The following is a 72,089-nucleotide window of genomic DNA, read 5'->3' on the forward strand; positions in this document are numbered from 1 at the left end:
CATGACACATGTGACAAGTATTACAGTGGTGTGTGTGCATGTGGTTGGAGCGATACTCTACCATGTGTTGCCCGTAGTAACCGATGTATTAAATCTCAAGTCTGACACTCCACATGAAGCCAGTCAGTGTGCAGTTTTCTCAGGGAGTCTGCACAGCTTTCCACCGACATCAGGATTAAGACGCACTGAAATCGCAGCAGGCAGATGATGAACTTCAACACAAACTGATCAGCAAATTACTTTGTAATCAAGCACAGGGTGCTAAAGGCCAAAAAGGAGCAGTGGGCACCAGGTTGAAGTGCACCTCCCACTTGTTTACATCCTTTTCAGCTTTCTTATTGCGCCTGCAGCCCAGCGAGATATCTGCATATGAACAAACTGTGAAATATCATTTTATCACCTTCTTTAAAAGGAGTGAGGAGGACTGGATGCAATTTTCACAGGCGGATACTGGCTAAGTTAGATCACACCACTAAGAGTGTGATGTGCTGTAATGAAGAGAAAAAATGGGCAACAATGGCCTCAAATTAGATACCGCATAACACCACTACCACTGCTCCACTATCCTCTGTTACATCAGCCTTTGAATCTGACCTGTAATTCATATTCTGACATATCTGTGAAATCTTCAACTTAACACAAAAGCTGCACAGAAGCACGCACAAAAACATGATTGTAAAGCCACCATGGCTGGCAGTGCAACTTAATAAAACCAGACAGTAACTCTGATAGAATCATTTTAGCTGACTAAGTCATATAGAGTGTATGTTATTGGTTTCTTGACACAGTTTACAAAACACCACATGGAAAAAAAAAAGCTAATTAAAGATATCTACCTGGTGTAGCTTGGAGGCTAAGTGGTAAGCTGGTTCTTTTTGTTGGGCCAACATTACATTAATTCGGTATTAAGCACCTTAAATACACCCTGCACAGTTTCTGAACACTACAGGCACTATAGAGTCTTGAGCAGGTTGTTTGTTTGTATCTTGTGCACAACAAGCATGAACACAAGGATCCATTTTTGTGCACTGGTCTATCACCTGAATCATGCTAATCCATGGTGGCTATGTAATACAAAGAAACATAGAAATGCACAAACAAAACAGAGGAAAAACAACAACAACAAAAAGACCAAGCCAGTGCAGACAATAGAGCCTGAGCAATACTAGATTTTTTTGGGCCAGTGTTGCTTTGCTAGGAGGCTAAGTACAATGGAATATTATTGACAATGAAATTAAGGCATTATTATAAGGCTTGACTGTTAACATTCCTGGTGTTTATGTCACAAACTAGTTAGCAGCTAACAATTTGAGGGTAGCGGTGGCTCAGTAGTGTGGCTGACCCTGTGCTCTTAGCTTCCTAACAAGCTGGGAAATTTTGTTGTACTCTGCACAACGGAAATAAAGCTGAATCTCATCTGAATCTTAACTTAAGACCTGAAAGACATCATTGTGTTGGCTCAGCTGTTATGCTGTATGCACTCTGCTAAATGTGCTGCAGACAGCCTGACACTTTGTAAAGAAGTCGGAGCTGCTCTGCTGGAAAAACTGTATGATTATACATTTCTAAATTACCAAAAGAATGTTTTTCTACAATAGGTTATATGAAAACAAGAAAAAAACATCCTATATTGGTGCATATTGAACAACATGTGCACTACTGTTCAAAAGTTTGGGGTCACTTAGAAATGTCCTTATTTTTGAAAGAAAAGCATTTTTTTTCAGTGAAGAATATGTTAATCAGAAATCCAGTCTAGACATTGTTAATGTGGTAAATAACTGTTCTAGCTGGAAACAGCTGATTTTTAATGGAATATCTCCATAGGGGTACAGAGGAACATTTCCAGCAACCATCACTCCTGTGTTCTAATGCTACATTGTGTTAGCTAATGGTGTTGAAAGGCTCGTTGATGATCAGAAAACCCTTGTGCAGTTATGTTAGCACATGAATAAAACTGGGAGTTTTCATGGAAAACATGAAATTGTCTGGGTGACCGCAAATTTTTGAACAGTAGTGTAGGTCAATACTGATATATCTGTGACACAACAAATATAGGCTGACTGTATCGTCTGAGTGATGTATTGGTCAGGTCTAGTAAACAATGCAGGTTTCAAAATGTTACAAACAAAATTAGTTTGCAAGGAAATGTATTGTGTGATAAGTATCAAATATCCAAAGGATGTGATTTGTAAAGAAGCACTGAATGTAAACAATGGCTGTTCACAAAGCTCCTGCGCCTTTAAGAGTGATAGTGCCAACAAAACAATGCGACGTGTTGTCTGTTACTGACATCAGAATAATGACTTCCTACTCGAGTTTTCATTCTGTCTAAAGTATATTCTCTAAAGCTGCAAAACAACTGTGCTGGTATCCACCAAGCAGCAGGATCTACAGTCCAGTGATGTGGGTCAGTAGACTGGAGATTCCCAGTGTCACAGGAGACTTCCTCTTCCACAGCTCCACAGGATATGAGCAATTTCCTCTGAGCCTAGTCTCTCCAAAATTCTCAGAATCAATTCAATGCCGCGGGTCATATCTAGGGCATCTTTAACATCTTTAGGATAACATCTGACGACAGTTTAACGTGTGCCCATTATGACCTTGCGTGTAGAAACAATGAGTAAGTGTCCATGCATGTATGATTGCGCATGTACACGCTGTCTTCAACCAGCACAGAGCTATCACAGTGGTTTTGTCGAAAACGAAAGAGAGACTCCTGTGTGACTCATGTGATAATAACGTGGTGTTATGTGTTAACAGTGATTTGGCGGCAGAGGTATGAATATGAGTTTCTGACTGCTGCGCTGTCACGCTCGCTTCCTGCTGCACTGTGTTGGTGTGTGACAGATTCTCTGGCATTCTAGGTGCGGCTGCTGTGTAATTTTAAAGTGTAAACTAAATGAACAGTCAGCTGTGCCACACGCGGATATGCCTGAGCAAACTTCCTGCCACAACCAAATTTGGAAAATGTTTCCGAAAGGCAAGACAGGTTCTGATTAGAAGTCAAATTACTGTGAAAATGTGTGAAAAGTCACATTTTTGTACTGTCAGCACCATTATTACCACATTTTAGAGAGAAAAAGAAGAAAAGATCTTCCCAGTCCGTTCCTATGTAGACATATACGTTTCGCTATACATGAAAACTTCAGCACTTCTTTTTGTAGTTGCTCTCTCCCACAATGTTCTTTTTCTGCCCCCTGGTTGCTCAGGTTATAAAAGAGATGTTGCATAAACCTGCCTCAGGAGAAAAGTTTGATGATAAATCTGGACTCCTAACGGTGTGAAGAAGGAAACAAGGCAAATGGATAGAGACAGAGAAGGAGCAATAAACATGCACACCTTGAATTCAAGAAACACAAACTCCTGCAAAGGCAATAACAAAAGAAAACAGGTGGCAGGAAAAACACAATACAGAGTAATGATAAAAAAAAAAACAGTCAGGAGCTCGATAGAGAAATGGGGTGAAGATGATAGAAAAAGGAAAAAAAGGGATTATAAATGGGGGAGGAAGGTCACGAATGTCACGACATGTTAGTCAGAATGCTGAGGTTGCAGCGATGACAGGAGGGCAACACCAGGGTGGTAGGAGGCGGTCACGTGGCCCGGCGTCAAGCCCTGGAGGAGGATGCCACTAACCCTCTTCCCTCGACCACGGTTCTACCACATGGGGGGATGGAAAGGAAAAGAGGGCAGGAAGATGAGGCTGAAAGCTGATGGCAAGTTCTGTTTGTGTGAAGATTCTGAACGAAAATCGCGTTTGCTTCACAGTGCTGAGATGTGGGATTATATAATGGGTGAAGACAGATTTCTTTCACTGGAAGGTCAATGTTCACTCCCTGCTGACATCAGGCATCCTGTCCTGCTGAAGTTTACGTAGAAAGACACAAACTCCCAACAGGAGTCAGTTGCACCAGTTCAAATGAGTTATAATACACAGTGTTTACTAAGTGGAGGTTTAAACATCACTAATTTAAAATGGGTGGAATCATACGAAGTAGTAAGTAGGTGGCAGGTTCCAATATATTGCCTGTTTAGACTCTAGAATAAAAGAATATGGAACACTGGCCTGGCAGACCATGTAATCATATCACCACTAAATATGTTGAATGTCATGTTACAAATGAACGCAATATACATCAAACTGTAATACTGTCATACAAATAATTCCTTACAAACTAATTTACAAATTATTTAAACCTGCATTAACAATACGTATTGTTTTTGCACGTTTAATGTATAATCTGAAAAATGTCATAACATCACTTCATATGTTGATATTTTAAACCTGTTCGTAAATAGCTGTCTTTTTATACATTAAACATATAAGTAGGAACATTAGCACCGAGTTCCATTTCTGTACACTGCAGAAACTCAAAATCTTACCAAGTCTATTTGTCTTATTTTTAGTCAAAATGTCTCATCCCACTTGATTTAAGATAAATTCACTTAAGTGACATTTCAGCAGATTGAGGAACTTGCTTTAAGACAATCTATCTTAAATATCTTGTTAGTCAAGCAATCTTGAAATGATCTTGTTTTGAGTTGTATTTTATAAGAAAACTCAAAATAAGTTTAATACATCTCAAATTAGGAGGTTACATGAAAGCAAAAATCTATTTTTGAACGAAAAACTGCTATTTTTTTTAAAGCATGTCTGGCTAATTTTAAGACACCTAAGCTTGACAATCCTGGTAAAATAGAGCTTAAAATAAGTTTTCCCAGCTAATTTTAAGATCTCAAGAGTCTAAATATCGTATCTTATTTCAAGAAATCTTACCAAGCCATTTTTCAATTGTTCTATTGTCAGATTTTTTCACTTATTTCAAGGTAAAAGTTCCTTGAAATAAGCTTTTTTCTTGTTTTGAGAGGGGCATTTTTTTCCAGTGTATAGCTCTCTACTTTGTTTTTGCTCTATGTTTGGTCTCTACCAACTCCTGAGTTAAATACTTTACTCTTTAGCTGCTAAATGTTCCACTATTTTCACTAGAGTTGCTAAATGTGTTTGCCATTTTGGGGCTGAGGAGATAGAGCACTGTTGGTTTTTTGAGCAGTTTTACTGAAAACAGCTGCCTAATCAAGTCCAAAAATGACATGACAAACCAGTGACGCAAAAAGAGAAGATATGAAAACCACACCAGTTACCCAAATGACACTAAAAGGCTCTGTGGAGCCAATGGGAAAACACTGATTTAAGACATTTCTTAAATGTTAATTGTGAAACCCAATTTAGGAAGTCACTTGTGCAAAATCAACAAGCAGGTTTTGAGAACTGAGGAAGGACTTTAACCCAAGCCAGAACCATAAATGCTGTTCTGTTGCTGACTGAGCCCTGAGACATCTCTGTGGTCATGCCAGCAGTGGTTAAGGGGTGTGGGTATTATTATATTACAAAAAAAAATCTCTCTGGGCATTATCACAACTAGTAGTTTAAGCCTTTAACTTTGCTCCTCTGTGGTTTTTACCCAAACCTTCCGGAATCACACAAATAGCATGATTGGGTCAAAATTCTGTTTCCTGCATCTGACGCAATCCTATGATCAAACAGTGACACTTACAAACAAGTAAACAGTCGAGACCATTCAGTTCGTGCAAGTCATCTGACAGCGAAGCCGGCCTGTCATTCAAGTGAGAAACCACACCCAGACCTCAGGAGCTACATCTGAAGCCTGCTGTAGAACAAGGGACTGATAGCATCTGAAGGTAACGCTGTGTTATGTGAAGGTGTTCGAACAGAAAGATCAAACTGCAGTATGCCATGTGCCACCACACGCTCCATGACCTGATTTTTTTCCCCATCATAATTAAAACACTGATTGAAACTGAGCTCAATTACAAATCAGGTCCTTAAGCATTACTTGTCCTCACTGACACCAGTGAACAAAAGCTATTAATCCACACAAGGGATGCTGCGAGTAACTAGTCGTGTCTAACTGGCTTCTTTGGCCTAGTTTCCTTTTCAGAATGAGCTCTGGTGTGAACCGAGGCAACTGTGCTATGATTATCTAAAGATGGGTATAAAGAGCAGTTTGACTGTGGGCCCAGTGGGATCAATCTTGTGACACAGTGGGGCGGTGTCTGGAGGCCTGTTTAGACAAACCCTGCAGTTATCCTTTATCACAGCTGCTCATTCTTTCTCCATCTTTGTGCTTGTTGTAGCTACTTGGTGATATTCCTCTCTCGGCTTCTATCAGAGCAGTGATCGGGGAAAGCAATTGCGAGACCAGAGCACTGAAATTAACCATACAGAACACATGAATACCACTTCTTATCACATGCCAACTTTCTCTCCTCTCTCCCATCTCGCCTTCAGTGCAGGCTAAAGACATGTCCAGACATTACAGTTGGAGGAATGACTGGAATGAGAGGAATTCTGGGGCATTCCCAGCTTGGCACAGTCAGCTCTAAGTGAGGAGGCCACTCCCTGATTTACGGAGAGTTGAATGAAGGAACTAATAGGGTGTCAGTCAAGATGCTTCTTACTCCAAAATGACCTTTGCTATATCCAGACAACCTACATACTGAAAAATACAGTTTTAAGTCCACACTTATGGAGAAACCCATAACAGGGCTGCACAACTACTGTAATACATATAACTTTCTCCAGCAAACTTTACGTGTCTGAGTATCTGTCACAATCTACTGGCAATAGCATGATAACACATCACAGTTCCATGTCAAAATACATGACAAAACTGTATGGATATGGAAAGTTTCAGGTCTAAACCAGCACACCGTTTCTATAAAATAACTTCTGCTACAGAGGAGGTGAGTGATGCCTCTGCTGCCTGTGTCTGGACAAAGTTCTGGTGCTGGAATGCTGCAGGAATCTGAACTGCACTGTGTTTAAATGAGCACAATGTGGGTTAACTGCAGTGTGTTTGTGTGAGTGAAAGAGTGCAAAAACAAAGCTCATTCAGCGTTCAAGGGGAAGACAAACAAGGAGCACATGGATATTCCTGCGTTGTTATGGTAATGCCCTGTACGAAAGGAAATAACAGTGCCACACACTGTAAAATTAACAATGCTGCTGCATACAGACTAAATATAGGCACTCTCATATGAATTTTTTGGTAGGTGTCATGTGATATGTCAAAATAAACAACATGTAGAAAAAGAAAGACTAATAGAGTTGAATAGATTTCACAGAGCACGCTGCCTTAGACAGATACAGTACATAACAGGCACATCTGCCAAAGAAAAAAGAAGGCAAAACCACTCTCTTGAACACAACAGAGCCTCAAAAATAGCATGATGACGCTAGGAGAGAGAGAAGCCTATAATTCAGCAAGGAGCCTATATAGTGATTAAGTCCCATGTAAAAAATGCAAACACACACCACCCACTCTCGCTGGCTCTGTTGCAACACTTCCTGTCAGAGCAATTGCTTCCAACAGCAAAAAAAAAAAAAAAGAAAGAAAGAAAACACAATACAGCTCTCGCATCGGTGCAACAAGCAACACAATTAACCTTTATCTTAATTATTAAGAGATCAATTTTCCGTTTAGTGTAACCGGAGCTCTGTTTTTCTCTTTACTCTGCAAAAGTAAAATCACACTCTTGTCATGAGAACAGAATATATGTCTGTGGCGGCCGGCAATGATCAAACACACCAACACCCTCCTCTCCTCAGCCTACAGTCACCATTCCAGCAGTGACTGAACTCCCATAGGTCACGAGGCCACCCGGAGCAGCCATACCACATCCCAACCCCCCTTAACCATGGCAACCACATCACATGACCATCTCCCATGACCAGCAACCACTGACAAGCTGGGCCATCTGCAAAACCTGAACACCACTGATTTCCTGTTGGCTGCAAGTGAAACCGATAGCTTTAAAAAGGCACCGTAAATAACAGCAAGTACACAAAATGTCACTACAACATATGGGTGCTTAACGATTTAAAGACTGAAAGCAATTAAACTCACAAAAAACAAAAACATTTGGTGCTGCTGACTAGTGCAAAAAAGTAAAAAAGGTGGGGGGGCAGGAAAAGCAACTTTCACCTTCTCGATCCTTAGAAAGAGATAGATAAAAAGAAACAGGAACTCGACAGGCCCCTTTCTCTCCAAAGGGCAAATTCTTCTGCTATCAGATGTTTATACCACAGCAAGAGATTGAAACTGTGCAGAAGTGGAGGAGGGGAGGTGTACATTTACAATAACTGGGGCATAGCTGTAAAAACTTCTCCCTCTCATCCACCCCCAGCGTTATTTTAACGCAGAGTTCAATTTCAGGTCTATTCTTGCCTAATCGTGCAATCTGTATCGAGGCCTTAGAGGAAACATGCCATTAGCCTTGACTTCACATAGATAAGGCAGCTGGAGAGCAGCCATGTCTAGTGGTGGATGTAAAGAAGATCTGAGACCTGCTATCAAGACTCATGCAGAAACAAAGGTCTCCTGCACAGAACGCTGAAACCAAGCATTAAGTTGTGAAACGTCTCGTGGGCTTCAGGGAATGACAGAAATACGTGTGTGCACATGCTGCTTCTACTGACAGACAAATAATGTAAAGCTGCTTTCATTTGCACGCAAGGAATGAGCAAACAGTATTGTTAAAGCAAGTTGTAACTCAAAAGACAGCCCATAATGTATACGAGGACATTTATCAAAAGTAATTTTTTAATCACTCTACACAATCTGGCATACAGATGCTGCACTGCGCTACAAATCAATATAAAATTACTCTTTTTAATATCACAATATTGATCTCAGTTAAACTCAAATGCACTGCGCAGTTTGATTGCACCTGTTGGATGTAATATTCACACTGAACTGCCCCCCTCGCACAACCCTTTACCCCGACCTCCCCGCAGTCACATGGTACAAGCAAAGCCAAAGAATACATATGATACCATTGCTTACACTGGCTAACAGGCACAGATAGCCCGGCCTGCTCCGTCCCACATACTGTAGTGGTCTGAGCCCATGTGGGACAGTGACAGGCAGACACATATGCTCAGACCTCTAAGACGCATACAAAACATACCACAACACAACAGCCATACTGTGCAGCTTGAAGACCAGCGCAGATCTGAGTCTCAGAAAGGCTGCACTGTCTTACGTTTGTTTACTCCCTTCCCCTCAAGCCATACTGCGGTCAACCAGCCGGACGGGGGGCTAGGTAATCCCTGTAGGTAAACAGAAGCAGAACGGTGGCCTGCTCAGTCATAGCCGCCTCTCCACATCACACCGCTGCACCCACACATGCTGCAGCCAGGCTGAAGCTCTAGGCTGAAACACTACTACGCCCACACAGTTAAAAGAGTCATTTCTCTGGAGCTGCATCGCCTGGCCTCGTCTAATAATGCATGTGAAGATTCTGACTAGATAGAGGTGTTTTGATCCTGTTTTGTGGTTGAAAACAACTACCGTTTACCTACTAGACAGGAATACCAAATCTCATTGGGCACCTTCCAATTATTCTTATATAAATTCCTGCTGATAGACATTGCATGGCCTCTAACAGCCTGAAAACAACCATGCTTACATTACTAGCATCATGTAAACACTGTAGCAGACCAACAGAAGTGGGTTACACATCTCTTTTTTCAATTTCTGATTCTGCATCGCAGTGGTGTCAATGTTAACCACACAAACAGATGTGTTGTTTCAGAAATAAAAAGCAAAAGCAAGGCTATGGCAGCAGAAGAAAGGTTAAGATAGATTTCTAAGGCAATGGAAAACGCCTTTCATGTGTCTACAAACACCACAAGTAACAGGGGTTGCATAAAGGTGCCCGGTAAATTTGTCAACAAACACCAACAAAGCTGTAGCATTTCCCTGCTGCAGTCCCGTTTCCTGTTAGCATGCGGGCTACCACACATCCTCAGCTAAAAGATAACACGTGTAAATCTGTGCTTTCAGGGGAAGTCAGGTCACTGTAAATAATGCAAACTAAACATTTAGTATTTGCAGTAACCCGATTACTTTTGTGTGTTCACACAAACAAAGCAATGATAAGATGCTTCGCCCAAACTGCTTCTGACAACAAAGCGGTCACTGTGGCAAAACGCTGAAACAATTAGACGTCAACAAAAAGCAAACACAGCCTGGTTTCTTTTTTAAAAAATGCAATTTGTATTAAAAGTCTTTTTTTTTTCTTTAAAACAGACAGCCCTCCCTGTTAAACGGCTGGTCTGAAATTTAACTTACAATCAGGTTAGATTTGTCAACATCATCACATTTCCTGTTAAAAACAACAAAATAAAGAGAACAAACAGAATTCCTTTGATTTTAAGTGGTCTGGAAAAGGGTAAGCGATGCGTGTTGTTCTCACACATCTAGAGGGTTCCAGTACCTGTGCGTTTCAAGATATACGGTTTGGCCAGACCAAGCAGACATTGGAAATGAACACCTTTAGACTTCAAAAAGGCCCATGTAAAACATACAGAAAACCGCCATTCCATTAACAAAATCCTATTGTAGTCATTGGTTTTTGTTTTTCAGCCTCCACCCTTACGAGATTATCCAGAAGAAGAGTTTCTACTAGTTTGTGGATTGCCATGTCGAAGGGTTCTTTTGGTAATAGGTTGGCACTAAAATCTGAACAGCTGATTTGTTTTCGGAAAGGCACTCGACACAAGCGCGATCGGGTCAGCGTCCCCATGTCACTTCAGTTAGGGACCTCTCGCACACTGATAACGACAGAAAAAATGGCCCTCGTCACGTTTACTCCACCAGCAGAAGCGTGGTGAGTTTTCTTCGGACTTTGGAAAAGAAAAAAAAATAGGATTTTGGAGTGTCGTGGAGCATTAGTTGCCCCAAATTGGGTTTAGGCAGTTGAAATCTTCACCTGCCTCAGACTGTGCAGTTATTTACCAAAATATACTCTATCTCCCTGTCTTCTTCTTATACAGAAATATCCATTTATGAGTTTCTCTAAGTGATACTGTCCATATCTTTTTTCTCCATTGGGGTTTAGTTCCAGCTGGGAGTACAGTTGGTGAGAAGGGGAAGGGTGGTCGCTGCTGGATCTGACACTGCGTTGACATCGATGTTGGACACTGATCGTGCAGCGAAGATACTCCAACCCAGCAGAATTCCTGAAGAGTGGACCTCTCCCTCTGTCTCAGTTGCTTCCCTCCTCCTCCTCCTCTCGTCCCCCCTTGCAGCATTCCTCCCTTCATTTTCCTCCAAGGCCGGGGTGAGACACGAAGAAGAGCTCAACAGTACAGACTTGCTGCAACACACTGCCACAAGAAACAGTCGTGAATGAACTTAACAGCAACTTCTGACAAAACATTAAAGGAACAGCCTTTAAAAGAAAAACAAAATGCACTAAATGTAGGCCAAACTTTAAAAAAAAAAATAAAACAAATGGAATCTCCCTGTTTACCTCATTGTAGAAAATGCCTTTTTTTTAAAGCAGCTGTGCTACAACTTTAGCGTCTAGGTGTGCAGATTCAATGCTAAGTTTGTGAACCTGATTAAGTCAGTCACAGCTTGCCCCACCAGTTCTGCAAATGACTCAGACACTTCCCCAATCTGCTTAGCAAAACAATAGACTACAAGTGTCCTACTGTAGGTTAACAGTTAACACTAATGTGGAGCTTATATGAAGAAAAAACTACAGCTTTATGGTTAAAATGAAGCCAAATCTGCATACGTGTGACATTTTACTCTACTTGATATGGGAATACGCTACTTAAGGATCATAATAATAACTTTACAGGAAGTGTATCAGGCAGAGGAATGTCAAATGTGCATTACAGGTGTGTGGTGTCTGAAACTTACCATTGCAAACTTAAAACCGAGCAAAGAAAAAAAACTTTATGATTGTCCATTTTCCTTAAAGAATAACACAAGACGAGCAGCACTGGTCGTCGCCATTTGGTGTTGAGGCATAGTTCATCTGTCGGACTATCTCTGCAAACAGTTCGTCCACCGAGCTTTTATTTTTGGCTGAAGTTTCCATGAACGGGCAGTTCCAGTCGTCCGCCAGAGCCTTGCCCTCCCCGGACGACACCTCCCTCTCCCCCTCCAGGTCCACTTTGTTTCCGACCAGGATCATCGGCACCCTCTCGTACCTCTTCACCCGGATGATCTGATCCCTCATGGGCTTGATGTCCTGGAAGCTCTGCTGGTTGACCAGGCTGTAGACCAGGATGAAGCCCTGCCCGTTTTTGATGTACAGGTCTCGCATGGAGGCGAACTGCTCGGTGCCCGCCGTGTCCAGGATCTCCAGGACGGACGGAGAGGAGTCCACCTCGATCTCCTTTCGGTAGAAATCCTCTATCGTGGGGTCGTATTTCTCTATGAAGGAGCCCGTCACGAACTGGACGGTTAATGCGGATTTTCCGACCCCGCCGGACCCGAGAACCACTACTTTGTACTCTCTCATGGTTCCCAAAACAGCTCCTGCTTCCTCTCCGCTGTGAGCCCCGTTAGCCGCCCTGCTGGCTTTTCAAACCGCTGCGCCTCCGCCGGCAGTTTTTTTCTACGGACTCTGGTCGGTGGAAACGGGGCGTGGCCGTCAACTATCGCCGCTCGGGAGGTGAATTCGGTTGTTCCGGAGGCGCGCTCAGCATTTGTTTTGTGGCATGCTGAGTTCCCGACGACAGCCCAGCCGGTTCTTGAGCGAGCTTCCCCCGTTTTCGTTCAAGTAGCCACCGTGCGTCCGTTGCGCTCTGTGGCAGCGTCAAGGCAACCGCAACGGAGCACAACCGGTTCCTGTGCGGGCTTTCAAAATAAGAGCTCTATGTCCTGTTGACTCCAGCAGTCAGTCAAGAATTAACATTGATGTATTTTTCAAATTGTCAGAACAGCAATGATCCACAAGGACAAAATAAAAATAATATAAAAAACAGAAGCAAATTGTCGTAAATAATGGTCAGTACCAATGTCATCTCTAACAGTCAGTTTTCATGTGCAATATTTTGTGATATTACTTTACTACATCAGAATTATTGCAAGTATCACTTTTATTCCATTATAGTCATACTTTGGTTTAATTATTGCTATTTTCATTAATACGTCCTGCTTATATCTTTTTGTATTATATATATTTTTAGTCGACAAGTTTTTTTTTTTAAGAAACTTAGTTCGTTTTAACAAATGTTTTTCTACTGCTATACTACACAATTGTTGCATAATGACACTAGTCATTTTCAGTTCTAGTCATAGATTGGCTGCAGTCAGCGCTGCAGTTTTAGACAATGGCAATGACAAACTCCAGCTCGGTTAAATGGAAAAGCTACCCAAGTCTTTAAAAGTAGAGGATTACTTTGAATTATTACCACTCAGCTCAGCACAATGCACAACCACCAGAAGAGAAACACACAGCTGCTGGGCAACACAGAGGCACTTTACATCTGTTTGTTCCCTCCTGCTCTCTGTGCTCAAATATTCTGCATGTCAATACAATTAAATTCCCAATAAAACTGTTTTTCTTAACACCATTTTCTGTTTCCATTGTGATATGACAAAAAAGTGATGGAAGCACAGCTCTTAAAGACTCAGTGCTAACCAAGCAGCAGTTGTACAGCACTAAAATCCTAATTTACAATCACGATGTCATCTGACAAACTCAGCACACAGAAGTTAGACAACCACAGTGCAGTGGTTTCAACTATACATCTACTAATAATTAAAACTACCATTAAGTTAAATTCAAAATGTCTTTAGTTGGTCTGTTCTTGCCATAACTATTATTATTATTCTTAAGCCGATGAGGCCAACTGTTGAATGTTGGATTGACATCAGTAAAGTAAGTTGTCAGGTATTGATTTAATGCAACTAGCCAACAACAATTTCACTTAGTTTCAAGGTTTAATAGAAACTTGGATTTATTATTTTTTACTATTTACTGCAATGACTTTAATAATGAAGCCTCTATTGTTTGTTTTTTTTAATTAATGATTAGCATATTGGAGCTGAGGAACATCTGGATCTCCAAGGTGGTGTCAACATGCACAAAGATCCGGCTGTTCAACTCTAACGTGAAGTCAGTCCTACTGCATGGAGCAGAGACATGGAGGACAATGAAGACCACCATCAGGAAAGTTCAGACGTTCATCAACAGCTGCCTGGGAAGGATCCTCCAGATACGCTGGCCCGACACCATCAGCAACGCAGACCTGTGGCAGCGTACCAAGCAGCTGCCAGCCGAGGACGAGGTCCGGTGCAGAAGATGGGGATGGACTGGGCACACCCTGAGGAAGCCAGCCAGTAACACCACAAGGCAAGCACTCAAGTGGAACCCCCAAGGGAAACGGAAGAGAGGAAGGCCAAGAAACACCTGGCGACAAGACCTTGATGCTGACAACAAGAAGATGGGAAAGACCTGGAGACAGCTGGAGAGGGCAGCCCAGGACAGAGCACTCTGGTGGACTGCTGTCGGCGGCCTATGCTCCAGGAGGAGCAACGGGCCTAACTAACTAACTATATCGGAGTTGCCTTTTTAACAATACGCTTTTGCACTTTCATATGTAAGCTGTTGTTTATATTTCATACAGTTTGTTAAAATGAAATGAATGGAAATGAAATGGAAATTTAGCTTTTTCAATGATTCAAGGATATTTATTGTCATTGCATTTCTACAACGCAACTTTGTTGGCAAAGGAAAATTATTTCTGATTCATTGTTTAATAGGTAAAATAGTCGATAGATTAATAGATTGAAAACCTTGTCGTTGGAGGCAACCATGACTACTTTAAGATAATAATTACAACGGTTTGTAGGCGAGCTATTGGACTTCCTGTCTAGTCGTGGCTGACTGCTGTGAACTTAACACGACGAGCTCTCCGCTTCCTGCCCACACTCAGCACGCAGTCTGCGTCCCACGTCACTCCAGAAATACTCTCCAGTGTTTCGTTAAAGGTGCAGTGCGGCTGTTATCGCACCGTCAGCGCGGCTGCTGGCCTCAGTCCCCACACAGAGCTGCCACACCTTAGTTTCGACATCACTGATCCTTTGGCTTACTACTGCTTGACTCACACTCTACAACTTACTGGAAAGGCCTCTCTAATGAAACTTCTCCACTCTGCTTATTGCTCAATAACTCTCAAACGCACTTATGTGTGTTTTTTTTCACTTCTTAGAGTTTCAGTGTTTCCTAAGACACTCCATAAGTCAAGCTGCATTTCCAAGAAAGTGTATGAAATCATGACAAAAAAAAGAGTACATGATGCAGATTTTCACTGCAATTTAGACAAAAATTATATAAAACTCTTTAAATGCCTCACTCTGAATTACTTCATCACATATCTGCTAATATTTAATTCCAGCAACATTTCTATCTGCTCCATTGCACCATCTTCCTCCTACCTCATGTATATAAAGTGTCACATAAAGTGAATTTATTGGTAATAACTCTACTTATATCTGTCATTAGAATCTGTACAGTTTACAGCAAACTTTGGTTGACTTTAAACACGCTCTTTTACACATGTCAACTCATTTTCCTTTATTTAACTCCATTGATCTTGTTAAGAAAAGACAGATTTGTTGTGTGTGCACAAACTTGGCCAATAAAGCTGATTCAGAGTTTGTAAACCATTTCACAGCTCAAACTGTGGGTGACACATACAATGAGATCAGACTTATGTCCACTGAGCCACATGCCTGAACCACTGAGAAGCATAAACCACTTAAAGTTTCAATCTGTCTGAGCTAAGCAAAGCTGAAATACGACATTAGTCTCTCACCTTAATGTCCCAAATCACAACCTTCGCAATCTGTTAATTGCATTACTTCAATTTGCAATGTTAATTTGAATTCAATTAATTATTCAGCATGTTGCGGTGAAGTCTACATGCAGTTGATCAGCAAACCAGAGTGACATAACAAGAAGAGTGACAAGACAGATCAGTGAAGTGACTCATCTCATTTCCTGTGAAGTGTGATCCCCACATGTGACACATTAAAAAGCTTTTGTCTCTGTCCTTTTGTTTTCCTGGTGCAACACAATATCAGCTTGATCTCGTTACTTGTACCCTTTAATCACTTTTAAAGACAACATTTGAATCAAAATCGGAGACAACAGGAAAGAGGTTGCTTTTACTTTCGGTCGAGTCTGAATCTGGAAGTTATATAAAACTATGGGATGGATTTGTGGTGCAAAATTGAATCTGAGTGAAAACAAAGGCAGTTGTTTCAACATGAACTTGTCCAAAAGGACTCAGATTTGGATTAGAAAATGACAAAAACCTGTTTAAAGTGGTTCAAATCTGATTTTAAAAAAAAATGTCCCAAAATACCCCATATCTGTCTGAAAATATTTTTGATTTGTCCAAAACGACTCAAAAATGTCCAAAGTGACAAAAATTTGTCCACAAAAGTAGTTCAAATTGATAAAAGCTTCCCCAAAATGATTCATAATTTGAGTTAGAAAATGACAAAAATCTGTCCGATATGAATTTAAAATCATTCAAACTACTCATTGTTCAGAAATGGGACAAATTCATCTAATTATTCAAAAAAAATACTTTAAAGTTGCCTAAAATGATTTAAAAAAAAAAAAAAAAACTTGTCCAAAATGACAAAAGTCATCGACATTAGTAAAAACCTGTTGAAAATTTGTTAAAATTTGTGCATAAGTGTCAAACAGATGTCTAAAACTACTAAAAATGTTCTCAAAATTTGTTCAACTTTCAGCAAATATCGATATATCTCAATTTTATTACAAAAATGACAAAAAGCGTATCACTTGTCCAAAATAACTCAGAAAATGTCTAAAGGCACATACACTTGTCAGAAATGACTCAGAGTCTGAGTACAAAATGAAAAAAATGTTAAAAAAAATTGTCCAAACATGACAAAAAATGTCAAGTTTTATAAAAACTTGTAAAAAAAAAAAAAAAAACCCAAAAGACTCATAATGTGGGTTAGAAAATGACTAAAACGTGTCTAAAAAGAGTTTAAAATCATTCAGTTGGCTCAAAATGGTTTTTAAAAATGGCACAGATGTGTCTACAATGAGTTAATAATAGTCAAGAATTAGTTGAAAGGCGTGCATGTGGTTGTCTGTCTGCTCATCATTACAGTAAAATGTTTCCAATTAATGTCTGAAGGCTCAGAGCGGAGATGATTAACCACAATCGTGACTTAATCACCTCGGCTGGGAAAGCTCTGGATGATCAATAGGAGTTTAATTCATCCACAAATCACCTCCAGCAACACAACACACACCCATGCAGTGCTGTTAGATTTGTGAATGGAAAAGTAAACCTATGAGTCAGTATGCATCACAAGCCCAAACAATATGTCATAATGTCCACACACAAACACATTAGATATTATATTAGAGGCTCTTGCCACATGGTTTGGTTTTGGGTGACAGTATGAGAAACATGTGGATGAGCTTTCAAAGTGCCCTGAAGCCAACTCCTCCCCAAATCCCATTAAGAAACAACAGAGCAAAGGCTGTGAGGACGATCAGGCTCTGCCCTGTGGGGGAGCTGCAGCTAATGTGACCTGAAGCCTTGTGATGTGGATTGTCACGTCTGTGAGAGTGACCATCCTGAATGTGAGGACCAGACCGTCCTGTCGGAGGAGACCCCAGTTTATTTTCACACTCTGCTGATAATTAGATGGACTAGGTCACTTTAACAGTTAACGGTCTGCCAAACACAGAGGTGAATTCTAAACAACAAACTATCAAGAAGCTGGATAATGGCGATGCGTGGTCTTTCTCACTGTTGCCATGGTGGTACGGCTTCTGGCTTGATGTAGTGGAACAAAGAAACAGCAATTTGTTGGCAGATATTTGACATTGAATACAAGGCTCAATGTTAGTAAAGGGAAAAAAAGGCTCCAGGAAGTATTGAAATGAAAAGAAACACACAATGAAGTATAAGACTTGCAATGGAAAAATTCCAAGTTGTATCTTATCAAATGCATACCTATGATTAACTGCACACCCTGTGTGATTCATTTATTTAAACTTAAATACTCAGCTCCCTTGTTTTCCTCAACCTAATTGTCTTTAACAAAGCACTAATGTTAAAATGCCAAAAAATGATTTTAAATAAAAGGTGTATTGGTCACCAGCAACCAAGATTTGCAGTAATATACTTTAAAAAAAATAAATAACCATATGCTGGCTGAAAATTTAAACAGTAATATTGTAATCACTGTCATCTTTACTTTGCAGTGCTTTCTCACTGTTAGAATGCTTAAACTCAGACACAATGAAACAGAAATATGTCTGTTTTGTGAGTAACCTGATGGCACTTCAGTTAATTTGCTTTAGAGCAGCATTTTACTTTGATATTTGAGAGTTTTGATAACAACACCTCTACAAGTGTACACATACTTGAGGCTACTAGTGAGGAAGAATCGGTTTTTTATGCCATTCTTGACTCAGTTCATTCAAAAGCAGAAACAGAACAATGATACAGCAATCCAGCTGTTTCCTATAGTACGCATGAACGAGTGACCTGAGAGGCAAATAGAAGTGTTAAAAAAGGTGCTAAGAGTTCAGAGCTAAGCACATTGAAAGAGTTACTGGTCACTCTTGATCACTGATCCCTTGCAAAGTGTCTTGTGAAACCCAAACAGGGACTTTAATGACTATTTAGCAAATTTCAGATCATAATTTTGGAAAATATCTTCTTTTTAAAAAATTTTTTTTGGCCTTTATTATAGTGCACAGGGGAGAGAGACAGGAGATGTAGGGAGAAGAGTGGGGGAAAGACAGCAGCAAATGGCCATGGATCGGACTCAAACCCATGACTGAAGCTGCATCAGGGACTACAGCCCTGTTTATGGGTCACCCTCTCAATCTGTTGAGCTACAGGGGCACCAAAGGTATCTTTTTTTAAGGCTAATTTTGACTGCTGATTCTTGACATTAGCTTAGGCTTACTTTAAAACTGGGGCTCCTGCTCTCTCTCTCCTACAGTTTACTGACAGCGTGAAGAAGAATAATCTCAGATGGATAGGCTGTTTCATTAGAAAAATTATCTAAGTGTTCTATTAAAATCTGAACCCATCTGTTAAATCTGTGTTAAGCAATTTTTGACCAGTTCAGGGTAGTGGAAATAAGATGTAAACACAACATTGATATTGTTGATGATGTATAGCATATTATAGAGTATGTTTGTATTATAACCTACAAAAGTCATGTAAATAATCACTTGTCAAAAAAAACTAAGTCATGTGCCTTGTCAGTCCAGTCTTCAGTCCCTTTTAGTTGTTTTTGGTCTCCACCAGCTCCTAAGAATTTATTTATTTGTTTATTTATTGTCTGGTTGATATTTAGTGACAGATACGTACAGTTGGTTTTTAAGAGCTTTTTTGCTTGTCCAGAAGCAACTCTGAGAGCAAGGAGACTGAAATAAACATTAAAAATGCAGGCCAAAAATGTCCACATTAAATCCATTGTTGATTGAAGCATCTGTAACAGCAGTGCACGTCTAAGGTGTACAATTCTTTGAATGTGTTTCTTGACATCTAAGCAATAAAGTCAAGTAAAAAACAAACAGATGACTCAAACATTCCAGTATTAGATACTGTTCTCCTTAACAAAAACAACCTCACATAGGACTGAAGTGAAACTGAAACTTCCACGTACTGTTTCAGAAATAAGAAAAGTCCACTGAAATTGAGAACTATGTTGATAAGAAAAAAAAGTCCAGCTTTTAAACAGAGCCTTTCTCAACAGTTTGTCTTGTCACTTGCTTCATGTGTTGAGAAAACTAGCTTTTAGAAACAGCATTTAAAATCAACCTTTATGCAATACTTATGTTTTTACTGGCCCAGTGTTTGTAGGCTAAAGGTCAAGGCCTGACAGAAGTCCACAAATGAATCCAAGGGCCATGGTGAGTTCATACAAGTCTGGAAAAGCAGTGGACGGACGCAAACAAACACTGAAAAAGTTGTTAGACTGAAGATATTACAACAAGAAAGTTGTAAAATGACTTCAGAACTGAGCACTGGTGTGTTATGGATATGCACCAAGTACCTGCAGTACTATGCTTGTAGTTTTCTTTCATGGGGGCTGCAGTTTTTTAAAATCACAAAAGCTTCAGTTTCCTATAACAAGTATCGTAGTGGGTTGTGGGAAGAAAATCTCAGTGTAACGTTGCCACGTTTTTCACTGAGGTGAAAGAAATGCTGACAGAGAAACAGCCTTGATTTACTCCGGCTAGTGGAGCAGTAATGCAGCCTGGACAGAACTTCTACTCTCTATGTTTGCTGTGCAAGCAGTTCATTACAACCCATAGTTACTTTAGTTAAACAACCTCTAGCAGAGTGTGTGAGACAGCTCAGCAGATGACATATCTTTACTTTCAAGTGACAAAACCCTCTTGTGTCTGTGTTAATTATGGAGGGAACCATGAGGTGAGTGAGGTAACTGTTATGGAGCCACATAACAGTCATTGTTAAGAGAAGGTGGGATGTGGGAAATGGTAAAAAATGCTACTGAAAACACCGAGAACTACTCGCTTGTTTGCAATGCTGAGACTTTCCTCATCCACAGATCTTAGCTTTTCCTGTAAATGCTCCTTATAACTTCTACCAAGAGGCCTGGGCTCATTGCCCCTCACCTCATACCACTTTCATCTCATATCATCCACGGCACGCTCTAATTGAAGTAGCCTGAAATAGCCAGAGGACTGCCCTCATGCGATCCATTCAGGAGGAGGTGAACATCTACAACAACACAATAAGATGTACACCGACAGGTCTTTAATACTCACTTGTGGTCCTGTGAGAGTGACAGCAGACTAATTAAAAAATGTGAGATCATTGAGCTAATTAATGACAGAGAAGTCTCCTCTAACGTATTCGTCCCACTGAGACCTTTCAAACAAGTTTCAGGCTGTAATTTCAGAGAGGAAAGACTCAGGGAAAAATGTTATTACTGGGTTCTGATGTGGCGTTTATACCCTCCTGACCTTGAATTAATGAGTTTATTTTCATAGTTAGTTTTTTCCTGCTCATCCTCTGTGGCAACCTGTGTGTGTTTTGATTTATGAATTTGGATGGTGGCCATTCATCATCTGAGCAGCATCAGAACACAGGCTGCAATGCTTTCCACAGCCATTTTGTGATTAAACTTCACAGATACTCCATAAAGCCTGCATAAAAAATTGAAAAAGGAGACAGTTATCTTAACTTTAGGTTAAACACACATACTTCTCTGTTTCTGTTGTTGAAACCGTTTTGGAAAAGATGTTTTAGCAGAGAGCACAGTGCCGAACTGTAGAGAAACGTGTTTAACCGGTTTCAAATGCTGTTCATTGCAACCAATGACTAAAGGTTGTAAAATGTTGTTAAAAGTCAGAGCTTCCTTTTATTTGTTCCTCTTTAAAAGCCTGATGAATGCCTGAACTGCGCAGCATATTGTGTTTACAGATTCCATCAGTGAAAAATAACAAAGGTACGTTCTTCACCTTGGAAATACCAGGTTGACAAAATATTCTTAAGCCAAATGTTTTGTTTGGCATCCAGCAAACACAGGTGCTCTCATAGTGAATCGGCTTGATACCAAATGTATGAGAACAACTTAGAAACAAGATGTTGAAACTCATCACGTATTTCAGAAGGCTGCTGAAGAAAATCAGTCTGCATGTGTTGTGTTTTTGGAGACTTTTAACTATCTGTTCCAGTTAACTATTAACCATTAACCTGGTTTCCTGCAAGAGACTGTCATGTGCTCTTTATCAATAACTGCTGCGGAGATTGCCGTTCTACTCCTCCCAGGAAACAGATTGTTCTAATATTAGAGTTTTACAACAGCTAGTTCATAAAACGAATTCCAGAAAGTTCAACACTGACCCCAAACACTGGTAACGTCATTAGAGAATGACATACTGTATGTTTCTATGTGTGAAAACTTTTTTCCACATAAGCTATTTCCCAAGTTGCTGTATTAACAGTAGTTTATGCCTTTTCCATATTCTGTCATCAAATGTGCAAGCCCAGTTTTTAAGGGTTATTACTTCAGCACAGTTTTAGGTCAAAGTGCAACCAGAAACAAAAACTATTTACCGTCTATTTTGTCATTGCTGTTATTTCTACAGATCCAAAATTAAGGTCTGTGGGATCCCAAATAAGAAAGCAAAGTCAATGTTAATAAACTCGGGTGTTAAAGTATTTCTATAATCATTGATTAAACCCACCTCCATGCATTAAAATTCCACATTTAGAAGGGTTTTTGTCACCACAGTAATCCTTTCATGCCTCAACATGTCTTAGATGTAACTCTAACATATTGCTTCCTTTAGAAGGTGTTGCACCTCTTTACTTTTTGCTGCAGCCCAAGCACATCAGCTCACCTGCAAACTCTGCTCAGACACTGTAAAACTGCCCAGTGGCAGGTTGTAGTATTGGAGTAATTCAGCCATACGTTAGAACTAAAAAAACAACAAAAAAAAACATGCTGAAGAAGAATAATGATGCACAAAACACCATCATCCTGCAAGTGGACAAAATAGTTTTTGGGGTTTGTTACATAGAAATCCCAGTCTTTCTGAAACAGGGTTTTTGAGACCATCACCAGTCTCTGCAGTTTCAAGGTGGAAGTACTCAGTCATGGTGTTGACTGCCGTGCTTATTTTGCTCATGATGCTTCTGCAAAAAAAACAAAAAAAAAAAAAAACGCATTACATTTACTGGAGGGGCTCTGACCAGCAACACCTACTTGGCTGTTATTGTACAAAAAATAATTCACACAATTATAAATATGAATTGTATTTGTCTGGACCTCGATGATTATTCAAGATCACAACAGGCCAGGCTCTGAGAAGCTCTCTCTCTGTTTTCCATGTTATGTGATTATGTTGTGACCAGCGTCAAGCACAAAGGCTTCACAACCCATTATAATTCATTGGCTGAGGAATCCGTGTTATCTGCCCGGCTGTGTGAAGGACAGATACTTCTATAAATTTATGCTTTATGTTTTTGTTCTGAACACGAGCCCGGTTCAGCTGCCCTTTCAGTGTCCTTTCAACTGAAATATTAATTGTGTATTTCTCTTCTTTATTATTCATTGGTACTCCTTTATTTTTTAATAAATTACAAAGACAAACTCTGTTGCACCGTCACTGTTTTGCTGCAGCCTATCTAGATTTCCACAATAGCCTTCATCAGCAGACAGAGTTTTACCAAAGTCCATCCATCCATCCCTTATCTATACACCGCTTAAGCATTAGGGTCGCAGGGGGTTGGAGTCTATCCCAGCTGACTTAGGGCGAAGGTAGGAGACACCTGGACAGGTCACCAGTCTATCACAGCGCTACACATAGAGACAAACAATCACTCTCACATTCACACCTACAGACAATTTAGAATCACCAATTAACCTCAGCATGTTTCTGGACTGTGGGAGGAAGCCAGAGAACCCAGAGAAAACTCATGCATGCACAGGGAGACCATGCAAACTCCACTCAGAAAGATCCCAGGCCCAGGCCTGGATGCGAACCGGAGATCTTAAAGCTGTGAGGTGACAGTGCTAACCACCCCCGAGCCCAGAGCAAAGTCTATTTATGCTGAATTTTTAACATAATTTTTGGTGGTATTTTTTCAGGTAATCAAAGAAAAATGGGATAAATTAAAGTGTCTGACATAGACCTTGAGCCAGATTCAAACAAAGGATGCTACAACAAAAACCATACAGTCTTTGCAGATGTCAGGTTGTTTTTTCAAGCTGTATCATTGTGTTTTTTGCACCTACAGTCCTTAAAATTATTTACCTTTATTGCTTGCATGTGTCCATGCATGTAAGTAAAAATGACAAACTGGACTTGAACTGAACTCTATTAAACTGAAGGATCAATTGGGCATCTCTTCTCTGCAGTGCGGTATTTTTCCCAGTGGAGGGCAGCAGACCTACATTTAACCTACAGTCTACAGTTCAGATGCCGTTCACAGCTCAGGTGAACAATAAGCTCCACACTACGGTGTGAGAGCTGTGAAATGAGCATCGTTTGTGTCATTTCATACATGAAGAATAGAATCATCTGGAAAATGTATATGAATTCACTAAAGAAATACGCATTAACATGTGATTTTAGTTAGACTTTTGTTATTTTTTCAAGAGTTAAATATATTCCTCAGCTTCACAATTCTGAAAGACACACATATATGGTGCTCAACTGCACCCAAAACATGGTTTACTGTTGACAGCTTCCTGGATGAGAAATCTGCATTGTTCAGAAAGAATGAGGACAAAAGGCTGTTGTGTTGTTGTTAAATGCCATTATCTTCAGCAACAAAGCCAGAACAGTCTGGAGGAAAACTGATTGAGTCATTGACACTGTGAATACAACTTTTCAAGCAAACTGATCACAAAATGAATCAGAAATCAGAGAGCAAGAGAATACGTAATGTAAGACAAGACAGACAACAGATAGAAGTTGTAAATAGAAATAAACGGGTTGACGGAGAGAGAGCAGACACAGGGTCTTTCATCTAGCCCACAAAGCCAGGCTTTCATGTGTGGAATTTTGCCATCATTAATAATACATACTGCTCCATCCAGTCCAGTTGGCTGCCGGGGGTTAAAGTTTAGAGTTGAGAGTCACAGTAACCTCATCATCACAGAGAAGAGTCTGACATTCTCATTTCCTCACTGAAGCCAAAGGGGGGAAGTTCATAATAATGAGAAACGCTGTAAGCAAGTGTGTTCGTTTCATGGTTTGGAGCTTGAAGGTTGCCTCTGGAGGCTGCAGCAGTTTTGTAAAGTCCTCAGGCAGATGTGAATATTCTTGTCATAACCAGATGTCATTCTGGGGAATGTGAAGTCTATGGTTCATTGTTGTGGCCAAAGAGAAACGACTGAATCCCAGCAGCAATGTAATTACTGCTGCTGCTAACACAATGGGAGCAATTCATCTATTAAAATAAGAGATGTGTCTTTGTGTATGTGTGTGTACTCTGTCTCTAACCTACTCCACGCTCACACACACACACACACAATCAAACTATGAATTGAAATTGGAAAGATTCTGAGGTTCACTGTGGATGCAGACAAGACTTTGAATAAACACAAAAGAAGTGACTTACTTATCACCTTCTATAGTTCTGCCTACTGCCAATGCATCCCTGCTGGAATGACATTCAAGACGTCCACAATAATGAGAAAATATTTGTGTGCTGAAGGATGTCTGCACTTCTAGATTGCTTGCTTTGCCCGTTCCTTTTCCAATGGAAAGATGTCACAGGATATGTTTAAATCTCTTCTTTTTCCTCCTCTTTCTTTTAGTTTAAATTAATTATTTGATATTTTGGGAAGTATTCTTATTTGTCTTCTTGCTGAGAATCAATACCACATTCATGTCTGTGCCACCAAATGCAGCTATGCAGTCAGGAGATGGTTAAGAGGGGAAAACAGGTGCCAAATATAAGCTCAAAAGCTCACTACTTAACACATTTGTTTGTCTTGTTCAAAAACCAAAGTGTGAAATGACACGCTTCGGTGTAGCAGGGGTTTATGTTCCATTCTGTTCCTTGGCCTGGTGCAGCGACTCCCTGCAGGTATGCCATCACTGGGAGGTTGCCATGCAACAAGCTATTGCCCCCGTTTCCAGTCTTTAAACTAAGCTAAGCTAAATAGCTCAACTTGACTCAAGCATAACCATAGGACAAAGTCTTCATCAGCGCATGTACAGTTTGCACAGTTGTCCTGGAAGTGAATCTGTTGACAGAAATTTGTCCAGTTTTAGGACTTCTCAGCATTTCAGCTTAAAAGTTATACATGATTGGTTATGTCTTCATCATGGAAATTCAAGTTTAGAAGCTTTTTTCCAAGACTTTATCATTTCACATAACCTTCATCATGACTGTGTGAAAATAGCACAAGTGAGCAGTGCCACCTAAATAATGAATAAAAAGGTGCCACCTCACATCTTGCTGCAATAATTCTTTATAATATCTGTTCATTACGTTGACATTTTGCACTTCACTAACAGTGAAGACACAACACAGGCATCTCACCAACAGAAATGTTCGTGGTCTGATACTCCTGCATGAATAATACTTTGCAATATTCATATTAGTGACCATAAATACAGCACTAATTATCAAGCCTAACTGTGTTTCCTGTGTTCAGCACTGGCATAACTGATCAAATCACTTCTGTAAGTTTGCAGTTGTTTGACACTGGGGTTTCCATTTGACAACATTACCAGTAGATACCCTGGTAATTGCAGTTCTACTCCAGTAAAATGAGTGTAACAGTCATCCACAATGCCATCACCCTGAAACTTAAATCACTAACTGGAATTTGGCCATCATTAGTTTTATTATGTTCATCCTACTGTGGCATGTCATAATGCCTTCAGCGGAAAGAGCAACGGAAAGGGAAGCACATGCACCGACTATACGGGAAGCACAGAACAAGTGATCGTAAAGATAAGTGAGCAATCAAGACTAGTTTTCTCATTCAGACCACAGTGTCCCAAGGAACTGTGAATGAATCAGTTTTGATTCTCTCCAGTGGTCAGAGACACATAGTGGATACTATGTATGTGCATGACCTTAAACTCACTCACTGCTAATAAAACCTCCAGCCTGTGTGACTCACAGTTCAGCCACACACTGCTGTCCACACCTGGATCAATATTCTTCTGATCAGGGAGTGCAGGAGGGGTGAGATCAGCAAGCTGAAGCAACAAGTACTCAAACAAAAGTTCTAGGTCACGACTGGCGAATGAACCTAGCCGATGACCACTCAGTCATGATCGCAGCCACTTGGCTAAGTTTAGCAGGGAATCCAGGACAAGTGTATCGTCTTACGCACACACACAAGCATACATGCACACCGAACAGACCAGGGGGAACCACAACCAGAGAAAACAAAAGTTTGCATACACTGAGCCACCGGTAAAAAGCCATTTACCAGCAGCAATTTGATTCAGTTTTCTGTTAACTGTCACTTGAAGCCTTTAAGGTCAGCAACAGTAGTTTCGTATCTATATTCCTCTTTAATGATGTGCAGCTCTCTTTTAAAGCACAGCACTTCCACTTCATTTTCACTACATCCCCATTTCACTTCCCTCCCTGAAACTGTGCACTGAGTGAGACACAACCTTGCTCAGGAATCTGCTTTTTATCCAGACAGACAATTCCCCCCTAGATAAAGTATTAAAAGGACACCTGCGCAAGGTAAGTGTGTACATGCATGTGTGTGTGTATGTGGCTAAGCGCATGCATCTGTGTGTGCGTTGCCATTTTTCACCTCGCCTAACCCAGACCATTAATCATTCGCAGACATTCGGTAGCCACTGCACTCTCACACTGGCACAACTCACAGCTCTACGCAGACATCCATGAAGGCACACACACAAACACCCGCACTGAACTGCCAGGATTAATAGGGTGAGGCAGCCAAGCAGCACAGGATAATAGAATCTAAACAACAAGGCTGTAGGGGAGGAGAAAAGAGGAAAAGGAGAAATAGGAAGGGGAGGCTTCTGGAGAGGAGACGACTAATCACTGGAGGACGTCAGGGAAAGGGGAGGACAGTTTAGAGGCGGATAGGAGAGGTCACAGGTGAAACTGGCAACGCAAATGCAGCTGTTGCATATAATAAAGCAGATATATAATTGCCATTTTGTGCATTTCTTTCATTAACTATTGCAGATGGGTGTGTGTGCTGGCGTTGGTGCAGCATTTGTAGAGGGCAAATCGTTTTGTCAGCTATTTTCTTGCATTCAACAGCTGATTGTCTCTGCTAATGGATAATGGAGGAGAGTGTGCATATGCATTTGTGTGTGGCCTTGTTAATAATCATGAATGCATTTGAGTGGCGTAGAACTGTATGTTTCATATTGGGAAAAGAAGAAAGAAAATCCAAAGAGACTCCATGTAAAAGGATTCATTTGCTTTATTTTGTAGCACACACTGTTTACTTGCTAATTTTATTTCTGCACCAGAAAGCTTATCTTGCTTTGGATTTAATGGGATCGAAAAGACGTTCCCTTGGTACATTTCACACTATATAAACACACCTAAGCCGTTGCAGGAGTAATAAGAGGAGAACACCTGAGAGTCACCTGCTAAGCATGGAATGTGTATCTGTCTAATGATCTAGCAAAACACAAGATTCATACAGGAGCCCAGGATCCTGATAATGCAAACGCTGTCTGTTGCAGATCATTAGCACACACACATGCCAGAATAGGAAGCACAACACATGAGGTGACCGGGTACAAGAATACACAAGAATGTGAAGTGTGCGCATGCATGTGGATCCACAGCAAACATACAGGACATACAGTAGAAAGAAGAAAGGGAGGGACGAATTAATGCAAGCACAAAATTAAAAAGGAAGTGATTAACTTTGAAGTAGCTGAATCAAAAATACAAAGGCAAAGTTAAATGCCAATTAGTGCCATGTGTCAGCTTCAGAGGAGATCTGCTATCACTGCTTTTTTATAGGAATTTTCAAAGCTGCCCTTCTTAATTAGATTTCAAGGCAATTTTTTTTTAGCCCTTCATATTATGAAGCTTTATCAATTTTGTAATGTTTAAAATAAGTGCATTAGTGTTGGCAACATTCTGACTGTTCACCAGCAGTTGTCTCCTGCAGGATGCTACAATGCATTCAGCTTCACTCCAGATACAAAAACACTCTGCTGTGCAGAAAGCAATGCACGATTTTTGGGTTTATTTATCGAGTTTTTAATGAAGAGAGATGCTCAAAACAACCTACCATGATCTGCAAACACCAGGAAATTTCTCCTTATTGCTTAGTGTCATCAAAAGTGCAGCAGACTGCAGCTGTGGATTCTGACCTTCTGCTCGGCACGTAGCTGTAATGACAAATAATGACACGGAATTTAAACCACATCCTGCACAAATATGTGTGGACAATGTTATTGAAGAAAACTCATTTGCATTACATTCCTCATGCAGGACTAAATGGGAACGTTGCTTGCTGTGTTTGCCTGTTATCCAAATTGCGATACTTGCAAAAGATTTGGAGATAAAGGATTTCAAAATGTTTAGACTGGCTTGCGGCTACATAATAAACAGAACTATTTTGTGTTTTATTGGCTTTTATGTGAAGATGGATTCTGATGTCATTTTGTTCTTTTTTTCTACTCTTCAGTCAGGGAGCAAATATGCAGTTTAAATTATAAACAGTGCTTAAAATGTGCTCAGAGTTATTTATGTGTTCATCCAGCTTACTGTGGGCTGCTGTTGTAATAAATCTGAAATTTAAGTTAAGATAATCGTTTATTACTCCCCATGTCAGGGGAAATTTTCCATGTTACAGCAGCAATATACAGTAAAGAATCTGAAATTTAAGTTACCAACATTAAAACATGTTTTGAATACATTTTTACAAAGCATGATTTGATGGTTTGATGCAAACAATTTCAAAATAAATACTTTTTGGGAGAATATAAAGCACAGGTCATATATAGATTCACATACAGAAAAACAACAGAGGTCTGAAAGACACCTGATTTTTCTTGGTGATGAGCAAAAGATGCCTGAAGTTGGTGCTGCACATGGGAAATCTGGAGCTGTAGGATCATTATTTTGAAATTTCTGACTAAAACCTTGGTCATAAAGGCCCTATTTTCTCCATCAGCCTCTTGTGACATTTAAGTGGATGTTATACGAACACACAGCTTTTTGCCAAACTTGGAAAATTTCTTGGTTATTTTACATGACTGCTTTGGTTGTTATGGGGCGTGGATTTTTGGGAACCGTAAGTGAGAATTCACAGAGTGGTAGACAGGTGGGTGTAATCAGATTTCTTTATTTTTTTTTTAGAATAACCAATAATTAGCCACTATGGCCAGAAACTCACTAACGTTGGGATGGTGGGAAGGAAGGCAGGCTCCGGAGGCTTGGCAGTCCAGGGGGGCACACGCTGGCGCTGACGGCATGAGTGGCTGCTGGCGTTTGGGGGAGACTCCGAGTCTCTGAGCGGGGCAGAGCTGGTCGGTGCAGTCTGGGGGAGGCACGTCCTCTTTCTGGAGGCCATGTGCTCAGGCAACTCAGGCGGGGTCCAGGACCTCTATGTGGAGGTCTCTCTGGTAATGCAGGCAGCTCTGTAAACCAGACCAGCAAAAGGCTCAGAGACACTCAATGTCCAGCCAGTGTCCTGAACAAACAGTATAATCCCACACTGCATGCTCTGTGGCACTTCCTTTCAAACCAATGATTGGTGATCAGCCCCAGGTGTGCGTTGCCACAGCTGCTCTCCCTCTGCGCTGATTACCAGCCAAGCAGAGGGAGAGAGGCAGAAGCCGGTGAGCCAACCACAGGAAGTGTTGGTCAAACGCTGTCCATGATCCCCCCCCACCCCACCCAAGCTCTACTAACTAGTTTGAAATAGTTGGAGTTGAGCTGAAAAACAAACAGGTTTCAGTAATTTGCACCAGAGCTCGCAGGAGTCATTACAACACCGGGACTGCTGAATAAACTCAAGCAGTTCCATGAACACAATTCAAGACAGACCTAAACAAATCTGAATCTACGAGGCAGGCTGTGGAAAAAAGGTCCGTGAAGTCGTCTTAATCCTTCACATAAACAGAAGCTCTTGTCTCCGCCACCACACATGCAGCTCAGGACCTGCATGACAGGAAACCAGAAGCGCTGAGGAGGAGTGGACCTGTGAAAGCGAAAGACGACCCTTCTCTGTACTTGTTGATGGCATATAAGGTTATGTTTGTTCGATATCTCCATTATTCACCTGCTGTATATATAGTTATGCATACACAGGGCCTGCTGTGAAAGCCCTTTCCTTTCATACATGCAAGCTCATTGCCGTTCTCGGTAACGCACACGCTGACACAAAGTGAATGTGGAGAAGTGGATGTAATCTGCTGGTACATAAACTTTGGTCGTGAGAGATTTATCATCTCCCCTGCAGCAGGGCAGCGAGCAGACTGACAGGTTGCCAGCTAATAAAAGCATCAGACTCTCGGTGGAGTACATAGCTCATCACCCTTTACAGTGGTTTCACAGCTTACAGAAAAGCTGCAGGCAGAGAGAAGCTGGTTTCATACTTTTTCAGAGATATCTTCTTTTAGTTTGGTCATCTTTGTAGTGTGACCACCCCCAGTCAGGCCCTTGGTAGTAATTCCATTCTAAATTAATTTTAGGTGAATCTTGCTTTATGATTTCTTGAAACTCTTAACTATTTTCTATTTGGCATCACAGATAGCCCTCAGATTTTTATATTTAACTGCAATATCTGTGTTGCCATAAATACTGTCTACCTTTTAATAAAAGAGTACGAGACAAGGCAATAGCTAGACGAAATGCCCTGAAGGCCAAAGCTGCAGAATGTGCATGAACCCATGCAAGTGATTGATCCAAACTATTAAACCTTTTATCTTTCACTCATCCTTTATTAATGTCCATATATTCTGTATATGCACAGTACTGATGCTACCATTAGTCAAGCCAATCTGTGTTCATGTCCTCTTCTATTTTTACGTCATCTGTACTATTTTTGTGGTTATTTTTTTCACTTTCTTCTGAAGTTTTTAGATGCCTACAGCACATTTGGTATCGCCTCGGTTCTCAGCTTCTTGTTCTCACTCCTTTCTTATCTTATCGCCTCCCTATTTTCCCAAGCAGCAGGAGCCCTTTTATTTAACCTCAGTCCATTTCAGAAGTATGCTTCCTATCTCATAACTCTTATCAGACAGTCCAGCTCGTCTCTGCTCCGTCTGACAGCGCTCTCATCACCGAGCCCTGCCAGGCAGCTTCCAAAACTGCATCTTGCGATATCCGTTAAAAGGGAGTCAGTTTTCCTTCTAGTGTAATGTATATGAAGTAAAAAAGCGACTTAAAAGTCTAGCCAAGCCGAAGCAGTTTTAGGCTTTCAGACATTTTCCTTTCAGTCAAGCTTAAACTGTTTGACGGGATCATTTTGATCCCAATGCACAAAAAAATCAAAGGCGCAGGTTTGTGGGTGTCAACCAGAAAGTCGATCGTTCAAGCTGATCGATGGTGATGCCAAGAAGCAGCAGAAAATCAACAAGAAGCCAGACGAGAATGGCAGCAGAGATATTGATCATGAAAACCTTATGACAGCCAAAATATGACCGTCTCCGTCTGTGTCACACACCCTCTCGCACTAGTTCTTCCAGTCCCATTTAATCCTTGCAGATCTCATATGGAACACCAGTCTACTATTATTGTGACTGGCGGCGGTCCAAGTCATGAGCAAGGCTTTACAGTAACCTATGGAGTTCAGAGTTATGACAGTTCCCATTCAGCATTGTGCCTACTCCATCTGCAGTGCAGCAGAACAGGGAGAGCTGTTTTCTACTTGTCCATACTCGTGTTAGATGAAGAATCCAAACATGTACGTCTGACAGCATGATGAAGTCACTTCATGGGATCAAAGTAGGGCAACACCAGAGCCAACGGGCAGTATATTGCCTGAAAAAAACTCATCACAGTTTCATTTCAAATAACTTTTAATGTTGAAAGCAAACACCCCAAAGGGGTGGATACCTCGGATAACCTGTCATTCATTCTGCAGGGCTGCATCTGTTGAGGACAGCGACTCTATTGATGTAGACGCATGAAGGTAACGGTACAGATGGTTGCTACGGATGAAGATGGATGGTTACTATTAATTTTTTTTTTTTTTAAATGAAAAACCTTCTCAAGAACCACTTCTATTCACTTGCTTAATACATAGTATGTTTTGCTTTTTTGTCGCAATATTGTCATTTCATTGCTGTTTTGTAAGTTTCGTTTTTGTCATTTTTAAGATTCTCCCTGTTTGATATCTTGTTGCCAAATAAAGGAATGACCCTATCTAAATTTGATGCTGCATGAAAGACATTTCTTACATGTATATGTAGTGGCCATTGAAGAAAGTAGTATTTGGATGTTTTAGCAAAAGTACCAATATCTTACTGTAAAAATACTTGCATTTAAAATGTATTGCAAAGGTGCTATGCTATGCTTTCCAATGCTACACTATACTATGCTATACTATACTATAAAGTACATCAATATTACCAGCTAAGCACATTTAAAGTATAGAATTAAAACGTATTACTATGCAGGACAAGTTTTCTTCATTCAGTGGTCTGTATTATATATCATACTATGGGATTTTCATTACTGATGCATTCATATTTCAGCAGCAGTTTACTGATTCTGCTGCATCTGATGGAGCTAAATTTATTGTTTTCTGCTGGATGGTTTAATTCGTTGTGAAAGAATGCATTTCCTATTACATGATCAATAAGTAAGTAACTGTAGCATCCAAATAAATGTAGTGGACCATAAACATGAGGCAGCATATAATTGAATTTCACAGAAAAGTACAAGAAGTTCAGAATTATACTTGGGTTTGTTACCTGAGTAAATGAAGTTTGTTAAGGTGTCAAATGCATATCATTTTAAGAATGTGACTCATCTGGTTCCTTCAGCTGATGGTTGTCTGGTGACAAAAAGGGGTAAAATGGTATGAGAAGATATCTAATTGTATGATATTTAACACTTAGAGGCATAATGTACTGTGCTAAGTGATATGGGTCTAGTTTTCTGAACACAGCATACATACGGACATGCTAAATCAAGTTAAGATTACTTTGAAATTCGTGCTAACAGACGCACGACAAACAAGAAAACAAATTTGCCTCTGGGCTTGGGAAGACAAGAAAGGCAGGTTTGAGTTTAAACTCATTCCTTGATTATTGCTTATCAGTTTGTGTAGTTTTTTCTTTTTATTTCAGGCTCAGAAGCGGTAATGTGACAGCTTAGCCTCTGTTAGCTCTTTCATCACACCTGCCTTATTGTGTAATTGCTGTGATTAACTTTTACTCTTGCATGTGCAGCTTTACTGGCTGGAGCAGCATTTTGTTGCACAGTGACTGTTGGTGGGCAAGTTGATTAATTGCCCTGCAGAGTCTTATCTGTGATGTGTGACTCCATAAATACACACATACACGGGCAGACTTGGTTGCATCTGGGCATGCAGCAACAGCCTCAGTCCTTTCACGAGCATTTTGTCTGTCAGTGAGGTGTGAACTTTCCTTACCTGACCTGCAGTGTTTGGTCCTGGTTTTGGAGTGTGGGCCCTCCTTTCACAAGCAGGCTGCCGGCGTGGGCTGTAGGTGTGGTTAATAGGAAAATATTCGGTGTTTTGTTGTTTTAAAAAAGCTCACGATAGTGTCCCAAATATGCCAGCGCAGTCTTACATTACCATATAAGTGCAATAGCTGCTGCTGTTTGGTGGTAGATTGAAGTATGATAGAAGCAAGTAAACACATGCTAATATCAAATCACAACACTGCTGCGAGTGTTCTAACCAAGAGCCGCTGAGCAAAATATTTTTGTAACATGTTTACTTAGCTGTTGCACTTGGAAAACACACAACTGGTTGTGTGACTTTGCTTGAAAAACTGTATCACGTTGTGTACAAACAGACGCCATCACCCCTCTGACTGGCTCTTGAAGATTTCCAAATAGTAGTAGGAAGTTTACTATTTTTCCAGAAGTGCAATTTATTATGTCACTATTACACAGTAAAGCATCATAATATTTCAAGTTATTGCATGATTCACTGGGACATAGTATGGGAAGTTTTGAAAAACGTGAGCTCAGATTTCCTCATGTGGTTAGCTGCACTGTCACATTGTGTCGATGGATCCGTTCGAATTTGGTAGTTAACCACATTGCTGCGGCGGTCTGGTGATTATTTGCATCACGAGTTACTCACCAAGGACCACACGCTGATATTTTGATTACATTTGGTTTTTGTGTGGTTAGCGGCAGCTTTTAGCTTGAGCAGACGGTGCCCCAGTCATGGATATGGATGCTGGGAGAAGCTTCCGCTGTAAACCTCCAAGCACAAAGCTCAGTGACTGTGATCACCCAACCTGCCCCCATCTGCTAAAGGGTCCCGAGGAAAAAACATCACACAGAAACTTTGTTCTCCACAACTGCCACTACACTTCACTCTCTAGTCTTGTTTTACTAAAGTCTTTTTCCCAGCAATTAATCAAACAGCATTACCAGTTGATGTGGTGAAATGCAGTGAAGAAAAGTTTTTTTTTAATCTAATTCCACTTTCAGAATAAAGAGTGGAGGATGTAAGAGAAAAGAGGTGAAAGGTGGTAGAAAAGGGAGGGAGGAGAAACTGGCAAGCATCCAAAGCTTGAGCAAGTCAAGATTTGACACTGAGGCTCCAAAGAACTGATGTTGGCTTGAGGTTTGGCGCAGGCTGAATCCAACCTTCCTTTCATCTAATCACATGCACACAGAGCACATGCTGAACATTCCACAAATAAACAGATATACATGTATATTAATGCGCCCCTGGTCCATGTGCATGTCAGAGTGGCTGCTTTTTGAAAATGAAACAACCAACAAACAGAAATAACGGCTAAAGCAGCCACCTACTGGAATAAGGTCTCCATTGCCTTCAGGCTCTGCAACACAGAGACACACAAATACACACACACACACACACACACACACACACACACACACACACACACACACACACACACACACACACACACACACACACACACACACACACACACACACACACACACACACACACACACACACACACACACACACACACACATTTGTCATGGCCAGATATGCAGCTTGCACCTCAAAGCCAGGAAATCAAAAGCCATTTGTATTCATGGGCCCTGTTTGGAGGAAGAGGGTTGGTCGGTTTCCTGTGCCCACAACAGCACGCAGCCGCTGGGTCCTGGCGACGGCTTCACACCCCTGTCTGCATCAATAACGCCACGCCATTGTGACGGACACAAAGGCAGTCTTAGGATAAGCCAGGAGAAAAAGGTGCCACTCTTTATTCCTCCCTCGTCCCCTCACTTCCTCCTGGCTGCGTTGAAAGAGAAAGTCAACAGCAGCGTGGAGGCAAAGGAGGAGGAGCGAGGAGGACAGAACTCTGCACGAATGTCTCCAAAACCAACAGTGTTTGTTCACTCATTACAGTGTACACATTCAATTCCAAACACCTGCAGCTGGTACGAACAAAGGTGAAATAAAATGCTGTAAATAAGAGACTTAAGATCTTAAAAGAATTATGTTACACCATCTGGAATATTTTAAATATAAAAATTTATTGACAAAGATACATGTGGCCCCAAATATCCTGTACAACTGATTTACTTCCTTTCTTGACAAGTATAGCCGACCACATTACAGACATTACAAAGGCATTAGTACAGACATCAAACATCTACTTAGAGCAGGATAATATATATATATATATATATATATATATATATATATATATATATATATATATATATATATATATATCGATAGAGCTCCACGATCATTTCTCCAGAATGTTTACAACAGATACAAAACAGAAATGATTATCTGCCAAAAACACAGAGACAGTGCACTATTTAATTTGAGGTATCTCATATGAACAAATCTTCAATATGGTGATGGGATCACAAAGCAGGTGACTGAGTGTGTGTGTGTGTGTGTGTGTGTGTGTGTGTGTGTGTGTGTGTGTGTGTGTGTGTGTGTGTGTGTGTGTGTGTGTGTGTGTGTGTCTAATATTGTCTATGTTGCAATAAAGTAGTTAGAACCTGTTGTGGTGAGTCAGTGTTTCACTAATACTGGGTTTGACTCTGGACTCATGCAGTGAAGGTCTGGATTAGTGATACTGACAGTTAATAACACAAACTAGTCTGGTACGTCACAATATCCTGTACAGCGCACCTCGAAAAAGAAGTTAATTCTAGTATCATATGCACAAAAAATACTGTAAAGATCATCTTCTCTTGTTTTTTCTGTAGGGAGCAGGTTAAGGAGAGAAAGATTGTGGTAACAGAGCCGCTGCAGACTTTAAACTGGGAGCTGTCAACATGAAAAAAAAAAGTAGACAACCACACATTCCTCACCCTGTCAGTAAAAGATAGAGGAAGAAAGAGGGAGTGATAGGTGCCCTCTAAGCAGAGAGACCCCTCTCATAGTGCATTATTATGTCTGCACGGCGCATCCATGCAGCAATCTCAGGTTCAGTGCATTTTTTCCCTCTAAAAGCCATCAGGTACACTTCCTTAAGCACAAGCTCTCACATGCCTAATAGCTATTGATTAGACATCAGCTCACAGCCAGAGTAGGTGCTATTCATTCTCAGTCCTAGTTCTGCTGAATAAACTGATGAACAGGATGTTATTGCCTGTAGGACAACCCGTTTTCCCTCAGCCCGGTTCATCATAATGTCCGTTTTTTGTCCCAAGTGTAAGCAACACGGACTAAGAAAGAACGATGACAAGAGTGATGGCTCTGACATTTAGAGTACAATACAGCACGATACAGTACAACAGCTTATCAACATCAACAGGCTGCAAGCAAGCGATGGTTATCACCGAGTTAAATGGAGTATTTATCCTACAGTTCTAGTTCCAATCAGTTTCTACATACAGTCTTCAGTTCACACAGTGCATTTATTCATTCTCAGTCCATCACGGTTTCTATAGCTAATAGAATTCTACCCTGTCACAGCCTCCGGTCGCCGTTCTCCACGTACTCCGCCAGGCTGTTGAGTGCCGTCTCCTCGCTCTTGGACTGAAGGACATTGTCCCCCTTCCTGGAGGGCTTTTTAGTGGCCCGTGACAGCTTCCTCCTGAAGGTATCCCCAGCCAAGAAGTAAAGAATAGGATCCACACAGCTATTGAGGCTGGCCAAGCCCCGCGTCACCTGGTAGGTGGCGTAGACACGGTTGTTAAACTCGCACATGTCAGGGCTCTGGAAGTACAGCCTGGCCCTCATGTTGAGGTTCTTCATCACATGGAAAGGCAGGTAGGAGACGGCAAAGACTGCGAGCACTATGATCACCAAGTGGATGGATTTCTGCCGGAGGGGTGCGTTGTTCATATCATTGTAGATTAATGCTTTCACGATCATGCCGTAGCAACAGAATATGATAATAAAGGGAATACAGAACCCAAACACAGTCAAAGTCATGCTGTAGATGAAATAACCTGGTAGCTCATCCTCAGTGGTGGTGTCATAACAAGTAGTGGCATTACGCTTCAAGCCAGTCCTGGAATAATACAGAATGGGGGAGATGCCTATTACAACCACCACCCATACCAACGCACTGGTAATAACCGCATTTTTCTTCTTCAGTCGCCCCAGAGACTTGAGCGGGTGTACCACACCGGTGTACCTGTGAACACTGATGCAGGTCAGAAACAGAATACTCCCATAGAGGTTCACATGGAATATAAAGCGCTGCAGCCGGCACAGAACATCCCCGAATATCCAGTCTGTTTTGTTGAAGTAGTAGAAGATGAGGAAGGGCAGAGAGAGGACATAGCAGAAGTCAGCTAGAGCCAGGTTGAACATGTAGACGGAGATGCTGCTCCAGGGTCTCATGTGGCACACGAACATCCAAATGGCCAAGCTGTTGCCCACCAGTCCCGTCATGAAAACCATGATGTAAACAGTGGGCAGGTAGTAGAACTGGAAACCCGTTTTGGTGAGGGAACATCCTCTTGTGTGGTTGTGGAGATCTGTTACATTCAGCAGAGAGGTCAAGTTCAAGTCTGTGGTCATGGTGTTAGGGGCAGAGGCAGGTCCTTTTACTGCAGGAGAGATGGAAATATTAGGTGCGTATATTTGGTATCTATGGCACAAAATAATGGATTAAACATGCTCTCTTTTGCACGCTAGAGATGATTGGTTTTAGTTTAAATGATCTGATAGCCAGTCGCGGACAGACCTGACATTCAAGGTCCAAATCATTTTTGCAGAATGCCTACGTGCAGTCCAAAGAACACCTGTGTGTACACACAAAGAGAGGAGAAGTAATAAACGTATTACTCACCGTTGAGATAAACTTGTGTCCCACATTCCTATAGCCTTCACAGTTGCAATGATTTCAGTCAGCACGCGGACGGGGCGTTACAGGCTGTAAGGTGTCCTCATTCTCTCTCCGGAACAGTGTTGGAAATTGCTGAAAAAGTTGCGATATCCTTCGGTTTTGCGCGGACACCTCAAGGGGGGACAAAGTCTGTCGTCGGTCCGTCATGCGAAGCGACGATTTCCCCACAACAGCGGCGGTGGGACGCAACAGAGAGACAGCTGCAGGCTCTGGCACGAAGAGCAGGAATTGCAAACAGGCTCCGTAAAGCGAGAGGAGGCGCGCTGCGCTATGGAGAGGGGAGGTGCGCACACACACTAAACCACTGAGCAGCTTCCCGTCTCCAAACGCGCACTTTCTGTTCCTCCCTCCTCCTGCATGGACCGGATCTGACCTGCCTGCACGGGCAGTTTATTGATATTAAAACATGGATAATCACCTTTTGTCCAATCCGTCTAAGACACTTTGTCTTCTTGTTGGGAATATTTATAGTAAAGATGATTAAACGCATGGAAAATGTTAAGATTTACGCAGATCTCTACAGGGAAATAGTCATGTTCAGCCTTTGACGCACATATATGCCATGTTGTTTAAGTGTGATAACACATCACATCAAGAATAATGAATTCAAAATGTTATTTTCTGGGTGTCATTGCGAGTAGCAGCAAAAAAAAAAAAAAAAATCGTCCATTTAAATGGAAAGTGGGGACAGCTATAATGGACTAGACTACTATGTCATAGTTATGGGTTTGACATTGCAGCTCACATTTTGCATGTAATATTTCCCCACATTACTGTCAATCAGGAGGAGCTAGGAGCCAATACAATCGCTGAGGGTCAGACAGGGCAGAGGCATAAAAACAAATCCCCTGCTTTGTACATCAAGATGGTCATTTTGTGCCTCCCAAAGAGCTAGGACGGACAGCTGGATGTGTGTGGCACAGCCAAGGACAAGGAAACAGACTCTGGCAGAGGCAGCAGCAGCAGAGAGGATGGTGGGGAATTGTGAAAGGATCAGGTCGCTGTGGAGTGACGGAGCCAAAGGTTAAGTTAATTATACAGTGATGCCAAACATCTTTTAATAAAAAGTGTAGTGAGCCAAGACTTGCAATAATCTAATGGATGTTATTAAGGCAGAGAATAAATGTCCACCATTAACTCGGAAGATGTACATTATGATCCATCGTTTTATATTAGGTGATGTGTAATTTTTCTTTTTCAGGTAGCCATAAAATTCCTTTATTTTTCATTATAATTTGAAGAAAAAAGTAAACAGCAGAAAATAACAGAATGCAACCTAAAAGTATGTAAGATTTAGATTTGTTGTTTAAATGTATCTGAAACCTGGAGATCTCATCATTATTTTTAATGAAAAATGTTAAAATAACCTATTAAATGTGCATCAAAATCACAATTTTTAACCATCAAGATAATAAGCACTATAAAAAAAAAACATGGATTTTCATTACTTACTTAACCAAAAATTTGAGTTTACATTTGATAAAATATGCTCAGTCAAGCAATAGCACCTCATTTAGCAACAATTATTTTAAACCAATGTATTCTAAAGGGACTAGCTGCTCTTTCATATCTGCTTTGGGGATTGTGGCTCAGATCAGAGAAAGGTGGGGCGAGCATCAGGCAGTCGCAGCATTTTGATAAGACTCAAGTCCAGACTTTGACTCAGTCATTTCAGAGTGCTACTCCTTCTTTCCCCCCCAGTCATTCCTTGATTGTTTTGCTGAAATTTCACGACCCATTTTAACCCTGTTTTAACTCCACAACTAATGGCATAATGTCCCATTCAAGAGTTTCTATAGGCCTCAGAATTCATGACTCACTTGATCATATGGAGCCGCCCAGGTCCTGAGGGACAAAAACAGACCCAGAACTTCACATTTTCATTGTTATGCTTCACTGTTACTTTGATGGAACGCAATGTTGACCAAAAAGTTAAATTTTGGACTCATCTAGCCAAAGAATGCACCTCCAGAAAAGTTAGAGTTTGCTTGGTTCTTCTTCAAGAACCTTCTTCCCAGTATCCCACTGATGAATGTCATGTCTATTTGTAAATAGACTGTTCTGCACTGTTTTTTAAAGATTTCTTGCACTGAAAAGGAGAAGCTTTCCAATTTCGTTACACACTGTATAATGACAATAAAGCATATTCTATTCTATTCCAGCAAAGCATGCACATATATCCCAGATGCAGAAAGCGAGGTCTGCAAATCTCTAGATGTTACATATGGGTTGGTTCTTACCTGACTTATTATGTTTCTCTGAGATAATTTATAAGTAGGTCCACTTTAAGGCCAAGCTGCTTTCATGTTGAATTCTCTGTATTAAGATTATTTACCTCACAGTTGACAGACGGAACTCAAATCTTTTGTGTGATGATTTTGTTGCTTTCCCCAGACTGATGTGCTCTCATGGCTCTTTTCCTGACATCCTCTGAGATCTCCTTTCTTTTTGGCTTAGTGCACCTATGAGTATCTAATCAGTGCTGCTCAAACTCTCTCCTAGAGAGCTCTTATTAGATTGGTCTGTTTGATAGATTAATTAAGCACCTAATTATGTTCCATCCAATTCTGTTACCAACTCAATTTCAGCAATGCAGCTTAGAATTAATTTACTTTTGAACCTACAACTATTCCTTTTTGAAAACCTACATGATTCACCTTTAACAAGAGCAAGGAATTACCATATACCTAACAGTGCATATATGGTTTTATATATATATATATATATATATATATATATATATATATATATATATATATATATATATATATATATATATATATATATATATATATATATATATATACATATATACATATATATATATGTGTGTGTGTGCATGTATATATGAATGTTGTGATATTTCAGCAAGTGCAAAATACACAAAAAAACCAAGGGGTTACACTTTATGTCTCTATTGTTCTATCCCATCCCTCAGTTTCTGAATAATGTCATCTAATTAAATGATAGAGAAGAGAAGTGGGACAGTGCTCTAGACTTTAAATTCCTGAATAACATTCATTAGCATAGACAGTCTTTTAGCAGCAGTTTCAGGGAAATAAACTGTTATAACTACTGCAATATTTCCAGGTTTCTCATTAGCAACTCCACAGATATATGTTTAATAAGCTCAATAAGCTCAGTCACAAGAATATATGTTAACTTGAGGCCATGCTTTCACAGCTAATCCAAGGTTTCTTGCAGTACTCTCAAAATTTCCAGAAAAGAAAGAAAAAATATTTTTTGATATGAAATAAAATAAGCTAATCTAGTGAAAGTTGATGCAATTTACAAAATTCCGTGGAGAACCAAATGAAGTCACAGTAGGCATCATGCCATTAGTTTTTAGTCACTATGCAGAGGCTACTTCACCACCTAGTGACTTTGCAGTCACATATCCACAGTCAGTTAGCTGCATAATTGTATCTTTCTCATAAATTTGACATTTCATTTGCATGATTAAATACGAAATATGCAATATGACTACCATGGAAAACTATTTAATTGAAAGCATGGCCGGAGGTTGCAAATTAGAGTCTTTACATTTGCACTGGAGCATTAGAGAAAGAAAATATGTAACAGGAAATGGATGAACATTTGGGCACATTTAGCCACAATTATGCTCCTTTCACACTCATTTCCACAACAGTTGTGGGCATTTAAACTCTTGTAAACTCTTATTTAAAGTAGCTCTGTTTTGGAAACTTGTAGCATGGCACCTCTCTGTGGGCAGATAATCAGTTCAAGATATCTAACAGTGTACATCTGCCAAGACACAGAGCAGCAGAACATGAAAGCGTGCAGCTGTTGGCACCGAAGGAGACATTTCAGTCAAAGCAGATTTCTACAGATACCTCGATTGAGCAAACTCATTTCTAAAACAAACGTGATGGCCAATTTTGACATGGCACATTTGAAGCGTTATCTGCTTATTCTGTCCTCTATTAGACCCAAGCCAAATTGGTGCATTGTAAGACAGAAATTAAATAAAGAGGTGTAATATTTAAAGTTTCAAGGCTGTGTAAGCAAAGCTGAGAAATGCTCTCTGCACTTGCCATTACGGTCCCTGCCAAGGACCCTATCCTATTTGGCTCTGACCTCCATTTTCCTCCCGGGAGGCTGACAGGGACAGAGACATATTGGGCATGGCTGGATGCTCACCGTAAGATTCATTTAAATGTATTAACCACCAGCACTGGGAGAAGTCAGTGCACTTCAACCTGCCAGGGGACCCGCTGTGTGGTGCTCAGGTTTTAACCACATTTTCAAACGGGTTCAAAGCATTTTGTTGTGATTTTTATACACTACATGTTTTTAAATTGTTACCTGGAACAATGGAGTTCATGGAAAACTTTTTTAAAAATATGAATAGATTTGTGTTTAGGTGATTATTTTTTGAATTTCAATAGCATCAACATAAATCCTCTCAATTTTCCTCATACCTTCATGCGCTGCTTTTGTTTATTTCTTAATGTTCCTTTAGTTTTGATTGAATGTTTGATTCAACAGGTGATGTCTATATATCGCTAGCAGCTTCTTAACAAAAGCAAATGTTGGTCCTAGATCATAACATGGAAAAAAAGCATCTTCACACTCAAGATGAGGCTGGAACAACCCATAAAATAAGAAATCAAATCAACACTTAAGGTAATAACACCTACAATAACTGACAAAATCGGTACATAAATGAGACAATGCACCTCAAAATCAACACGATTAAGCCCCAGGAAGACCTGGAAATGCTTTAGAAAATACTGGACCATCTATAAAGTAAGTCACTAATTGTTGACCAAAATACTGATCTTCCTCAGCTGATTGAGTTTGCATCATTTACATGGAATTAAAGACTTTCCTGGGCACCTTGAGGATCGCTAATCCATGTTAGCAACAAGTTTCAAAGTTCTCAGCCTCGGAAAGGCTAATAATCAACTCACTTCAAGGTCTCTTTATAAATTGTTTTGGAGATTTTGATCATTCACTTTTCTTCAGTCTATGGAGTTTGCAGTTGTCACATAAAAATATTAAATTCAAGGTATAAGTGGTTTGAAGAAGAAAGAGAAGAATGCATTCAAACGCGAAACATCATCGCCTTCCTCCTTCAAATGAGAAGTTCAGTTCATGAGCAGTAAAACATATCCTTGGCCATTTCAATCCACTCAGGGCTTTTTCAGCTGCAGCCTTTATTGCTCTGCTAGGATCAGTACTTGTGGTGGGCTAATGTTACGGAGGCTAATGTTGGCAAACACTAAACATATATTACTGTCTATTGGGGGCATCTTCTTACACTTCCCTGTATATGTACTATTGTTATTTTTGCATTCACCACCATCCTGCAATTGTAGAAGTTTTTCACACTTTCTCCAAGGAAGAACAAAAAAAAAAAAAAACAATGGCTAAACTTTTTGTCTTTAATTAAATGATAAAACTGGCAACAGAGCAGCTTGCTGAATTTTATTTATGGATAAACGTGGCCTGACTTCCATTTTCTCTGCTCAAACTGTCACAGATTTTGGTGAGTCAGGTGTTCCCAGTCAGAACCAATCCATGTCTGAGGGAGCAGTGTTGCCCTGCACATGCTTCCAGGTGTGAAGTTAGATTAGGACAAAGTTGAAATTACCTTCTGAAACCTCCTTGGAGAGTGTAGATTATGGATCATTGCCTTCCAAGTCCATAACAGCCTCACTGTTGCTCCATTTAGTTTGGCTGGAAAAGTGTGAAAAAGCAAAAATAGTGCATCAGGAAGCATGACATTACTGCAGACACTTTAAAACAGGCCATCAATTAAGAGATGCAGCTGAAACGGAGAGCAGAGTCTAAATTTCAACAAGTCCATTGAGTGCCATTGTTTCGTAGCTTCACCAATGGATTCAGTTCGGTTTCTAAAAGTCTTTAAACTGATTGACCATAATAACTCTTCTTATATCCCAGATGTAATCACAATGACAAGTGGAAAGCACAGAAGGGAAATTCTATTTGTCTCAGGTTCTGACCTGTATTTCTTTACATGCCGCTTCGCTGCTTCCTCTGACAACCCAATCACCATCAGAATTGAGGTGGCTAACAGTGTTTCCTGCTCGTGTCATTTTCATTAACTGGTGGTGGAACTGGGTTCTCAGCAACAACACCAGTTGATGGAAATCAGCCTCTAAGCCGCATTAGCATACTTAGAACAGCATGCATCTATCTGAATAGGGAAATCTAATTTGACAAATTAGCAGATTTGTGAGAAAATTATTTTCCACTTTGCTGTTAAGTCCTTTGTATCTCTTAAGCTCCAGCGCATGCATCCAATTAACTCTTTTGTTCTCCTTGTATGTGTCTGTGCTCAAATTCATCTTTTTGTCTCCTTTGCCTGTCTTTGTTTCCATCCTATACATACATATTTTTTTCCTTTATGTTAAATTCATTGTTTTCTTATTTGTCTTCATCTAATTCCAGGCTCACCGCATAAGAAGACCAACACAAACATGATTCTGATGAGCATCTCAGCTGGTATTGATCTCTCTTATCAGCCTTCCAACAGACTGGACCGGAAAATAATGAATTCTCCTTCTGCCTCTCTTTTTCTGTCTCTGTGCATCTGTGCATCACTCCACCATTATGCCTCCTTTTGCAGTCCCTCTTTTATTTCTCTCTTGTGCTCCCTTTCTTATTTTGATGAACATCACATTCCTCAGCTCTTCCTTGCATGAACTGCAGTAGACGAGAGGTTTCATAAAGAGCTTCACCGACATGCAAACCCTCAGTAGCCTGTATGTTCTCATGCTCGTCCTGTGTTTCCAGCCTAAACACCCGTTCCGAGACATTTCGGCACATTTCCAGTAATAGCACGTCTGATCGCCTGGTTGACTCTTTCCCATGGGACTTGTGCTGTAATGATGCCTGCACGGCTCTCTTGAAAACAAACTTGGTACCAAAGACACATTGTGATCACACTGCGTCAGCTGGCAAAAATGTTGTGTTGGAACTAGTGAGCAGAAGTGCAGCTGGGTTTGTGGTGCTGACATTTTTTTTTTTAAAATCTTGCACATCTGGGGTCATTTAAGAGATCACATATTTAAACCTGAGTTAGTTTTACATTATGACATGTGAGAGATGGTTGGAAATACATTGTGTAAACTTGCAGAGTGAATAAGCAGATTATACACGCCAAATTACGATTACATAATAGGATTACTAACTGCACTGATGTATTTAATCCACATGAACATAAACTCATTCTATTGTTTATTCAGTTTGTTTAGTCTATTATAGCTACCATTGTGTGTGAGAGAGATCTGATATCCTTATAAGTCACAAGTTTTTACAGAACTACTTTGTAGTCATGGAAAAGAAAAGATTATTCAAAGTTCCTGCACATTAACATTGAACCAGAGTACTTACAGTATGATGTGTGAAAATCGTTGCTGTTAGTAATGGAGAATTATTACCCATCTAAGCTTTAAAGAGAATTTTGGCATGTCTTTCACCACAAGAAACCTACTACAGTTTTCAGCCACAGCGGGTTTCTGTAAAAATGCTCCACACAGACAAAGTGACCAGCTAGCTAGTGAACACAGTAGAGCATTTAGCTGCAAAAGGACCACATATTTCCTGACTCGGATGACATTGGGCCTTCGCCAAGTGGCCAGAAACACGACTCCAAATGAATGCTAATGTTGCCTCTTTAAATGTTCAGTGTGAAAATACGTAACCAATGGCTAGCAAGCTTTTCATACCAACTTTAAAGGTGATAATATGTTAATGCTGTGTTCAAGGCGTATAATCTTGAACAGAATATTATGTTTCTTGTAAACATTCATTACAGTAACCTTGCAAGTTTTCAGTGACACATCCCAGAGTCTGTACTGCTCGCCTGATATGATCGCCTCACGTTCACACTGGACGGACCTTAAAAGAAAGGTCAGTTAAGTCAGGTGTACGCTTTAGTTTTCAGTAAACAGTTTCAGTGTGTTCCCACACACTCACACTCAAAGGTCAGCTGCTCCCTGGGGCTCCTCTGACTGCAACTGTGATCAACAGGCTAAACCTTATGACCAGCCTCACATGCAGCCTCCTCTCCACCTTCTCGTCTCCTTTAATCTCCCTTCGTTCTCCATTTTGCTGTCACTCTATCTGTATTTCCCAACATCCACTATCTGTCTTTCTTAACCAAATGGCAAGGTATCATTTACTGTCCATGTTGACAAACTGACTGTTTTTTTTATATATATAATCTGATCGATTCAGCTGAATGTCACAGAGGCTTTCTATCAAGTTGAGAGAAGGTCAGTGTGTCTGTTCTGCGTAAATACCACAGTAGTTCCCAGCCAGATTGCCACTCTGCCAGGCCTTTTACAGTGAAAAACTCAAAGTGGGCTTAATATTTATGCATTTTTGTAATTCAACCGTGATGGGAATACAATTTGAAGAATTTGAACTGAATGACGAGGCAAAAGTTTTGAGAAAAGTTGCCAGTGAGGTTGTGCTGACCAATCACAGCCTGATTTTCTTGTCTGATTTTTCCTGCCTAAATACTTAGCAGTAACTGTAAACCCTTATTTAAAGATTGTGTTAAAAAATACTGTTGCTAATCCCAGTTTGATGATTTGGCATTATATTTCTCATACCCAGTGGAGTTTCTTCACAGGCTCCAACGATGTCAAGCACACCTCATTAGAAGAAGAGAGAAGAATTTCTTTGTAAATTATGATGCAATGAATCAGCTATTGTGGGAAACACTATCTTGGCGCTGCTTATTGATTTTCCTGGACCTATTCTTCTTCCTTTGCCTCATTCATATAAAGATATAAAGATCCAAATACAAATGTTTAATAATATACATACTGTATGTGCACACATTTCTTTAACAGTTTCCTGTGAAGAAGAAAACTGCTTAAGAAATGTGCCATGTGCTTCCTGAGAAAAAAATCCATAAATAACTCATTTGCAGGGAACAGATTCTGTAAAAGCAAAAAATTATGTTCTCCTTTGTGCCACTGTGAAGCAATTACTGTCACATGCCAAAAATTTAGGGACTTTTTGACTGAAATGGGCTGAACTGTTGGTTGAATAAATAGGAGACAAGTTTGGAGAAAGAAATCTGTCATGTGTTAGAGTGTGTATGTATCTGAAAGAAAGCCTGATGCCCCAAAAGCATCAAGATAGACTATTTATATAGTCAATATCCTGATAAGTTGCTTCATCAACCATCCCAATGACACATGAAAGAGATAAAGAATAGTGGGTTTGCGTAGTATCAGGCTGAATTAATTGAAAAAATAATACATTTAATAGACGACGGGGGGCCAGGATCCCCCTTTAAGTCTAATTTTCTCCATTTTCAAAAAGCACAGAGCCATTTGTAACAGTAGGTGGTGAGCGTTGCTTCCAGGAGATAAGTCCTCTGGCAATTAAAGAAGTGAATGCTCTAATGGAGCGGGGCTGCTGGAGTGAATTTAATTAGGGCAAAAATGGGTTTGGGAAGATATTTTGACACATCTTTGTGGAGGCTTTAAGGTGCAGAGTATTGTAACATTTGGCCTGTGCAATAGGGCATAAAGGGTCAACATCAGGATACCTTATCACGGATGTGGCGTTTGTTAAATGGACTCTTAAAAGCAGTCGACAGTATCAAACTGTGAGTGGTTTTAAGAGCAAAATTGCTGTGTGTGATGTGTGAGGTCAAGTTCTGCCCCCCATTGATTGGTACTCTCTGTTCTTTCTGGATTGTTTTTCCACATCTAAATTTTATGTCCCTCATTTTTGAGTATTAGGGCAATGGGGCAATGTTATCTGATGGTTGCTGAAAGAAATGTTAGCTACCTGTAAAAGGCCGGCGGGGGTGGGGGTGGGGGTGGGGGTGGGGGGCCACCACGGGTTTGACAGGACAAGTTAATTCATTGAAACTTGGATGTTCATGCTCCAGTGGATGCAACAGGCTGACCATAAACATCACAAAAGACCAAGTTTGTGTGCACTTCTGCATTACATAATGGTCTTGTTGCACCATATCACCATTCTGCTTTAGGAGAAAAGAATGCTCTGGCTTGTTTGTATTTCTTTCAACCAATTACAATCATTTTGGGCGTGGCAAGTGAAGTATGGGGCGATAGTCTTCCTGCTAAATAGTGATGGCGGTGTTGTTCTGGTGGAACATTTGCACACAAGGAGGTGAACTTTGTCATTAAAAGGATAATTCACTGAAGACAACTAGCAGGGCGGCACTATCTAAATCCTCAGCAATCCACAGCAGGCTGCTGTTGCTTCCTGTAGTGAAGGGGATCATAAAAACAGGAACATGTAGATAGTAGAAGTGAAAGAAGAACCAGTAGTAGACATCCAGTGAGTCAAACTAGTTTGCCTTTAGTTGGCCGCACACAGAGACTTCAAAATGTTAATAGGAGCTGAAGTTTAGTTTGTTGCTTCCAGCAGTTTGTAGGAGTCTTTCCAATGAGTTTACTAAATACCTGCAGTGTCAAACAGCAGCAGGAACCATAAGAACATCTCCAAAGTGGGAGAGCTGTGCACATTTACGCAAGTGAAACACCAGTGGTAACTTCATTTATTACTTTAGGATTATACATTATCCTCAACATGAAGATCAGATGTGTCAGGATCTAATGTTGACAGTGTTGCTTAGTTTTTTACTCAGACTTCAGTGAGGTGAGCTGTCACACATAGTCACACTTTGTCAGCTACAGTTAAATCACTGAATCCTGAATTCAATCACAGCTGGATATTATTTAACAGTGAAAGCCTCTAAGGAAGATTTTTCACAGCAGGATGTTTGCAACAGTGACATTGTTGTGTGTCTGGACACATTATATAACATGACCTCTCTAATTTATGAAGCAACTACTAAAATATGGAAACAGGTGGCCATGTAACAATGAAAACATACTTTATTGTAGCTTAAGGTTGCTATAATTAGATAAATTCGAATTTCAAATGGACAGAACTTGGACAGTGTGGAAATCCCTTTAAAAACACCACAGCATCTCTTCTTCTGGGCTAATTTGTGGGGCTGTCAAACAAATAACCGAAGTACCATCTGTACTTGTATGAGTATATGCACATCAGATAATTACTACCACAATACATCAGTTTGCAATTCCTAGTTTTAAACTAGCCCCAATAGTACAATACCATAAAAGAATTCCTGAAATTCAGTTACAGCTTTTGACTTTGTCTGCATGTGACAAGGTAGGTGAGAACTTTTATTTTTCCTCACCACTTGTCCCTTGATACTTTCTTTCTATATTGCTTTCTTCACGTGTATTTTGCTTTAATTTAACCATGCTAGTGTAATATTGCAGCACATACTCTCCCAGATTTGTTTGTGGTAATATTATGTCACAGTTTACATCCATCACATGGGGGATTAAAGCAAAACAAACAGCCATTAATTTGCCTCAGTTATCCTTTGTTAAGTTACAGGTCAAATGTGGTTTAATTGTTTGTTCCTTTGCTCGTACTTACTTTTCTTTGTTCCTTTGCTCTGACTCACCATGCAGGACTGATGTTTGGGAGGAGGCCGCACAGCACTTCCTGAATTTAAGGTATTGGTGATGTCAGCATGACATCACTGGGCCAGACCAAGTGGAGAGTTTTCTTTCTTTCTTGATGAATGTTTCTTTTGTATTAAAAGGCATCATTCAGTCGAAACTTCAAATGTTTAGTTAATATATAGACATTTAGAAATGCCAACAAGTTTGTAGTTTGCACAGTGATGTAGTTTGCAGTTTTCTTTGCATCAAGGTTATGGAGCAGGTCACCCTGCTGGTTGATGGTAGGGCTGAATTGAAGAAGGTGTGGATTGAGCACCATATTTAAGGAGTACATATATTGCTTCCTCAAGAGAGTTGAGGCTGTGCTGCCAAAACATAGGCCTTTATTTTCAAGTAGCTATGGGTTAATTTTTAGATTATTTTTGCTTGTAAAGTATTTTCTTGTATTGTTTTTGTCACTTTAAGTCTCACATGAATGGTGAAGTACTGTAAAATAAAATCTTCACGTCTTTTGCACTTCGATGGTCCTACCTTCATACCACCTTCCTTGACCTTTTGGCTGGTCTATTTTACAATCCTTCTTTTTCTTTTTTGACCACCCCCATAAAGAGCACCTTAAAAAAAACAGAAGCTATCTTAAACCATTAAACTCCCTTAGCGCCAGCCAAAACAATTACTTACTGAGATTACTACTTCAAGATTATAAAACATACCAAAACACTGGCAGCCATAACGTAAAAGCAGAGCAGTTTTTGCAGCCGTAACACCTTTGGGCACTTTGTAAAATGTTGTACATCTTAACTGTCCAGGACTTTCTTGTGTGAAATATATAATCAAAAAACAGCTTGGGGTCAGATGAGGGAATGCCTGACTAGACACATATTCATATTATATTATATACACATGACTCTGATTTGACTAGTCCTTGACCTTTAAAATATGTTTGGTGTCACCAATCAAATGAGAAAATAATGTAACCAGTGAGTCCTTGAAAGGAAAATTTTAACTTATTGCACAATATCAAAACACTGTCTTTAAACTGTAAAACTGAAAACTGTAACAAGAACTCATCATTACCATTTGTCCAGTCCAGTTACTATGAGGAACGATAGCTTCAGATGACAAAACAAGCACATTTTAAAAATTCAACACTGCACTGAAGCTGATTTATATGAGGGGTCAAATGATGAAACATCATCAACAACAAAGTGAGGCGTTTCAGGTGTCAAATGTGAAGAACATGCAGGAATGGATGGAGAGGAGTGCAGTGCATTGTAGTGAGGTTGTCTAATGGAGAATGTTCTCTGTTAGTCAATAATTTGTTGTCCCAACTGGAAACAAGGATGATAAGCAAAGTGGGAGTGAAAGGGGCTAATGGTGCACATTAGTGTAAAGCTCATTGTGAGACCATATAGTCGAGTTAATGCTGACTCACAAAGGATGTACATAACCGGGGGAGCCCCATCAATCTGCATTCTGCCTGTGTTTGTACAAAACTAATACAATTATGATCAAATGGATGACTTCCATTTTGAGCCAGCGTAACATATAACATGGCTCTAGTAAAGTAAAGCAGGGAGAGTGCCTTCATATTTCTCTGTGTATATTTCAGCTTTGGCGAAATATCCTATTTTGTGTGAAAGAAGATTAGGAATAAATGAATGGAACCACCTGAATACATAAAACCTCCCAGCATTAGCAGCATTGTCCTGTCTGTGAACCACAATCAGAATGGCTCTGATTCACTAAATCCTTAATGGAATAAAGCCAGATGAAGGAAGACGGCTCTGACAAATGAAAGGAAAGGAGAGGAGAAAATGACTTTGTCAAACTTTTCTCATTAAGGGACCATGCTGGTGTAAAATTACTGAACATGAGGGGTGGAAAATAAATGAGGTTGTGGATTTTATGACTGATCTAACCAGGTGAAAAATGTATTTACATGTATTTACTGTATTTGACATAGAGCAGCAGTAAATCTTTTTTTGAGCAGGATTCTGCTGTCTGATCTGTAAGTGAGCATGTTTAAACACGTTAAGGAGTGTTAGTGCAACCTGAGCAACAGTTTTATCCAAAAAAGAGAGAGAGGGAGAGGATTACATAAAGAAAAAGAGGGTAAAAGTAGAAAAGGCATGATGCAACAAGTTTATATGTTTACTTATTCGCAGCCTGAGTCTCTTTCTCTTGCACACACACTTGCGTTTCGCCATGCATCGCATTAATATCTTTTACTGGTCCTTAAAATTTGTCCAAAAACAGAATAACCACATTCCAAAACAGTTTTTTTTTTTATTAACATGATTGTTTTTATTCACTACAGGAAAAAAGAAACAGTTAATGGTTGTTGTCAAACACATAAAAACTGATGATGGTTTGATTGCAAAATGACATGGCAGCTTTCCAAAAAACAAGTCCTGTGTCAATGCCTGGCAAACAGAGGAAAAACATTATTTTATATGGAGGTTTGTAGAGGAGAAGCAGTTAAGGGTCATTTCTTGACAGACAGCTGGTTATCAGTTTTCTCCACCATGACAGGAGAGGCAGCGAGATAAATGAAGCGCAGGAGAGAGGACGACTTTAAAAGGCAGATGAAGGAACGGCATGTAGAGAAAAGAGAGATGTGACAATGGGAAGCTTTAGAGACACAGAGAGGGACCAAAAGGGTGAATAAATAAAAGAGAAGAAGAGACGCAGGGAGGAAGCTCATAATATAGAGCACAAAACAGAGCGAAAAGTGACAGCTATGACAGCAGAGAGGAAGAAACAGTGTGTTGCATCTGGAGAGAGGCGAGCGCCAAGAAGTGAAACAATCCCTTCTTTCTCATTATTGGAGGCAAAGAAAAGGACAGGAAGGCAGCAGTGCACCATGGGAGTTCTGAGGCATATAATTGGAGATGAAGGGAAGCAGGCTGAAAGCCAGGTTCAAATTGAGCAGCACTGAGGAAAATCATTTAAGGCTGGAGGATGAACTTTTTACTGCATCAAAGCCTTTTAACCGGAAGTTTCAAGTTCTGTTTGAGAGGCAAGAAAAACACATTGAAAATCCGATTCACACAAATGAGTAAAAGCCCAGCCTAAATGTTTTACACTTAAATCAGAAATCACAATAAGACTGGTGCTTTTATTTCCACTGACAGTCAACCACTTCATCAAATATTGAAGGCAACTATTGGATGGATTGTTTTGAAATTTTATCCAGACGTTCATGTTCCCTTCAGGATGAATTTTGCCAGACCCTTAAGTTCTACTCTAGTGTCATCATCAGGTCTAAATATGCATATATCACACTAAGCTAACATGTCCAAAAACATGGTATCTACATCATATTACCAGTGTCACTGGGAACATGTTATGTAGCATGCTAATATTAGCATTCAGCTCAAATCCATGTTGTGCCACACAGTTTTTGTCTTGATGTAAAGAATATAATTGTTTCAATTTTAGCTGACGTGTAACAAACATTGTTTCCCTTTAAAACTGACACAAATAAACAATCTGAACTCCAGTAACTTTGTCTGCTTTCTTTTTTCTTTTTTTTTAAGCATTTTTCTCAATGTAGGCACATTTTTCACTGTCCTGCACCTCTATGGATACGACACAACCATACAAGTAGAGGGAACTAAATGAATGTCTTCTCTACAGTATGACAAAGTTATAATTCCATGTCATAAAAATGCAAAAATTTGATTTCTTAAATATTTATTCTTTTAAAAAATGAAAAAAAAAATGGAATCAACTTGTGTCCACATGTGTTACCAATACTTAGAAAAAAGGTGAGTCTATACTGTAGATATTTTTCTGCTTACATTTTTGTTTAATTTCCATACATGTGTACTATTTGCTTTGTGAAAATACAGCCTTCAGTTCAGTGAAAAATCACCACATTTTTGTCACATGCTTCTTGGTTGCACTGACAGGCTCAGAAGTTTATGATTTTTGCAGAATCTGGTTGATGTTGTTCGTTTTTTTTTTTTCAATAAATGTTTAAATTAGTCATGTTGAACAAAGAGATCTTGATGGAATGTCACAATTGAAGGGTTTGGATGCAGAGTGGTCTAACCCACTTTCTGCAGTTTTTGAGAAATATGGGTTCAAAGTTTTGTTTTCAAGATTGGTCTAACATTCAAAGCACCATTGTAACGCTGTATTTGTCACTAAACTCTAGACCAAAAAAAAAAGTTACAGAAATTATATAAAACTCAGTTTGGATTTTTTGTAGGTTAGACCATTCTGCTTCTAACCCCCTCAATTTTAAGCTTAGACATGGTTCATTGTTCTGATAGAACTGCAGGTCACACATTATTAATTCCAAGATGGAAAGTTGAATATGGCTCATTAGTTAGCATTGTTGCCTCACAGCTAAAAGATTTAGAAGATCTATTTCAGGATAATATGCCTTTCAAACCTTAAACAGTTTGGGGTTCAGAGGTTTAAATTAACAAATTTGCAGTTAAAGTCATGTCTTTTGCTTTATGAATAAAAACAACAAAAAAATTATTTCTTAGAACAAATTAAATACTCAAGCAATAATTTCCCAGATTTAACCTTGGCTGTGTGCACCATTACTACTTTCAGCCAACTGCTGAACCTTCTCCACTTTATTTTACAAGCTTCATGTCTTCGTTTCCTCCCCCTTCTCACATTCTCCGGTCTTCTGACACTCAGACACGTTAAACCAAAGAGCAGCTATGCTACATTTGTAACTTCATGTTAGATAGCTGGATGGTCTGCTGAGCACCATTTTTCCAGGCCTAATAAGGTGACAGAAGGGATTACAAGAAGGATGCCAGCGTAACTTTAAACATGTTTGCTTCATTTTAACCACTGCCACTTGTCAAATTTTACTATTTAATATTAGGTCATCAAATATACAGATTGATCTGGAAAACGGTGATTGATTCCACAATTTGATCTGAAGCTGCCTCGATCCAGCAGTGGCTCAGATATAAATAGAGTGTCCTGAGCTGCTGTTTGTTCTGGTGTGATAAAGTGTCTGTCTGAGTCACGGTGCGATTGAGAATTATTCACACACGGTTTCATGAGAAACTGCCTGCCTCAGGTTTGGCTGCCTACATGAATATACTCAAGCCGAAGGTCACATGAAGGAACATGGCGGTGGGCTGGGTACAGGAACAGGAAATAGCAGAGAGATTAAGCCGACTGACCCCAGACAAAACAGTCATTCACTCTTTTTCTTCAATCTAGCACGTTTTAAAACATGTTGTATAATATCTATAATGTGTTTTTTTTTTTTTAACTTGATCAGATCTCATTTCAGGCAAAAAGGTTGTGTGTTTTGTGAGGCAATGAAAAAAATAGACAAATCTAAGCAGCAGAACCTGTGGCTGTGAATCATCCTCTGATTGCTATCTTTTGTATACAGGACAAGAAATGTTTCTTCTTTCCTGATTGGTGCCAGAAAGTTCAAATGTAAGAGCCTTAATTTTGCACAAAGTGTGCCTGCAAGAGATGAAAAAATGTTTTCAAGGAATAATTTGACATTTTTAGAATACCACTCTTTTTTCTTTGCCAAGAGTTAGATGAGAAGGTCAATATTTGCTTTATGTCTGTCCATTGAATGGATTGTTAACAGAATTTATCTAACAAGCTGTTCCTGTTATGACAAGCCAAAATGTCTGTAGTGATAAAAGTCTGTAACAGTGAAGCTAACAGGAGCAGCAGCCCTAAGTTTCCTCACTGTCATGTTTATTGTGGAAACAAGGATGTCTGTGGTGGCAGCCGCCCGCTGCTCTGTACAAACTGGATGTCAGATGGTGAGATATCAGCGGTACTCTGCCTGCACCTCTCTGACATCTGATAAGAGTTGTCAGTCAGTGTGTGTAACTTTTAAAACTGTCAGACATATATTTACACCCTCTGCCCATCAAACAACAAAAAAATCTGTATTTTTATAGAATTTTATCTTATCATTTTACTTTTTTAAGTCTATTTGAAATAAACCTAAGTATTACCAAGTTACACTAAAATGCGTTAAAATAGATACCTGTAATTGTGTCACTGTAAATAACCATGAATTGTCAGTGAGTCAATTTATGTTAAATTTTTTTTACATAAGAAAAACAATCCCACAATTATCTCACAGATATTTCCTTAATGATTTTTTTTAAAAATTCAAGTGTAATACTGTTAATATATATCTCTGTATATACAAAAATGTATTATATTTATTATAGAAAATAATGGTTATGCATTGTATCTATCTATACAACTATAGCAGTAAGATTTATTTATGGTATTTTCTTTTGTTTGCTTTTATGATGAAAAACATTTTGTTGTTATTTTTATACATTTAATTATCCTTCATTAAACATTAAAAAGTCAAACAACAAAAACTGACATGGAAATTATTGTGTTTTTTTTCACAGATGGTTATTTGTTATTATTTTACAGTGTATTTTTTTTTGTGCCCCATTGGACAGATTTGTTCTTGTGTTTTGTTTTGTTTTTTGGTTGTTTGTTTGTTACAGTTTGGTCAGCTGCCATTATACCCCCTTTCTAGTCCCTTTTTATATTGTCACTCAGCCGTTAGTGGTAAATTTCAGAAGTGTGTACAACACACTGTCTGAAAATATGCACCATTATCTCTGTCTTTAATTGATACTGCATTTCCTCTATTTCCATTTCTGCAATGGCCCGCTTGCTGTGTGGCCATTCAGACTGACTATAAAGTAACACTTTTTCCACTGTGGTCAGACAGTATATCTTAAGAATTTATTCTAAGAGACCATAACATAAACCATAAACCAAAATATTAGATCTACTAGCCCCTCAAGCTCCCTGACATTACCCATTAACTCTGTATTTTTTTTTTAATTATAGACCTTGTCAGGGTTGCTGCTCCTCTGTTTCCAGCCTCTAGAATCATGTAGAACCAGTCAGTCTTCTCATCAATCTCTTCAGAAGAAAGCAATGTGTACATGCTGAACCATTCCTTGTAATAAAACCTTGCATCAGTGAAGAATAAAGAATCTGTTTTGGATGACTGTTATTTCAGCAAAGTGGTAGCTGCAAAATGCCCACTGTATTAATCAATTTCAAGCTAATGTAATTGAATACATATTGAAAAGCATTGGAGATGAGATTTTGGATAAACAGTTCAGATAAAGCATCTGAGACAAGATATAAAGAGAAGGAAAAGCTGCGTGCAGGTTCTTTACATCAAACTGCCTGTCTTAGCAATGGGCCACGTTCACTCTTCTTAAATCATGTTGAATTAATTACACCAGCAGTGATTTAGGTGCCAACTCCCACTGTGTCGATAGCTGGTTGATAGCCTCAGTGAACGGACGGCTTTATGAGCTAAACATGCACAGCAGAGATGGACTAGATAAGGGAGAGCGAGGGAGAAAAAGAGTGAAGGAGCTGCTGAGGGAACCCATTAATGAGAGGGATGGATTAAAGGTATTTGACATTCACACACGATGAGCACACTGATTTACATCCACACTACCTTCGAGTACAAATTTATACTACAGCTCCAAATAGTGTCTTTGGACTGAACAGGAGGGTGACGCCACGAGAGAGTTGACTTGAATTCATTCTGGCTTCTCACTCATGACTCTTCATTTCATCCTCCTCACTGAGCCGTCCACAGAGTCCTGTCACACAGATGAAGTTTATCCAACTCCACAGCTGCTACAACAGATTTTTTTCTCTCCTTCTTCCTGTGGGTTCTGGTATCTCAGTGGGATCTTTCTTCAGGCTTTGTCTCTCTCAGTGAAGCTCCGATTCTCTGTCAGGTTCTACACCCGACTGCAGCTTCGTTTGTCCTCAAATAGCACTCAGATGTCTGGCTAATTAACTCACAATAAAGGATATCATACAATATGCTAATAAGACTTACAGCGTGACCTGCTGTGACCTCCTCTCTCTTTCTTTTATTCCCGTCTTTGTGCGCCACACGTAATGCCGAGGGACATCCTGTCACTGAGTGAATAGTGGCTGTTCATCTCTGGGTACAGCTGTGCCCTTCGTACCCTCTTTCTGTGACCCATATTCTGTCAGCGAAATTCTCTGCCACTTGTTATGTACCCCCTGACGTGTTCCTCTTCCATTATCTAAGAGCTGAAATATTCAGTAAATTCTGTCACTGAAGTTTGGCTGAGGATCGAGGTCAGACTGTACACCTAGAAGTGACTGAATGTACTTTGAAGGTTGCAGTTCAACTGCTGCATCATTACCATTTAAATTATGGAACAGGACAGGCATGACAAGTCCTCTGTAACTTTCTGGAGACTTTTTTTTTTTTAAATTTACGAACAAGCATTTTCTGCAGCTAATGGGGGGTAAAATGAAAAGAAATATTATTTTGTTTCATTTTACTTTAAATTTCTGCTTGCAAACATGAGGAAAGTGTTGTTGCCAAATGCTTGTCAAGAAATTAGTTCCATAAACTGTTTCCAGAACAAGAGAGCACAACTTCATGTGTTAGGATTGATGGAGATGAAAGTTTTGGATCCCAGTGGAGACTGAATGATGAAGAACAGACTGGTTTCCCCCGGGTGGTCATCAAATCCTTGACGATAGATGGATTTTATGACGCGTCAAAAATAGACCATCGAGACAGTGATAAGTCGGAAACAGAGGCTGTGAGTAAAACTAATGCTTTAGTTTATAGTGATAATGTAGCCACTTTAAATACTGCTACACAGACCAGAAGGTTTTCACTGATACCGTGTGCTAATTTTAATTGCAAAATGCCTACAAAAAAAATTGAGTGAGCCATAATTTACATAAATATAATCCACAGTATTATAGATGCATCCAAGAAACATTTAATAAATTACTACCTCATTGTGACATTGCATTCACATCATAAGTAAATGTTTCATTGTAATATATTTGAAACAAAACTATGTAATTTTGCAGGAATTGAATAATAAATTATTATCTTGTCAATCGGTATAAGTTGTTACAAACATTTTCTGTCTTGTTATGTCCATCCATCCATTATCTGTACACTGCTTAATCCTCATTAGGGTCACTGGAGTCTGTCCCAGCTGACTCCAGGCCCAGGTCAGGATACGAACCGGGGATCTTCTAACTGCAAGGCAACAGCACTAACCACCGAGCCACTGTGCAACCTGTCTTGTTATGTACAGAGATTTTTTTTTACATCTAGAAAAAAATTGCACACAAGAGTCCGAAGTGTCAAAAAATCAACTTTGTTGTTTGTGCAACAATTCTGACCAATTGAAACACAATTAATACTCAATACTTGCATGAATTTCTAGTATTATGAACACTGTCAATAAGTAACTAAAAAATATTTTCTAACTACTTTTCTCTTGGGTTTTCTATTTATGTTTCACTTACAGATCCTTCAAAATAGCTACTGTTTGCATTGATGACAGTTTTAATAAATATCTTATATACTGTCATGAGGATGTCACCTGAAATCATTTTAAACAGTGAGCCTTGTCAAACGTTAACTTGTAGATTCCTTGCCTTCTTAATTCATTGGAGAACATCAGCTGAGTTGTGACATCGTAGTGTTGATATACAGCAAACAGCGCTATTCTGATACTGCACTAATCTGACATATGTCCAAGTCAAGTCATTGTTATTTATACAGCACATTTAAAACTAGCTCTTATGGCAACAAAGACTCATCTTAGCAAAAGGGAAATCAAAGTCCCTTATTATTTTGAACACAAAGGTCTATTGGTCCAGAGAGTTTCTTAAAGTGCAGCTTCAAAAAGCCATCAAACAGATCAGAATCAAAGAAAAGGGAGTGTTGCAGCAGATGACCTGTCCTCTACAATCACCCAACCTAAGCCCAGCTGAGATGGTTTGGGAGGAGCTGGATTGTAGAGTGAAGGAAAAGCAGCCAACAGCTGCTCAGCATATGTGAGAGAACTCCTTCAAGACTGTTTAAAAAGCTCATGAAGCAGGTTGAAAGAATGAAGAGTGTGCAAAGCTGCTTCCAAAGCAAAAGGAGGCCTCTTATCATGACATTAAAATGAGTGTTTTGAGTGTGATGTGAAAAGACACTTTTGGTAAGAATTCGTGGCACATTCAGTCCAAACAAATATATTTATTTTTGACAAAAGTGTCAGTCTGAATTTGTCAAATAGTTTCAATCCAAGTGGGCTGCCAGCGGCTGTACTGACACTTGTTTTATCCCTGGCACGGTTCCTACTGTGTGTCCTCAAGCAAGAAAACAGGTTTTTCACTGGAAGCACTGACAATTTTCTCAGTAAGTCGCAACAGCACATGTTTTGATTGCACCCATTTCTCCGGTAATGCATTAATCACTGCACTTGCATGATGATGTAAAGCTGCCTCACCATTGAAAAGTAGTCGGTACTTGCTCAGTGATTTGGGCGATGAATCAGTCCCTGCAGGTTTTGTGTGTTTTACTGCTGTTGTGCCACATTTTGCATTTAAACTTTGTTGTCCTGGTAACCAGTATAGAGTCTCCTGCAATGGATCAGCCACACACAGCATTGCTTTCCTGCAGCCATGGAGACTGCATTTGCCACCGTGGTTAGAAGAAGCACTTTTTCTTCTTTGGTGGCTCAGTTGCTCTTTTCTTGCTTGCACTTTCATCAGCAGTGGCATCTGAGTTGGAATGTTTTCTTGGCACTGATTCTCACCAAAGTCCTCCTCTCAGTGCTGAGTTTTCATCTATAAATCCTTCCAGTTTTGGAACATGGTAACAGCAATATGGATTATTGGAGGATTTGGCTGACTTAGACATGGACACGTGGCACCAGTTTTGCACATTTCTCACACTTACTATTTCAAACTAATATGCATATTTATTTGATAATAGACAGAGATAACCCACAAAACACAAAATGCAATTTTGTGCCTAATAACTGACTGGACCCTCCTTGGCAGCTTGTAATCAGTCTTTTACATTGCCATGGAGGAATTTTGGGCCCCTTCACTGCAGAGAAGTTTAATTCGGCCACATTAGATGGTTTTCAAGCATGAACTGCCCTTCAAAGGTCTTGCCACAGCATCTCACAGCAGGAATTTGGTCATTTGGTGGATTGGTAGCTCAGAGGGAAGTTAGTTTTCTACACAGGGCAAGGTGGGGTGGACAGTATTTTTCCTTCAATAAATGAAATCAGCATCTAAAAACAACATTTTATGTTTTCTTGGGTTGCCTTTGAAATTAGGTTGCAGAGCTGAAACACTTAAAGGTAATAAGTATGCAAAAATAAAGGATATCTATCGGCAAGTCAATGCTTTTCACAGCACTGTATATGCAATCTGGAGACCCGGAAAGACTCGATTACTCAACGTTTAGCTTTTTTTTTTGACTGCAACAAGTCTTAAAGCAACCAAAACTAAACATGATTAATGTGGTCCATTCAGGAAATTGCTCTGAAATCAGCAGCAAAGCCAGTGTGAGGAGTTTGAGGACACCAGTGTTCACAGCTTCCTTCCTCTAATAAGCTTGCACATGCAGTAGGTGCATGGTATCAAGTAAAAAAAGACAAGCTTTCGTCAGGCCTAAATGACACAGGTACTGGGCCTGGTGTCTCTGGATGGGCTCCAGTTACACGACTCCATCAAAACACAACCAAATCACAAACCTGTTATTGGCAGCACAGCATTTGGCCGTGTGTTAAACCCTGCAAATGACTTGAAGGCGCCGGATCGATACCTCTCCCCTTCTAGGAGGAGATGTGATTAGCCCAACCTGCTGCAGAGCTTCTACTCTCTCTCTCTCTCTCTCTTTTGTTTTTTCCATCAGCGCAGGAAAACACTCACAGACACTTACTGTAAGCAGGCACACTTACTGTAATGACACACACCTGGATGCAGATGCACACACTCCCACGCACACCCTCGACAAAATTGGATGTTTGAGCCGTGCTCCAAGAAGCACTCAGTGAAAGTTGAGTGGTGACTCAGCAGTCAGATAACAGCGAGAGACAGCAGCATGTCTTAAGTCAAAGCAGAGAGAGTAGAGGGGGAGTGGTGCATAAATATAATGACGTGATTATTTTGAAGTGAAGGTGTCAGAGGGAGGAAAATGAAAATCTGAGCTGTCTGTCTTTTTGATCATCAACCTTAGAATTACCCTCTTATTTTGGCATATAAAGTCTGCACGCCCGTTTTGTCTGATCTCAAAGGAGACACATCATTATTATTGTTTGCATCTTAGTGTTCCACCCAGTGATTTAAAGATTTGTTTTCCTCTTTGTTTTGTTTGTTTTTCCCCCTTCTTTTTCTCTCACACTCTCTTCTTCGACCTCCCTCACTCCTGTTTCCCATTATTGCCTCCATAATGAGGTCAGAGCATTAGTCCATCATTGGGTCAGTTTTTTTTAAGTGAAGTGCTTATCTGACCTTTTAATAGAACAGCCACATCATTTGTTTTTTTTTGTCTGTATCTCTAATTCAAAAATAGAAATGTTTAATTCCTTATTGTAGGTCGTCAGTGTTTTCCTCCCCCTGAGAGGTAATTCATAAAATGATATTTATTGTGTATTAATGGACACTTACGGCTCAGTGCTCACAGTGCAACTTGTCACTTTGCCTTTTTTTCTCCCTCATGTGACAGCTTGGCTTGAGGTTCAGTCTCTTTACACTCTAACACACACACACACACACACACACACACACACACACACACACACACACACACACACACACACACACACACACACACACACACACACACACACACACACACACACACACACACACACACACACACACACACACACATCATTCAGCCTTCTTTTTCAGCCTGTTTTAAGGGGAATCTAATTGAAAAACTAGGCATGTTGAGGGGCAGTGGTAAGTGAGATTCATGATGTGTTGCAGACACGAGGTCGTACATCATACTTTGTGAGGCGGGCGACAGAAGCTGCCATTATTGGATCAGCACTGCTTCATTTAGTCTCCACATGAAACAGTCGGCTGCTAATGCCCGTGGACAGAGAGATGGAAGAGGGGAGGGGGAGATTGGAGGACGAAAGCTGGAAGGGAAAGAGACGAAGAATGAGGCTCATAACAGAGTGAAGAAATGGAGAGAGACAAAATAGTTGTGTTAAAAGACACAGGAAGAGAGAGACAAAAGGGAGATTAATTATGAAAAGGAGACAATGGCAGAAAACCACAGTCGTCCACAATTTTCTGTAATTTAAGGTCATTTAATGATTTTTTTTCTCTTCCAGGCACATAATCTGACGATAGAAGGGTAAGGAAACGATGCATTAGTGATAATGGCCTGCAGCTTCCTGTTCATGGCGTCTTAGGCAACATTTCCACAACAATTCTAGCAGCATGTTGGAAACCCCTCCAGTGGCTCCCAGTATTTCATATCTAAGATCCAGAGTTTAATTTCCAACCATCCAAATATCTGTCCTTCTCATTTATTTAACAACTGTCGCTGTCGTTTCCTTTAATTAGATTGTGGCACGATCAGACAAAGGAACAGTAGTCTCAGTCCATCTGAATGCTTTTATAATTTAAGGAATACTTGTGCAAATACCTCATATATGCATAGCTCCAAGGATGGAATAACAGGTGCTTACAGCTTCCTATATTGTGTTGTCAGTACTGAACTGGGAGTACAATTTACAAAGAGATGGTGCTATCTGGTGGCTGTACTGTGAATCACATCTTTAAACAAGCAGCGTTATCTCCTTTTCTGTTGAGCACCTGATCTCTGACTGGATAAATACATCAAACAAATTTGCAGGAGGTTTTATTATTATGCCTTTTTTGCCCCATTAGTCATTTTTTCAAGACTGTGTGGGGCTTAATCAGTCAAACTGACACCCAACTTCTGATATGTCACATCATTTGAAATGCTAAAATGTCTACCTGTACCTGCTGTATTAGCTCAAAGATTGACGTCAAAATTTCAACGCATCCCCCACTCCACACATTTAATTTCCTGCATCTAAAAAAAAAAATGTACTGATTCTATCAGTACACATTTCCTAAACAAAATGAGGCTCATATCTTTATCTCAATTTAAATCTGTGGTCCTAATTAGAAGCTTCACTGGGTAGGACAAACTCATGTGTCATGTGTGATATCTAAAATAAGGTTTTAATGAATACCACAATTTAAGAGGAGACGGATTACACTGGAAACATTACAATTACATCTGTGACATGCTGGACAAATAGTTTTATTAAAAAGAAGGTAAAGGTTTAGAGTTACTGCAAAATCACTGATTAGGTAGCATTGTTTGTAGCTTTTAATGCAAATGTGATTCTTTAAATAATGTATAATAATGAGAATTTTAGACATCTGCAATGGTTGGTCTTTAGCTTTGGCAACGTACTGAAATTTCTTTCATCAGTATAGATTAATTACAGTAATTATGGCTTGTGTTGAGGACGAACACCATTACTCAGGTGAGTTTAGCTTATTTCAGGGCTCAATCACTGTAGTAAAATATTTTACTTTACTGTAGAAATACAGCCACATTCTAACAGTATTGTAATGTTTTTTCCAAAGTATGGGAAATTACTATAAAATCGGATGCTTTTTGCAACCAAAAACAAATACGTTAACAGCAGACTACTGTAAAAAATTGATGTCATAAATGAGAAGACAAAACATTAGAAATCACAATTTAGATAAGCAAATTCATTCGGATTGGGTTGGATGCCCTGAGGCATTTTCATGATGGCTTTTTGTTTGTTTGTTTGTTTGTTTGTTTTTTACATGAAGCTGAATGTTTTTTCTCTGGTTTCTTAAATATATTTAACTGACTACAATTTGTCATGCATTGCTGACTTTAAATAAATGTCTACAATTCATAAAAGAGCAACTTGCCTCATCATTGTTTCTTTTTTGTTGTTGTTGTTGTTGCAGGCGTTTTGTGATATACGCATTTTGAATTGCTAAATAGAACTATTACATCTCAAGTCTGATTTACAAAGAAAAAAGATATCGTTATTTATGGTATATGTCTGCAATTAACAATGGTGATTTTTCATTTTAAAACAAGACAGTGTTTGAAATACAGGCAGCTACAGTTATGAATATGTTGGTCACATTAACAACACAATTTAAATACAGTATATTATTGTAAAATCTAGTTACAGTATCAAATAGCGAACCTCATATTTTACTGTAGGTACTGCAATGAATCACACAGCTATTAACTAGTTGAGAAAATTGCAATAATAATACTGTAAAAAATATATTAAAATATTAGCAGCATTCTACTGTGAGTACAGCTGTAATTTTAACGGTAATTAATTAACTGTTTAAGTAAATTAAGATAATATCACTGTAAAAATACTAGTGATTACAGATGCCAGCATTTTATGTAAATTTTACAGTATATGTTATTATTTATGTTTTTCTATTAATCGGATTTGATTTGGGGAATTTGGTAAACACACTTACATGATTTTCGACCTAAAGGGAGATGAGGAGATTGATACCAGTCTCACATCTGTACAGTAAATAGGAATCTACAGTCAGCAGCTAAGCTTAGTTTAGCGTTTGTTTATCTCTGTCCAAAGGTGCCAAAATCAGTCTAACAGCACATCTAAAACTCACATATTTAACACTTAATATTTGGTTTGTTCAGTCGCTACACAAACGAAACAAAGCTATGTTTCCTGTCCTAATGCTAAGCTACTATAACTGGCTACAGTTTATATTTAGTGAAGAAACATGAGCATGGCATTAATGTGCTCATTTAACTCATTTAACGTATGCAAGACAGTCAGTAATTAGACTGAAAAAAATGCCAAACTCTTCCATAAATTATACAAAGCAATCTTCAGATACCGTCCCTGAATGAAATAATTGCTCTTAAGCAAATTTTATTTACTTCAGCTCATTTGTAAATTTTTATTACATTTTTTATTCATAACAGCAAGAATCAAATATAGCAATGCAGGCCCCATGAAAATATGTGTCGGGAACTTTTCTCTTAACTACATCCATCCATCAAAGTTGGCATAGTGCACCACAAGTTAAATTAACTCTCTTCATGACTTGAATTATTGCATGATGTTTTAGTTAATAAAACCACAGCAAACACATTCCTGTCAGCTTCAGAAGGTACCATTCCCCCACCTCTTCATCATTTCTGATTTCTTCTCATATTTCATTCGGATGAGATTGTGTATTTTATGGCTTTAGACTGTTGCAATCAATGGTTTTCTCTACACACTCTTTCCAGAGGAGGTGGCAAACATTGCAAAATACGCGACACATCCTTTCAGGGGGGGCTGGAACAGTAAAAACAAGCAGAAACAAACTGCAGCAGAAGACAGAATACATCATATTAGCACTACAAGCAGAGAAAACAAACAACAAATGAAAAAAAGTTCAGTTTACATTATATCATAAATGTAAGCATGCGTGCTTGTAGGAGATGAGAGATGACAAAGATGATCAGGTCAAAATTTCAAACTGAGGACTTAATGACCAAAGTACCAAGCAATATTCCAATCTGTGATTATTCTTAAATTCTGCCTGATGTTCAACTACATTCCTGTTTGGTCAGTTTCATCTACTAGAAGCACAGCTTACAGAAACATAAAGAACATACTTATAGCTGTGGTGTTTGTGTTGCATGTATTTTAACTCTCCAAGTGGTGACACTTTAGTGAGTATACTCTCAGGAATTTTTTTTCTTTTAAATAAACCACTATTCTATTTTTGTGTTTTTTAATATATATTTTATTCCATTACATTGATAGAATATTGTATACTGTAAATACATCTTTCTTTGTAAATGTTTTCTTATTCAATATTACTGTGTTGTGATTTTTTTTTTAATGGTATATGTATTTCCTTTAACATGCACTCCTCTCTGAGTAAAGTAAAGAGACAGGACGTGTTGTGATTGGTTGGGCCTGGGAGGGCGTGGCCATGACACACAGACCTGTCAGTACAGGCAGGTTAGGGGACCAGACAAACCCAGTCAGGCCCTTACGCTGGAGGGTATAGTGGACGCCTCCTCCGGAAGGTTACCTGGCAAACTACAAGCTGCTGACAAAAAAGAAGAGCAACACTTGGCCTTTTCTGAAAGGGGTAGGAGAGTGAGAACTCAGTGCCCTTTTGATGCAAGCAATTTTGTTCAGCCTTTCATAAGATTTTTTTGTTATCCTAGCAAAATTCCTTGTCGTTATAGACATTATGTTTTTTTTATTCAAAATAAGATCTCAATATACACGATTCTCTCTTTTTTGACTATGTACAGAAGTGCAAAAAAGTCAACCTTTGTCACCTTTTATCGCCTCGAGATTCCCCACCCCACCCTTGTTGTTTGCAGTTGGTTGAGTAAGACGTGAGCGTGCAGACTCAGCTCCTTACTCACCACGTTCACCTGACCCCACCAGCAACGCCCCGAAAAGTGATCAAATATGCAGCTTGTTTTCCAACATGGCCCAATTTCCAGGGAGAGTAAAAATATTAAAACAATAGTTACTATTTGAAATGGATACAGTAGAAAATAACGTCTTTACTCTAAACATCTAAGAACTAGATTTTTATAATAGTCTTTTTTTTCTTATATGACTAGTTACAAACCTTACAATCATTAAAATATTACTCGGTTAGTGGCGTTGGTTGCCACAGTGACAACTCAGCCTCTCTGTTCTATTATTTCATCACTGTTAGATACTCATATAAAACATCTTTGTTCAAAGAACACAAAAAAGACTAGAGAAATGAACAATATGCATACAGTTCAACAATATGCATAACGTAGAAAATATTGAGTTTACAATCATAATCATACTAAAATTAACATTACATGGAATTTCAGGAAACTGTGCATGAGGAACACACAAACACACACTGTACCTTATATTCATTATAAGAAAGATAAATATAATAAGCAAAACTAAAAATCTGAACTAATATCAAAATATCATCCAAACAAAACAAAACAAAACACTCCTCGTCTAAGGAAGAAGAAGAAAAAACTACAAGAAAGTTAAGAAAACACTGACGAAAAAAGTGACAATTATGTAGTGCTGTGTGTGTGTTAATATGGCGTGGATTAGGCAACTGGATGGTTCAGAATGGCATGTTGCATTGTGCTGACCCGATGGTACATTCTAAGGCTTTGGATGAGTAATACAATCGTTTATATTCTTGCCACTTTCCCTGTATTATCCACCAATTTAAATATGCCTGAAGAACACCCAAACAAACACCCAAAAAACAAAGAGTTCTAGAGATCTACTCTAAAGACCTGATTCTTCTTTGGACCGGTAAAGTTTTCAAATTTAGCCCCACTAGTCTACCCCCATAATACCTAATAACAGTGACACAAAAAGACTTTGGTGGACTATCTGAAAAAACAGGTCTCAGGTTTTAAAAACAAATATTCTTAAATATGTCAAGACTGTATATACTCTACATTGACTCTACTTTGACAACCTGCCTTTAAAATATACTTAACAAATACAAATGAAAAACAAATCAGGTCATACAGGTCACATATCCATCACTAGTTGCACTGTAAGGTTTTGACTTCTGTCTCACAGCAGTTTGGACTCAATCGCTCTGTGGCTTCAAAGCTATTCATCACACATCTCACACAGGCCAAAACCCCACATGTACTACTCATCTGACTTCTAGAGTCAGCAGAGATCTGCGTCAGTACAGATCCAGTCATTTCATGTCTAAACGACTGACATCAACAACAAAGTCAAAGAAAAAAAATATTTAAAAGCTATTTCATTCAGTAGGAGATCTGAGTAAAGCAGACCATCTGGGAGATCTAATTAGCAGTGGTGCTATTGGGAATCACAGGTAATGACGGGTCACGACGTTGGACACTACATGCTGTCCGAGAGAGCAAACAGACGTATTAAAGGGAATTGTTGAATCGAACACTTTGTAACACTGCTTAAATACCATTCATGTGTTTTGAGATGTATGGCACTTTACAGGGACGCCTGCAAGGTTAAAGACGTGTGCTTAAGAGATATAAAGGTAGGCTACAAAGGTTTGAAAGACACCTCACAGACATTCAGTTGCCATTTTGCCTCTGAGTGCACCCATGTAAATTTCCTTATCACTGGCTGAAGAAAATAAAACCATAAACAAAATCGTTGTGCATGCATATGTGATTCAGTCAGATTATTCCTCTCTTTTACCTCAACTGAAATACAAGGTGCACCTTTGTGTAAACAAATAAACACATTTAGGTCGATGACCAACAACCGATGAAGAAACAAACAACATAAATCATGATTCTTGGTCAATGGACATACCAGTTGAGTGGACTCCTCCTCCTCCGACCGCTCCACACGTTTACCTTAATGTTGACATTCAAAGTGTGTCTGGTGAATAAAGGTTAGTTGCCTCTACAGAACGAAAGGCAGTCTTTGATGCAATGATGTTCTTTTTCTGTTGTCGTGTAGTAGTGTGCATGAAGTACACATGAAAACACTTCTAACAAACTGTGCCTCCTATGTTAACATGCAGATTTATTCCAAACCAGTTTAGATTTGGTTTTTCCATTTCGCTCTTGATGTTACGGGCATGAAGGGTGACCGTTAATCGTGAACTCGACACCAGCACGCTTCAGTTCCATCTGAGGAAAAAAGTCAACAAAATAGAGGAAATTAGATGTGATGGAAGTGGACAAGCGCCTAAGAAGCTTACTGTTGCGGAGATTCTTGATTTTCCTTTTGTCAGTTGCAATCTGACACTGATAATGAACAACTTGGTAAACTCCAAACTACAGTCTGTGGCGACAGTCTTCTTACAAAAGTTCACTTCTACAGCATTGGTGTATATATATCTAGTTGAAGTTAGACACTGCAGTTTAAAAAAAAAAAAAAAGGCAACCAAAGGGTTAACTGAATTTGCATCGCCACTGAACACAGGCATCAGACACACTGTAAATCCTGAGATGCAGAATTGTCCAATACAAATGTAATTATTTGGACTACTTGACTGAAATTGTTTATTTTTGATAAAGTGTTAAATGATTATGATGTTACACATCAAAACAGACAGTTTGCATGAATTATTTCTAAAAAAAAAAAAAAACAGTATAGTTTTACATTCTACTTACAAAACTGATGTCATAAGACAGGTGGGAGGATATTTACAGCTGCATTTCCAAACAAGAAGTGCACAGGTGGCTGTAATCATCTTGCTAAGCCGTGCAGTGAACAATGAAGCAAAACCTCATCAGTAGAAAATCAGAAGAGCAAAGCGTTCTGATGGACTATTAATGGTGCATCACTGTGAAAACTTCCACAATGGCCAAGCTGTATTAGGCAAATTGAATACAAATGGATCTCTGGTGGCTTTGTAATAATGTTTCATATAGTATATTTATGTTTACAACACACACATGGGTGTGCAATTTCTAATATTATAATAGTATATCATAATAATTGTAATGTCTTATATTCCAACATCTCTTACAGATTGCATCAGATAAGACTGACACACATAAGTGATGCTATAATTTTGCACCAGCTGTTACTTTCAGCCATATTAACACGCTCTGCAGGAGTTGCAGTCATCCCTTGCTTGAGTCAGAATTGCGCCTGGTGAATGTTTCATTTTTTTTTCCATTAAACTGAAGCCACTGAAGGGTTTCTGATAAAAATTTTAAGCCATAAATATCTGGTTTCCAAGAGTGCAAAGGCTAATTTTAGAATACTATAAGAGCACCTACTACATATTACTTAACTTTGCCTTTAATATTAATAAATATCTCATGTTTATATTTCTATTTGAGATGCTAGTCATTAGAATAACACACCACCACAAAAAAAAGGTTAGAAATGTAAAATTTTTCAAGGTGATGCACTTTATTTTGATACCAGTGTCATTTGACACTTCAGGAAGCATGATATGTTGGTATTTTGAAGTCTTGTAGTTGCTGTGAGATTACCAGGTAACACACAATGAATTCATTTTAACAATTAAAAATATAAAATGTAAAACATATTTTTTTCACCTAACCTGTTTTCCTCTTTATGTTAAGCTAAGCAGCTACGGCTTTTAGTTTCATTCTAGACCTGCAGAGATGAAAATAATCTTCTCATCTGATTCTCAACAAGGAAGCCAACAAGCTCATTTAACAAAACAGTAAACTATTCCTTTAAGTTCTACATTAAATAATAAACAACTCTGTCAGCTAAAAAATATGCAGGTATTGCAACTCTGTGGCATAACAGCGTCGTTACTTTTTGGGGGAAAAGTTGTAGACTGAAGTGTACAAACGCAGTGGGTGAGATGCTGGAACGAGGTGCGGTACATACTGTTCTGATTGAGACTTCTACATCTGGGTCACATACTTGTGACTAGTCAGATGGTCTGCAGATATTACTGGAATCTGATTGAGAGGGGGAAAGAGAAGTAGAAGAGGGGAGATGGGGAGAGAGACGATGAAGAAAGAGAGAAATAAACAGACGGATCAGCTGAAATGAAGAAAAAACAGCACTTCAACCAACACTGATAATAAAGTACAGTGTTTGTGCATGTAATCTCAGTGTCAGATGTTTGGAATAACTAGCAAAGATCAGCGCTGAGCCTGGTGCACGATTCATGCATTTTTCATTATGTGGCACACTGGAATCATAAGAGTTAAAAAAAAAAAAAAGAAAAAAAACACTGAAAGAGACACTGAAAAGTTCAGAGCTGATACCAGAAGTGAAAGAGAGTGAGAGGAGGCAGGAGAGGAGCAAACCTGATTGGCTGTTGCTGTTGCAAAGGGAACACTTGTGGCAGATGTGGTGGCTGCAGACACAGTGGCTGGAGTAGCACCGTGCATCATGGGTACTTGGAGGGAAAGATCACACAGGCAGATGAACCAGAGCAGATTCAAAGCTTTTTTTTTTTTTTAATGCTTTACACTTCATTTTTACATCTG

The 72,089-nt window shown here is 39.5% G+C and overlaps 3 protein-coding genes and 1 long non-coding RNA gene across 15 annotated transcripts in view; all 4 read right to left on the reverse strand.

Moving 5' to 3' along the window:
* Nucleotides 1-10,058: 10,058 nt before the first annotated feature.
* On the reverse strand, nt 10,059-12,599 carry LOC111575854 (ras-related protein Rap-2b). The gene is made up of 2 exons (XM_023281228.3): nt 11,739-12,599; nt 10,059-11,194 (listed from the first exon to the last, which is right to left on the reverse strand). Exon 1 carries the CDS (start codon nt 12,343-12,345, stop codon nt 11,794-11,796), a length of 552 nt encoding a protein of 183 aa, XP_023136996.1. The 5' UTR covers nt 12,346-12,599; the 3' UTR covers nt 10,059-11,194; nt 11,739-11,793.
* An 8,061-nt stretch (nt 12,600-20,660) lies between these two features.
* LOC111575858 (uncharacterized) lies at nt 20,661-50,277 on the reverse strand. Its single transcript, XR_002746775.3, has 5 exons — nt 50,238-50,277; nt 44,395-44,480; nt 29,719-29,958; nt 28,605-28,704; nt 20,661-22,522 (listed from the first exon to the last, which is right to left on the reverse strand). It is a non-coding gene; the product is annotated as an uncharacterized LOC111575858 (long non-coding RNA).
* p2ry1 (purinergic receptor P2Y1) lies at nt 36,347-39,084 on the reverse strand. The gene is made up of 2 exons (XM_023281236.3): nt 38,721-39,084; nt 36,347-38,478 (listed from the first exon to the last, which is right to left on the reverse strand). The coding sequence occupies exon 2, from the start codon at nt 38,447-38,449 to the stop codon at nt 37,388-37,390; it is 1,062 nt and encodes a 353-aa protein (XP_023137004.1). The 5' UTR covers nt 38,450-38,478; nt 38,721-39,084; the 3' UTR covers nt 36,347-37,387.
* A 15,749-nt stretch (nt 50,278-66,026) lies between the features above and the next one.
* LOC111575847 (muscleblind-like protein 1) overlaps nt 66,027-72,089 on the reverse strand; it is a 67,930-nt gene continuing 61,867 nt past the window's right edge. For 8 of the 12 annotated variants that reach the window (XM_055012209.1, XM_055012210.1, XM_055012211.1 and 5 more), the window contains 3 exons: nt 71,907-71,998; nt 71,479-71,552; nt 66,027-69,788 (listed from right to left, as the gene is read on the reverse strand). In XM_055012209.1, coding sequence (XP_054868184.1) covers nt 71,496-71,552; nt 71,907-71,998 — 149 coding nt within the window. In that variant the 3' untranslated portion in view covers nt 66,027-69,788; nt 71,479-71,495. The remainder of the gene's footprint in view (nt 69,789-71,478; nt 71,553-71,906; nt 71,999-72,089) is intronic. The other 4 variants (XM_055012213.1, XM_035953302.2, XM_055012216.1 and 1 more) reach the window with 1 other exon arrangement.

Source organism: Amphiprion ocellaris, chromosome 7, assembly GCF_022539595.1.
Source record: "Amphiprion ocellaris isolate individual 3 ecotype Okinawa chromosome 7, ASM2253959v1, whole genome shotgun sequence".
Lineage (NCBI taxonomy): Eukaryota > Metazoa > Chordata > Actinopteri > Pomacentridae > Amphiprion > Amphiprion ocellaris.

Bases quoted from the DNA above. Each gene is read 5' to 3' on its own strand.
- LOC111575854 (XM_023281228.3), bottom strand. From the start codon at position 12,345: ATGAGAGAGTACAAAGTAGTGGTTCTCGGGTCCGGCGGGGTCGGAAAA.
- p2ry1 (XM_023281236.3), bottom strand. From the start codon at position 38,449: ATGACCACAGACTTGAACTTGACCTCTCTGCTGAATGTAACAGATCTC.